The sequence below is a fragment of the Lotus japonicus genome, chromosome 6 (assembly GCF_012489685.1).
Source record: "Lotus japonicus ecotype B-129 chromosome 6, LjGifu_v1.2".
In the NCBI taxonomy this organism is placed as follows: domain Eukaryota; kingdom Viridiplantae; phylum Streptophyta; class Magnoliopsida; order Fabales; family Fabaceae; genus Lotus; species Lotus japonicus.
Genome location: NC_080046.1, coordinates 44926158 through 44990346, shown reverse-complemented (window position 1 = coordinate 44990346; position 64189 = coordinate 44926158). Strand labels below are relative to the sequence as shown.

General features: G+C 37.2%; 6 protein-coding genes and 1 pseudogene across 6 annotated transcripts in view; all 7 read left to right on the top strand.

Annotated features, from left to right (window-relative positions):
* Positions 1–1342, top strand: part of LOC130726360 (11-oxo-beta-amyrin 30-oxidase-like) — a 3623-nt pseudogene extending 2281 nt beyond the window's left edge.
* A 2612-nt stretch (positions 1343–3954) lies between these two features.
* Positions 3955–10632, top strand: LOC130727028 (uncharacterized). Its single transcript, XM_057578356.1, has 9 exons — positions 3955–4298; positions 4405–4738; positions 4900–5108; positions 5210–5359; positions 7084–7170; positions 7434–7580; positions 7693–7866; positions 8047–8630; positions 9013–10632. The coding sequence occupies exons 1-9, from the start codon at positions 4259–4261 to the stop codon at positions 9616–9618; spliced, it is 2331 nt and encodes a 776-aa protein (XP_057434339.1). The 5' UTR covers positions 3955–4258; the 3' UTR covers positions 9619–10632.
* A 6804-nt stretch (positions 10633–17436) lies between these two features.
* LOC130723723 (11-oxo-beta-amyrin 30-oxidase-like) lies at positions 17437–22718 on the top strand. The gene is made up of 5 exons (XM_057574847.1): positions 17437–17981; positions 18072–18289; positions 18392–18642; positions 19827–20217; positions 20551–22718. The coding sequence occupies exons 1-5, from the start codon at positions 17678–17680 to the stop codon at positions 20899–20901; spliced, it is 1515 nt and encodes a 504-aa protein (XP_057430830.1). The 5' UTR covers positions 17437–17677; the 3' UTR covers positions 20902–22718.
* Positions 22719–23128: 410 nt separating this feature from the next.
* LOC130726041 (uncharacterized) lies at positions 23129–24942 on the top strand. Its single transcript, XM_057577250.1, has 2 exons — positions 23129–24317; positions 24608–24942. The coding sequence occupies exons 1-2, from the start codon at positions 23990–23992 to the stop codon at positions 24640–24642; spliced, it is 363 nt and encodes a 120-aa protein (XP_057433233.1). The 5' UTR covers positions 23129–23989; the 3' UTR covers positions 24643–24942.
* A 9158-nt stretch (positions 24943–34100) lies between these two features.
* On the top strand, positions 34101–38498 carry LOC130726089 (uncharacterized). The gene is made up of 5 exons (XM_057577313.1): positions 34101–34691; positions 35272–35421; positions 36350–36640; positions 36726–36923; positions 37177–38498. The coding sequence occupies exons 1-5, from the start codon at positions 34247–34249 to the stop codon at positions 38337–38339; spliced, it is 2247 nt and encodes a 748-aa protein (XP_057433296.1). The 5' UTR covers positions 34101–34246; the 3' UTR covers positions 38340–38498.
* A 9703-nt stretch (positions 38499–48201) lies between these two features.
* LOC130725390 (uncharacterized) lies at positions 48202–55982 on the top strand. The gene is made up of 5 exons (XM_057576628.1): positions 48202–48414; positions 48535–48817; positions 52195–52442; positions 53765–53997; positions 54079–55982. Exons 1-5 carry the CDS (start codon positions 48202–48204, stop codon positions 55835–55837), a joined length of 2736 nt encoding a protein of 911 aa, XP_057432611.1. The 3' UTR covers positions 55838–55982.
* Positions 55983–63226: 7244 nt separating this feature from the next.
* The window catches only part of LOC130721988 (uncharacterized), a 3193-nt gene continuing 2230 nt past the window's right edge, over positions 63227–64189 (top strand). Inside the window, exon 1 of the mRNA XM_057572579.1 lies at positions 63227–64189. This exon is cut by the window's right edge and continues 1052 nt beyond it. Coding sequence (XP_057428562.1) covers positions 63293–64189 — 897 coding nt within the window. The 5' untranslated portion in view covers positions 63227–63292.

Here is a 64189-nt window from a genome sequence, read left to right as displayed (position 1 = left end):
CAACCTATTACCATTTATCTCTATGCAAATTAGTCTTAAGAAAATGCACAAAGATCAATATATTTGTAACGACACATATATGGTTTTTGTATTACATTTCGTAGATATCATATGCCTTGTACCAATATATTTGATATCTAGTTTTCAGAAAGTCTTGTAAATTAAGGAGATATGACATACTAAATGATTCACATGATGATGATGATAGATCATAGATGCACAAGAGTTCAAGCTGTTATGAATAATAATGCATGTCAGTTACTGAAAGAAAAAAAAACTTCATTTCTGCATAAATAACATCACTAGATATTTCTAGGCTTCTACCAACTTCCACCAATAAGAGGATGAAGGAAATTGATAGAGGTATTTACGATTCAGTCGAGGGTATCATTAAAAAACGAGAGCAAGCCTTGAAGAATGGGGAAGCCATAAATGATGATTTATTAGGCCTACTTTTGGAATCAAATCATATTGAGAATCAATGACTTGGAAACTGTAAAAATGGTGGAATGACCAACCAAGAAGTAATTGAGGAGTGCAAGCTATTCTACATTGCGGGGCAAGAGACCACTTCAACTTTCCTGGTTTGGACTATGGTGTTGTTGGCTCGGTATCCTGAGTGGCAAGAACGTGCAAGGCAGGAAGTTTTGCAGGTTTTTGGCAACCAAAATCCAAACTTTGACGGCTTAAGTCGCCTTAAAATTGTATGTATCACGGCATAGTTTCATTTTGAAGATTATTATAGTTATTATAATGGTATTTAATTCTAATAAACTTCCCATAACTTTTTGTCTCATAGGTGACCATGATTTTATATGAGGTTCTCAGGTTATATCCACCTGTAATTTACTTCAGTCGAGCTGTTCAAAAGGATTTAAAACTTGGAAACATGTTACTACCTGCAGGAACCCGTATTTCCTTACCAATACTATTGATGCACCATGATAGTGATATATGGGGCGATGATGCAAACGAGTTCAAACCTGAAAGGTTCTCTGAAGGCATTGCTAAAGCCACTAAAGGCCAAGTTTCATATTTCCCATTTGGATGGGGTCCTAGGATATGTATTGGCCAAAACTTTGCCTTGTTAGAAGCAAAAACAGTATTGTCATTGCTTCTGCAAAATTTCTCATTTGAGCTTTCTGCAGCCTATGCCCATGTTCCCAGCACTTCGATTACTTTGCAGCCAAAACATGGGGCGCAATTCATTTTGCATAAAGTGTAATATCAATCATATGTAGAACATGGACTGTAAGCCATCTTTTAAGAATCCTGTAATGCATGTATGTTTGCATTCAACTCGTAGTTTGAATCAATAAATACATGTATGAATTCATAGTAAGGACACTTGTTCCAAAATCAAATAGCATATGCAGAAGACTCCCACGGTTTGATTTTGAGGACTTTAACTCAAGCTATTTTGACACTTGTTCTATTTGGAGTAAATGAAGTTATTGTGCATGTATGTTTATTAGGAGAGAGGTCAACTTTGAACATGCCAAGTTTCATGCACATTTCCCTATTTATCATGGCAAGGTAGGCTCTCAATTTTTAAGTATTTCATTTTCCCTTGTTTTAAACTTCAACATGTTCATTCAATTGTGAATCACATGTTCATTTTACATGTGTAGAAAATAAAATCACTAGTATTTTTTATTTGTGTATATATATTCAACTTACCTCTATCAATTTACAATATTTAAAGTCTGAAGCTCACACACTGTAGCGGCATATGACTCTCTTCAATTGGCATGTCATTTTGATGCCTTACATTACATGTTTGCTGTTTCATTTATTAGCTGTTATATGTACTGGTTTTTGGGGCTATTTATGGGCTGAAATTGGTGTTGAAATAACGTTTTAGATTCAGTAAAACTTTTGAGAATTGACTGTTTTACTTTTATGCATTCTGTTTTTCAGGTGCATCACATATCATGATTTGAGTAATACATTTAAATTATCTCTGAAAGACTATAGAACAATTACATAATATGATGATCTTGGTTTTCTTTTTTCTTATTGATAAGCAAATGTTAGTAAATTAGTCCTCCTCAGGGTTCGAACCCTGGACCTTCACCCTTCATCCCACCCAACCCTTATGTCCCTAGCTCTTTCCACTTGAGCTATCCTTCGTGGACATATGATGATCTTGGTAGTTGTTTAATTTGATTCACTATAGTGGCTTATAAGTGATGCATTAGGTGCTTATAAGATGTTCTGCTCTCAAAATTCTAATATGAATTAGCTTTCTTTTTAAAGGGGCTTGAAGGCCTTTCTTGGTTTCTATGAACATTATGCCTTATGGACTGATAGTTTGCCCTTTGTTTTAACTGTTTCTGTTTCCTGTATTGACAACTTTTTTTGTTTGGAGTCCTGTTTTTTCCTGTTTGATGTTTCAAAATTCAATTCCCCCCCCCCCCCCGCTTTTCTATTGGGGTTTCTGAAGAGTGGAAAATCAACTGAGTAATGAGTGTTGTTTCATCTTTTGTAATGTGGAGGTCAATATTTTCTGGTGACATACTGCCATATATACCTAACTTGTTTTGTTGAGAGCATTATTGCTTTGTTTTTATTTATTCTTTAGTGTCTGTGTTCCACTTGTCTGGTTAATCTGTAATTCAAATTGAATAAATTGTTAACCTCTCTTTTGATAGGATGCTTTTGGGTATAGCCTCAATCTTTTTATTTTATATGGGTTTCAATTGAATATTACAAAAATAGCTGAGTGACCACAATTGCATTTTCTTCTTATGAAGTACTTTTCCTATGATGATTTATAATATTGAATGTAGTGTATCGAATTCCCTATGATGTTTTGCAATTTGTTGTTTGCAACATGTGAAAGCTGTTGGTCTTTAGCACACTATATTGAGTCCAATTCTGATATCCTAAAACATAGTATCTCTACAAATTTGTCTGTTATCCTACAGGCTCAATTGTTATTGTGTAAAATGTATTAACTAAGGCACTTTAGTTCATTGGTTCAAGTGTGCACTGATTACTGCATGTCTTAGAACAGCCCTTAATATCACATTCCTTAACCACCATGGAAGCATTTTGAGTCATAGCTGTGCAGAATCAACTTACCAACTATGGAGGTTTTCCATTAGGGTTTTCCTTTTGGGGCCTCCTTTCTGCCCCTTGTTTACTATATTGATATTGATGAAGCATTGACCCTTTTACCTCTGGACTTGTTGCTTCTATCCTGTTAATATCTCAATGGAAAGTGGCTTTTTAGCAATTTGACCTAATATTTAACTTAGAGTTGAGGTCCTTTGGTGCTTCATTAATGCCTGAGGTAGTAACTATTAACTAGTAAATGGGAACACTTATATCAAATCATTATTTTTCATATCTTAGCGGGCTTGTACCTTGATGAAGATTTGGTGCGGTTACTAACGAGTTGTTGATTATAGTGATACATGCTTGATTTCCTCCTCTTAAGCAAGGTCTCGAGTTCGAGTTTTGAGGATGGAAAAAACCTCCGTTGGGAGAGTTAGTTCTACCTTAATGTGGATGTTTCGGCTCAAACATGATTGTCTCCCGTGGAAGATACCTTGTAAGAAAATAAAAGGGTACAGATGAAAGGCCAATAAAAAGAAAATAATATACTGCAAATAATAAAAATCATGGTACTTATATTCATATACCAATTTTGGCATTACAGCCAAGCTAGAGTCTTCTTGCTGAGGTGAAGCATAATTCTTTCCTCAGTTGAGTAACATAGCATTTAACACTAAAACTCTTATTCTTGAAACTGCACGACAAAAATCAGAGCATTACTTCAATAGAGTGTACTTTTAAGAAAAGGATTAAAATATGATTAAGATCACAAGAAAAGGGCAAGATTCTATACCTTAAGTCCTTAACACAATAGGCTACTTTTTAAGTATAAGTTGATAACATCTTTTACTCTTGTCAATTTCCTCTCTTTTGTGATTGAACTTTCAAAAAGGCTAAGGAAGTTGGTGTTGAACACTTTTAAACTTTCAATTTATTTATCTTATTAAGTTTATATTCGGTGCAAATAGTTTAAACATTAGTATATTAAAATTGCTGTTTTCATAAATGCGTGATTTTGTAACTCCTTGTGCAAATGATATATTAGAAAAAGGAAAAAAAAATTAATATTCAGGGCAGGGGATTCCAATGTTAGTATATAATATATATATAAAGAAAGTATTGCATTCAAAATTTCCATTTGATAACAATTTCTATCCTTCTTCTTTCCATTCATTTCCCGCTCCCGCCTTACAAAATGACCACACTCAACGTCCTCGGCAATTCCAAAACTGAAGGTAATAACACCAAAACATTCACAAATTTAGTTTAATTAACATGAGATTAACGAAAATCTAGCACTTTAATCATGATTATTAACTACTACTATTTTTCCTTAAACAGAATCAAGAGCAATAGAAGGAACAGAAGCAGACACAGCAGATTTATTCTCAGTGTTTCGCGGCTGCGTGGTGGAAGGTAGATGGGACTACGTGATCCCCGCCTACGAGAACAACAGCATCTTCCACAAGATCAACATCAACGATACCAGAGGCACGGCGTTGCACGTCGCCGTCAACGATGGCAAATCGGACCTCGTCAGCCACCTTGTCACCGCCATCGTCGACCACGAACACGGAACACAATTCGGCGTCGAGAGCGCGTTGAGGTCGAAGAACGAGAATGGCGATACGCCTCTGCACTTAGCCGCGTCGCGAGGGTTCGTCGGAATGTGCAGGTGCATCGTTTTTTTTATAGGCAAATGTTAGTTGTTAATAATGTTAGTAAATTAGTCATCCTCAGGGTTCGAACCCTGGACCCTTCACATTTTACCCTCTTAAACCCTTATGTCTCATGACTCTTACCACTTGAGCTAATCTTCGGGGACCACTTGTGCAGGTGCATCGTAGGGGAAAATGGGGAGCGGAAGGAGCTGATTCGTGCCATGAATCACAAGGGGGAGACGCCGCTGTTTAGGGCTGTGCTCACGTGCCAGACGCAGACGTTTGTTTACCTGCATCATGTTTCTAAGCATGATTCCAATGTGCCGCTCAGGAACAACGACGGTGATAGCATCCTCCACCGTGCAATTCGGAGAGAGTTTTTTGGTAATTTCTCAATTTTTTTCTTTTATATTGTTAAAAGGGTCAAATTCAATTCACATGATAGAAACTAAGGTCTCTTGCTTTCAATTTGGGTGATGCAATAGATTTGGCGATTATAATAGTTCATTGCTATCCTGGACTCGTCGATACGCGGAACAAAGATGGAGTTACTCCTCTCAAAACTCTTGCTACTAGGCCTTCAGCATTCAAGAGTGGAAATAATTTATCATGGTGGAAGAAAATTCTGTACCATTGTAAGTGTCAATGTTTCAATTGATTAATTCATTAAAAAAAATTGTTGGAGTAAGACTTTTTTTTTAGTTACATGTGGTGCTATAATGACTAATTGAAAATAAAACAAAAGTAGCTAGTTTTACAGAATAATAACTAACTAATAACAATAATCTTAACTTTGTTCTGACTAAGATTAACTGATAGTAGCAATGCATCACAACTATCGTTTCTGATGATACCCCCCACAAATTGGACTATATGGACATCACAAAGCTCCAACTTGGAGAGGATCGTGTTGAAGAAAGTAGCATGAATTAGTTATGTAAATGGCCAATTGTGCAGCATAAGAAGGAACAAGGAGAAGGTGAGTTGAGCTGGACTGAATCTTTTCGTGGATCACATGATAATCGATTTCTGTATGTTTGGTCATCTCATGGAATTATGGTTAAGAAAGATATTTAGTCAATTTATTGCATATTAGATAGAGGCTAGTTGAGGTAAAGCATTTGAAGGTCATGAAAGGGATGAGGTAACTGTTGAGAGAGATAAGGTATTGAGTGAGATGTGGTAGTGAACAGGTTGTTGGAGTTGTAGCATCATGATTCTAGTTAATGTTTGTGATTGTAGATTGAGACGAAGGGTAAGAATTAAGGAACTAAGTGTGGAAGCAAAAAAGTGGGAAAACAATTTCATAGAAAGTCAACATTCTTGAAAATGAAAATTTCATGGAGGTCATGAAGTATGAAACCTTAGGTTCCATGTCTGCAGCCTAGAAAAATAGCTTTTCTATCTCATGTGTTTGGCATGTTGAATGGAAAAATTCCAAAAGTTCTGTAGTAGGTTGTATTGAAAAAATAAGGCTCAAGCTACATTTAAGATGTGTTTCTGCAATTTTATTTTGTTAGGGGTCTCTTCATATGTTCTTTGGTGGATAATTCCTTTGGAAATGAAGAAATCAATCATTAGGAATTCGAGTCCCTCGTCAATTCTAAGGGATTTAAGCAGTGTTGAATTTCATCTATATGTATGATTGTGTTAGACGTTGTCCTGTTTCTGATTTGTGTTTCGCAAGTATCAACCATGTAAAGTGTGAATGATCATGAATCGAAGTTTCAAAGTATCTATGTCCAAATAATGAAGCAATAGAATAGGGTCCCTAGGCATCAGCATGGAGAAGCTCAAAGATTATATTACAATGAGAAGTGATTATACAATGAGGTAATTTGTTTTGTCTAGACAAACCAAAAATATAAAAGGGATAAAAGGAAATTGTTGTGAAATGAGTTTGAATCTAGCTGTGGAAAGGTGGATGAGTCTCATGTGCCAAAGAGAATGAGAATTCCACGGCTGACTTGTCATGCACATGACCTACCACATATAATCCATTGTGTAAGGTAGTTGACTACTGAGGAATATTTAGCATGGTAAAGAAATTGGCAATGAATCATGTAATATGATATGTGGCACCTATGCCAATGAGCCATTGAGACTGAGATTTACCTGTAGAGGAAGTGGTAACTGTATTTACACTATGAGTATGAATGAACGAAATTGACAGAATGGAAATTGGAATGAGCCATTGATTCCTACTGAATATTCAGTAAAAAATTTAGTCTTACAAAAAGAAGAAAGATATCAATCTTGCGATACTTATATTTTAATATGGAACACCAAAATAATATTTGAAGCATTAATTCTATTTATGCACACCTCTGAGTTCCTTTCTGATGTTTTCTTGCCAAAGGTATACTCTTAGACCCTCTTGATGCAAAGAAAGCAATGAAGTCGTATTTGGAGACAATTGACAAGTCTGATGACCATGAACACAAAGGTAACCTTCTAATTATGAACTGCCTCAAATGTTATGATTTCGTTAATGAATTGTAACACATGTATTTTGGTAATGCACACATGTATATGGTCAATGGATTTCATCTCACATTATAAGCTCTATTATATGGATGGTTATGGTTATAAACTAAAACTCAATAAATTATAAGTGGTATATATGGCATGCACACCACCTATTTGATTGTTGTATGCTACAATTCAGTAATGCTACATACAATCAATTTACGAGTTGTACTATTCCAGTTACTATAAATTCAGAAAATGAACCCAAAAAAGTAGAACATGCTCGTGTTCCACCAAAGCATGCCACCTCTCTTCAGTCCAGATACAACGCTCTTCGGTCAGTATTCAGTAGTGGCGACCTCTCACAATTAGATTTATCAGTAGTGGGTATGTATGTCTCTCCTCCAATCTAATTTCTTGAAATAATAATGCTTACTTTTGCTGCTGGGGGTACTCAAAAGTACTGATCTAGCACAAAATAATTTGGTTGCTTGTTAAGACTTAAAAGCAATAAAGAAGATCAAGCAGAAGCACATTTGGGGTGATCAGCTCTTGAGATTTTTTATGGAAAAACCTTATGAGTCCTACATGGGAATTACTGGGGCATTTGAGAGAGATGACTTTGAAGACAAAGACGTGACACAGCCCTTTATTAGCACACAACAGTTAGAAAGTAAGTAATAAACCACTTCAGTTGAAATTGTTACAAAAATTTATTTGTGCTTTTAGGATAATTTTATGATATCTTGGAGTTTATGATTTGATAGCAAATAGCAAAGTACCTTTCCCCTTTTTGTTATAAATTTTTTCATTTTGTTGTTCTATGGCTTACATTTTCTATTTGTGTTGCAAGGTTTGCATCCAAAATTTGCCAAAAAGACCAGTTCAATGCCAAAACCACCACTAGAAAACAACAAGGGATCAGCAAAAACTGATGAAAAAGAGACAACATTTGTGGCTTTGGCAAAAACTGGAATAGTTGAAATAGTAAATGAGCTTCAAAGTAAAATACCAAGTGACCTCCAAGAAACTACCACACCAGACAAGGAAAGCTTACTGCTTGTGGCCATGAAGAACATAAAAAACAAAATAGGAGAAAACATTGACAAAAAGGAGACTGCATATTTGACTGCAGCAAAAAATGGCATAGTTGAAATTGTGTCTGCACTTCAATCTAAAATACCAAGCGTCGTCCATGAGACAAACTCAAACCATGAAAACGTTTTGCTTTTGGCAGTCAAGAATAGGCAACCCAGTGTTGTTGAGGTGTTACGGAGGAATTTGGACAAGGAACTCTTTTATAGTCTAATTTTTGAAGTGGATAATAAAGAGAACACTGTGTTACACGTGGCAGCTGGTACATCAAGCAACAACGAAAAGACTTGGCAGATAGCCGGTGCTGCCATGCAAATGATGTGGGATATCAAGTGGTACCAGGTATATATATATTATAGAGTGATTATATGTGGACATATGATTTTAGGTAGATATTCAATCGACATACAATTTAGTGGCGATTATAAACCCCCGTAAATATTAGCAGCTGTTGTAAACCACCACTACACTGTATGTCGATTGACTGTAACACTAAATTATATGTCCGAGTAACATTAGCCTTGGCCTATATCATAACATCATCATGAGCCTAAGCTACACATCATATATCATATCCAATGCTACTATTTTCTCACTTTTATTCTCAATGTGGATGTCTGCATTTTGATGTGTTTACTAATCATTTTCATTGGAGCAACTATTGATTTGATATAGCATATACTACCTACTCATATATTGATCCTTAATCGTTACCATGGAGCAGTACATCAAGAATCTAGTGCCAGAGCATTTCATTTTCAGAAACAACAAAGATGAAAAAACAGCAGGGGAAATCTTCAAGGACAAACACAAAGACCTTGTCAAAAACAGCTCGGAGTGGCTGAAGGAAACATCCGAATCCTGCTCTGTCGTGGCGGCGCTCATTGCAGGCGTCTCCTTCGCGACATCAAGCACCGTCCCCGGCGGTACAGAGAACGGAAAACCCTCACTGGAAGGCCAACCGGCATTTGACACGTTCGCCATAGCTTCCCTTATCGGACTCTGCTTCTCCGTCACCGCGCTTGTAATGTTCCTTGCCATACTCACCTCTCGAAAGCAAGCTGAAGACTTCCGCAGGAGCTTGCCGCTGAAGCTTCTCTTCGGCTTGAGCTCCCTCTTCGTGTCCATTGCTTCCATGCTCGTTTCCTTCTGTGCCGCGCATTTCTTCGTGCTCAAGGACAAGTACAAGAATGTGTTGTTTCCTGTTTATGTCGCCACTTGCTTGCCCGTGACTTTCTATGCAGTGGTGCAGTTTCCTTTGTACGCTGATCTTGTTAAAGCCATTTTCAAGAAGGTGCCACAACCGAGTTATAAAAGCGACCATTTGTAGAGGTTCTGAATATATCTTCTTATTTCTTATGATGACTAGTTGTTGTAATTTATGCTTATCATTTGATTATGACAATGCTCAAAGTTGCCACATATTGTTGAATTGAAATGGATAGTATTGCTTCTATGTAACAAAAATGCTACGTAGACCACATAACAGTAGAACAGAGCAGTATCGACTTTGTTTAGACAATGTTATGTAGTCCAATCCATTTATTAAACTGATGACTTGGTCATAAGTAGCTTCATATGCAGCTCTTTTGAAATAAGCACGTACAAAGTGTGTTTGATCATCCCCTTGAAGGAAATCTCAGCTGCATCATGTCTACAAAGGATTCCCACAAGCTCCCAAAAATTGTAGTTGCTCTTTAAAATCTACAATGAACTTGTTGCTCAACTAAGTGTGATCAGTCTCAAACTTATCATCTCCAGCCCAATGTGGCAACCAGTTGTGTTAGGATCCAATATATTAGGGATTTAGGTTATTATTTTAGGAGCTTACATTTCATTTTGAGAGTCTATCTCTTATTATAGGATATTATCTTTTATTAGGAGTCATATTAGGAGCATATCTTTTAAGAACCATTGCTCCACACCTTGGAGAAATTCATCAAATGTTAGCATCATACCCTGGTCGTGATGCTATCAGTTGTAAATGGGTTTTCAAGTTGAAAAGAAATTCAGATGGCACTATTAATAATCACAAAGCTCGGCTTGTCGCTAAGGGCTTTCATCAACAAGAAGGTTTTGACTGTTTTGAGACTTAGTCCTGTTGTAAAGCCTACTACCATCAGAATTGTACTCACATTGGCTATCTCTTTAGGCTGTGTATTCAGCAAATTGACATCAATAATGCCTTCTTGAATGGAGAGTTGCAAGAGGAAGTTTACATGCAACAACCTCCAGGATTTGTTCAGAGCAATGGTGCTCTAGTGTGCAAGCTACAAAAAGCTCTTTATAGCCTCAAAGGCTCAAACAGGCACCACGAGCTCGGTATGCTAAGTTAAATCATGTTTTGCTAGCCCTGGGTTTTCAGTCCATTAAATCTAATACATCTTTGTTTATTCTCAAGACTGATAGTTATGTTAACATAGCATCAGTCTATGTGGATGATATAATTCTCACTGGGAGCACATCCTCTGCAATTATGTCTTTGATTAAGACCTTAAACACTCACTTTCCATTGAAAGACTTGGGAACATTGCATTATTTCCTTGGAATTCAGGTTGATTCACTATCTTCTAATGGTACCTTACTTCTGTGCCAAACCAAATATATCAATGATTTGCTTCAGAAAGCAAATTTGTCTTCTGCCAAGCCTACAAACTACTCCTATGGCAACAGGGCAAAAGTTATTAGCTGATGGTATTGATTTGTTTCCTGATCTCTCTCTTTATCGATCAATTGTTGGAGGATTACAGTATGTGACAATGACTAGACCTGAGGTTTGCTATGCTGTTAATAAAGTATGTCAGTTCATGCAAACCCCGCGTCTTCATCATTGACAAGCACTTAAGAGGTTTCTGCTATTTAGCAGGCACACTCCATCATGGTGTTCTTTTGTCACCTTCTGCTACTCTTCATTTGACAGGCCTCTCGGATTCTGATTGGGGGTAAGATGTTGATGACCGGAAATCTACATCTGGTTATTGTGTCTTTTCTGGGTCAACACCAGTATGTTGGGCTACAAATAATCAGCATGTCGTCTCTCGATCAAGCACGGAAGCAGAATACCGATACAAAATCTTCTCGCTGAAATACATGTCTCTCAACCAGCTCCACCTTTGATTTTTTGTGAAAATCAAAGTGCTGTTATGTTAGCATCCAATCCTGTGTTACATTCTCGTACGCACTCTGAGCTAGATCTCTACTTTGTGCTGGACAAGGTTCAGCAGAAACAATTAGTCATTCATTATGTTCCGATCCTTCTCAGGAACAAACAACAGATGTTCTCACTAAAGCTTTACCACAAGAAGACTTGTATCAGTGCATTGTCAAACTCAAAGTTCAAGCTAGTTGATTATGAGTTTGAGAGGGGATATAATATAAGGCAGTTACCACTATGAGAGTGTAACTGAAGTGATAGAGTTTGTTTGACTAGATGGTTAAGTGGATTACCACTTATTAGAGTCCCACATCATGTATAAATAATTGTGTAACAGATACAATCAAATCAATGGAATGAGACCGTTTTTTATTCTCTCTTTTCTTGTTCTTTATCTTCCTCTCTTTCTCCCTCTTAACTTTTATTCACAGGTGTCTGATACAGTGATACCTTTCAAATAAAAAAATTAAAATCCCTAGTAACTTGCAAATTAAATAAAGATGACATTAATGACTATATAAAATGCTAAAAACTAGCCACATGCTCTGTATTGGCCACATGCTCTGTATTGATTTAATTAATGACTGTATTGTTAAGTAATAATCCAAGTTAGCAGTAGTAGTTAGTTAGTGGGCCTGGTTAAATGTAAAAGCCCAGTGGAGTGTGAGCCCAAGTTATGGGTTGTATATAGCTGCATATTGCAGTGTTGTGTAACTAATGAATCAATAATCAGTTTTCATTTGTTATCTCTAATCTTCCAGCACTCTCTCTTTCTCTCTCGTTCTGTTATTCTTCTCTGAACTCCAACAACTGGTATCCAGAGCTTTTGGTTCCGATCCAAGGATGAACCTCACTGGCAACGCACCGGCGAATCTTCCGGTGCTTGACGGCAAGAACTGGCCGCGATGGAAAGTTCAGATGAAGACCGTTTTCTCCTATCAAGATGTGATGGAGATTGTTCAAGAAGGTCTCACCCCTCTCGCAGAAGATGCCACACCAGCGCAGAGAACTGCACACAAGGAAATGAAGATAAAAGATTCCAAGGCGATGTTCTTCATTCAACAATGCGTCGACAATGCGCATTTTGAGAAGATTGCAGGAGCTGCAACTTCGAAGGAGGCCTGGCAAATTCTGGAAAAGTGTCATGAGGGTGCAGATCAGTTGAAGAAGGTTCGGTTGCAAACCTTGAAGCGTCAATTTGAGTTGATGCACATGGAATCGACTGAGAAGATTTCTGTCTACTTTGATCGAATGATTGCTCTCACCAATTTGATGAAATCATGTGGAGAGAGCTTTACAGATAGGGATATTTGTGAAAAGGTTCTTAGAACCCTAAATCCCAAATTCAATTATGTGGTAGCAGTGATTGAGGAAGCAAAGGACATTTCAACACTGAAGGTTGAAGATTTGCAAGGTTCTCTGGAAGCCCACGAGCAAAGAATTCTGGAAAGGACCAATGAAAGATCTCAGGATCAAGCATTGCAAGCATACACCTCCAAGAAATCTGGGAAAGGGGGGTATCATGGTAAAGGAAAGTACAAAGATCAGAAGCCTTCTGGAAAATCAAGTCAGAATCAAAGCCAGAGTCAGAATCAAGATGATCTAGATCAACCTGAATCATCATCAAAGAAGGGTGGTTCATTCTACAAGGGCACTGGCAAGAAGAAGTTTGATAGAAAGAAGGTTAGATGTTATAATTGCAATAAATTTGGTCATTTTTCTTCTGAGTGTAAGGCTCCAAGTGGTGGTGGTGACTCTCGAGGGAAGTCCAATGGTGAAGCCAATCTTGCTAAGGATGGTGATGCCACTGATGAAGAGCCAATTTCTCTCATGATGGTAACCAGAGAGGGTAAAACCAATCTTGCTAAGGATGGTGATGACAAGGATGAAGAGCCAATCTCTCTCATGATGGTAACCAAAGAGGGTGATCTGAATCTTGGAATTTGGTATCTTGATTCAGGATGTTCGAATCATATGACTGGGCACAGAGAATGGTTAGTCAATTTTGATGAAAGCAAGAAGAGTACAGTGAAATTTGCGGATGACAGAATTCTATCAGTAGAAGGTGTTGGTGATATTCTGGTGAAAAGAGATGTTGGTAAAGATGCTGAAATCACAGAGGTCTTCTATGTTCCTGGACTGAAGAGCAATCTCATTAGTTTGGGATAGTTGCTTGATAAAGATTTCTCTATGAATATGGCTAAGAGGTATCTTGAGGTGTTTGATCCCTGTCAGAGATTGATTCTGAAGGTTCCTCTTTCGAAGAACAAGACTTTTCAAGTGAGAGTTAATGCCATTGACTCATAGTGTTTGTCTGCTGAGTTGGAAGATGAATCCTAGCTTTGGCACCTCAGATTTGGTCACCTGAATTTCAGAGATCTGAGCTCTCTCCAATCCAAGGACATGGTTCGTGGTTTGTCTCAGATTAAGCTTCCTTCAAAGGTATGTGAACATTGCTTAGTTAGCAAACAATCTAGGACATCATTCAGCTCTTATACACCTGCTAGATCTAAAGCTGTGCTTGATGTGATATACTCTGATGTGTGCGGCCCTTTTGAAACTACATCAAAGGGTGGAAGTAGATATTTTGTGTCTTTTATTGATGAGTTCAGTAGGAAAATGTGGGTTTATCTGCTGAAAGCTAAGAGTGAAGTGTTCTCAACTTTTAAATTGTTTAAAATCATGGCTGAGAAACAAGCTGGGAGAAGTATTAAAGTGTTTAGAACTGATGGTGGTGGGGAATTTTGCTCAAATGAGATGGAAGATTTCTGCAAAGAGAATGGGATTGTACATGAAATTACAGCACCATACACACCACAACACAATGGTGTTGCTGAGAGAAGGAATAGAACTGTTCTGAATATGGTAAGGAGCATGCTTAAGGGTAAAAATTTACCACATAGCTTCTGGGGTGAAGCTGTTATGACAGCTGTGTATGTTTTAAATTTGTGCCCAACCAAGTTTCTTGGTTCACAAGTTCCTGAAGCTGTGTGGACTGGAAAGAAGCCCTCAGTTAAGCATCTCAGAGTTTTTGGATGTCTATGCCACAAACATATACCTGATCAGAAAAGAAAGAAATTGGATGATAAGAGTGAATCTATGGTGTTCATTGGATATAACTCAACTGGAGCTTATAAATTGTACAACCCAAGAACAGGAAAAGTTGAATTTAGCAGAGATGTTTTGTTTGAGGAAAACAGTGTCTGGAAGGGCAAAGAGATTGAAGTTTCTGCTGGACAGATGCAGAAATTGCAACTGGAATTGGGTCATTCAGATGCTGCAGATTCTGATATGGATGATGATCAAGGTTGACAGCAGTTAGAACCTCATGATCCACAGCTAGTTCAGAATTCCAGACCATTTAGAGTTAGAACTCTACCTGCACGGTTCAGTGACTATCAAATGCTTGCAGAACATGAGTTTGATAAAGAAGGAAACATTTTTCATATGGCTCTGCTAGCTGATTCAGATCCAGTGAGTTTTGAAGAGGCCATAAAGAATGAGACTTGGAGGATAGCCATGAAGGAAGAAATCAACTCAATTGAGAAGAATCAAACATGGGAACTGGTCAATTTACCAGTCAAGAAAACTCCTATTTCAGTGAAATGGGTGTTTAAAATCAAGCTTAATCCGGATGGCTCAATTTCTAAACATAAAGCCAGATTGGTTGCAAGGGGTTTTATGCAGAAGGCAGGTCTAGACTATTCTGAAGTCTTTGCCCCTGTTGCTAGAATGGAAACAGTCAGGTTGCTTGTTGCTTTGGCTAGTTGGAAAGGTTGGAATCTATGGCAGCTTGATGTCAAGTCTGCCTTCCTTAATGGCCCTTTGGAAGAAGAAGTTTATATCACCCAACCTCCTGGATTTGAAGTGAAAGGGAGTGAGCATAAAGTTCTCAAACTTAAGAAGGCACTCTATGGCTTAAAACAAGCTCCTCGAGCTTGGAATAGAAGGATTGATCAGTTCTTGTCTCACACTGGATTTCATAAATGTACAGTTGAGCATGGAGTCTATGTCAAATCTTTTCCTTCTGGTAGCTTGATTTTTTTGTGTCTCTATGTGGATGACTTACTCATCACTGGCAGTAGCTCTCAAGAAATTGAAGCTGTGAAAAAGAGCTTAAAAGGTGAATTTGAAATGACAGATTTGGGCAAACTGTCTTATTTCCTGGGAATTGAATTTGTTCGAACCAGTAAGGGAATTCTTATGCATCAGAGGAAGTATGCTTCAGAGGTTTTGAAGAGATTCAATTTGTTGAACTGTAATGCTTCAGAAACTCCAGTTGAGGGTAATTTGAAGTTGGGACTTTGTGAAACTGAGGCAGAAGTTGATAGCACACAGTTTAGACAATTGGTTGGTTGTCTAAGGTTTTTGTGTCACACTAGACCAGAGATTTCTTATGGTGTTGGCTTGGTCAGTAGGTTTATGAGCTGTCCTAGGCAGTCACATCTTGCTGCAGCCAAGAAAATTCTCAGATATAGGGATGGCAATGGGTCTAGGACCCATAGGGTACCCGCAAAAAATACCAACTATGGGTAGGGTAAAAACCCGCTAGATGGGTAAGGGGTTGGGTATGGGTAATTACCCGCAAAAAGTAGCGGGTATGGGTGCGGGTATGAGTATTATAGTACCCAACCCGCCCCATACCCGCACACACATATTATTATTATTATTCTTATTATTATTATTTGGTAATATATAACAAATTAACTTAAGCAATAGCTTTCAAACTTACTCTTTTTAAAAAAAATAAGTGAGTATTTAAGTTGTTCATAATCATCACTAATTTACTCCCACTTATTTTTAAAATTTGTAAGTTATTAACCTACAACTTTAGAGCTATATTATAAATCTAAATTATAAATTTAAAATTATATCTTTTTCGTTTATTCCTTCTAAAAAAATATGCTTAGTTGAATGATTTTATTTGTTAAGTATTTGAATAATATTTTATATTTTTGTCAGTGTTTTTTATATAAAATTGTAGTTGTATTTTTGTTTACTATTAACAAAAATAGTGAAAATATATTTTGGTTAGCTAAATTGCGGGTAATGGGCACGGGTATGGGCAAATAGGTACCCAGAGGGTACGGGGACGAACATTCAAGTTGCTACCCACGCGGGTATGGGGACGGGTACGGGTAATTTTTGAAAACGCGGGTATGGGAATGGGTACTATCGTACCCTACCTAGACCCTACCCATTGCCATCCCTACTCAAATACCTAAAGGGAACACTTAATCACGGAGTCTTCTTTCCTAGACACTTGCCAGATCAGGAAGGGGATGGTAATCTACATCTTGTAGCTTACACTGACTCTGATTGGTGTGGTGATCAAGTGGATAGGCGTAGCACAATGGGATATGTGTTTTACTTTGGGAAAGCACCAGTCTCATGGTCATCAAAGAAACAAGCTGTAGTTGCTTTATCAACTTGTGAAGCGGAATATATAGCAGCATGTAGTGCTGCATGTCAAGGTCTGTGGTTGCTGTCTTTGATTGAAGAATTAGGACTGAAGACTGATGAAGCTGTCCTTCTGAAGATTGACAACAAGTCAGCAATAGATCTTGCGAAGAATCCAGTTAGTCATGGTAGGTCCAAACATATAGAGACCAAATACCATTTTCTGAGAGATCAAGTCTGCAAAGGTCGGATTAAATTGCAGCATTGTGGTACAAATTTGCAGATAGCTGATGTTTTGACAAAGGCTTTGAAGATTGACAAGTTCAAGTATATGAGAGAACAATTGAATGTCAAGAATTTCTGAATTGTGCAGCTGAACTAATTGTTGAACTGTTTTGTAGTTTTTTCCCTTTCATTAGGTTTTTCTGCAATATCTGGTTTAGCATTGTTGTGATAGTTTAGCTTTGTTACATGTTTTGTTGTAAGCTTCTTGGATTAGGAGGGGATGTTAAGTAATAATCCAAGTTAGCAGTAGTAGTTAGTTAGTGGGCCTGGTTAAATGTAAAAGCCCAGTGGAGTGTGAGCCCAAGTTATGGGTTGTATATAGCTGCATATTGCAGTGTTGTGTAACTAATGAATCAATAATCAGTTTTCATTTGTTATCTCTAATCTTCCAGCACTCTCTCTTTCTCTCTCGTTCTGTTATTCTTCTCTGAACTCCAACATGTATTTAAAAAGTTAAAAACTAGCCATGCGAGCCTCGCTCCTTATTATTCAAGTCAGATTGTTTAATTACATAAACCACACAAGCAGAGTCATTGACAGGCAGAGATAGATGGAGTTGCTTTCAGTCTCAGTCTCAGGATGTACAATAATCTGGGTTGTGATGACAGTGATAGTTGCTGTGATTCCAATATGGGCCTTGCAGGTGCTGTGGCTGAAACCAAAGAAGATGGAAAATCTTCTAAGAGCTCAAGGTCTTCAAGGCCAACCTTACAAGCTTGACCTTTTCTGTGCCGAACTCAAGCAAAACTACATGCTCAAGTTGCAACATGAAGCCAACTCCAAACCCATTACTCTCTCCAATGATGTTGCACCGGATGTATTCTTGTCTCCCCATCAAGCTGTCCTCAAATATGGTATATATATGTGAAATTAATTGAGTCCTCTTTAAAGTTTACTACATATAACATATATATAATAATGAATTGATATATATGTGGATGCAGGTAAGAATTCCTTTTTATGGGAAGGTAGGAAACCAAAGGTGATCATCACAAACCCAGAAGAAATCAAACAAGTCTTTAACAAGATGCAAGACTACCCTAAACCAAAGTTAAGTTCCATTGCCAAATTTTTTAGCGTTGGTCTCATAGAATATGAAGGTGAAAAATGGGCTAAGCATCGAAAAATTATTTCCCCGGCATTCCACCCAGATAAATTGAAAGTAAGGTTTATATATGTCTTTCATTTATTCATGAATTAACTTTGTTGTCAAACTCTAATTTTTCTTTTAATTTGCTAATGTGATTTACTGCACAATTTACAGAGTATGCTACCAGCTTTTTTAAAAAGCAGCCAGGATATGATTAGCAAATGGAAGGAAATGTTGGCATCAAAGGATGGAACAACATGTGAGATTGATGTTTGGCCTTTTCTTCAGGATTTAACTTGTGATGCAATTTCTAGAACGGCATTTGGAAGCAGCTATGCTGAAGGAACCAAAATATTTGAGCTTCTCAAAAGGCAGGGGTATCTTTTAATGAAAGCACAGTATGCTCACATTATTCCAATCTTGATGTAAGACTACTAGCTATGATTTTGGTTAATATGTCACTAACTAATTATATGTATCACCAAAGCTTAAATTATTCATATGTGTAGGCCTAATGACAGACAACAATAATAAAAAATGACTCTCTGGTAGGTAAGTGGTCAATGGTGGTCGTCATAGCATAATTCCAAAACATTTGTTCAGCGTGATGTACTCGCTAGTAAGTCTATTTATTTAAAAAAAAAAAATACTCCAAGGAGAATCTTGGCATATAAGACAACATGTATTAAGATATTTTCACTCCAACATGTTATTAAAAAAGGTGAATTCTGTGGTATCCATATATTTTTTCGGGTATGGTACCTCGTATAGTACTTTAAGTTATAATTTTGTTATTTTCTTAAAAAAAAAGGATGATTTATTGTTGCAATTTTTTTAAGAATTTAAGTTTGATGACTCAATTAACTAATTACATATGGTATTTAAGTTTGTTTATATTGTTCAATGCACGATTTGAAAAACTAGGGTTTTAAGTTTAACTTTCGATTTTGAGAGATCATCTAAGATCATTTCTTGTCAGATCTTCTTTTTCCATGCTTCACCTATGTTAAACCTTGCAAATCTTCATCCATCATTTTCTTTTAAGTTCAAATTGTATTATTTTTCTATTAATTTATATCATTCTGGGTACCACGCCTTATTCTGGCTTAAGGTACCACAGCAAGCACCTATTAAAAATGACCCCACACTTTTATAATATTGTTATGGTTCATACTTTTCTCCAATCCACTATATCAAATTATCAATTATTAGATACAAGTCCATCAGCTTCATAGTACGTATTATTTTCAAGATGCCAATATTTAATTTAGAAATTAATTTTAATTTAGCAATAACTACAATATAATAGTTAAATAGTTTTCTCTTTTATAACTATTAACAAAAATCAGATATAAAAAAATGCGTGGAAGATAAGAGTCAATGATGGTTCAATTACTTATATAGAGTACTGAGAAATGTTTAATAATATAAAGATTTGAAAATAAAAAATTAAGCAATTTTCTCAAAATATGATAGTTGTAAAAAATAATTATGGTGTACATTCAAACTTAGTAAAAATGTATTACAGTTTTATGTTACAAATTTATATATTTATATTGCACCCACAACTTAAATTTTTTAGATACTAACATTACTGGATATTTTGTAGGTTTCTACCAACTGCCACAAATAGGATGATGAAGGAAATCAACAGAAATATTAGTGATTCAGTTGTGAGTATCATTAAAAAACGAGAGCAAGCCATGAAGAATGGCGAAGCCACAAATATTGATTTTTTAGGCCTAGTTTTGGAATCAAATCACAGTGAAAATCAAGGACATGGAAACAGTAAGATTAATGGAGGAATGACTGACCAAGATGTAATTGAGGAATGCAAGCTATTCTACCTTGCTGGGCAAGAGACCACTGCAAATTTGCTGGTTTGGACAATGGTGTTATTGGCTAGGCATCCTGAATGGCAAGCACGTGCACGGCAAGAAGTTTTGCAAGTTTTTGGCAACCAAAATCCAAACAATGATGGATTGAGTCACTTGAAAATTGTAAGTATCTATCATGTATATATCATGGATTACTTAGTTTTATTTTGAGACTAATAATTACTTTTAGACTTGTTTAAATCATGCAAGCTAGGTTTACCATAGGTAAAATCAACATAATTTAGGGGCCCAATATTGACATATGCATGTATTTTAGAAAATTCAATCTCTCAACACATGTCAACATATTATTGGACTACCCAAAATTAAGGTGATTTTATGATTTTTATCCAAACATTTACCTGGAGCAAGTAAAATTGAGCTTATAAATAGGATGACATGAACTATTATAATTGTTTTCATACTAACTTACCAAAACTTTTTGTCCTTTTATAGATGACAATGATTCTATATGAGGTTCTTAGGTTATATCCACCTGCAATTTACTTCAACCGTGTTGTTCCAGAGGATTTGAAACTTGGAGACCTTTCACTACCTGCAGGAACTCACATTTCCATACCAATACTTTTGATCCACCATGATAATGATATATGGGGTGATGATGCAAAGGAGTTCAAACCTGAGAGGTTCTCAGAAGGCATTGCTAAGGCCACAAAAGGCCAACTTTCATATTTCCCATTTGGATGGGGTCCTAGAATGTGTATTGGCCAAAACTTTTCGCTGTTAGAAGCAAAAAGGCTTAATAGCACTTTTGGTCCCCCACGTTTCAAAAATGTGCAATATTAATCCCCCACGTTTGAAAATAGCATAATGGTACCTCCACGTTTGTCTCCGTTAACAGTTTTGGTCCCTCAGCAATTTTCCGTCCAAAAACTAACCGTTCTGAGGGTAAATATGTAATTGAGCAAAAAAAATTAATTAAAATATTAACAACACTTAAAAACCAAGAAAAATATCCCCTTCTCATCTCCCTCATCATCTTCATCAACCTAGAAAACCCAGAAAAAAAATATTCCTCTCCAAAACATCTTCATCTTCCCTACAAATATATCACCTTGCCCATAAAACCCAGATCAAACACTTGGATTCATTCTTCCATGGCTGGTCTTCAACAATGCAATTTCTTTGCCAGCCACAACAAACTTATTTTTTTGACAATAACCAACAAAAATAAATTAAAACGAGACAGACCAGATATAGAGCTACATGAATATGAAATCAAAAAGAACCCCGTAGATCTGAACAAGAAAATTAATGCTTTGGGTCAATTGTTCCAGTAGAAGGTGGTGTTGTATGTTTAAAAATCCTCAAATCTCCCACACCCTCATCTTCGCCCCCAAACCCAACCCTAATTATCCTCACTGTTCTCCAATGCTCTGTTTCGAGAAGAAGGAAGAGATGCCGCGGTTCTCGTTGAAGAAGAAGATCCATCCTTCCGCCGCTGCCGCCGCTGATAAGAGAGTTTGGCTTTGGATCCGAATGCCCAGCCACCTTCTGATTGGGTTTTATTGCTGAAGGAACAAAACCCCTTTGTTCCCCGTTTGATTTGATTCCATTGCTCGGTGCTAACTGTTGCTATGGCTTCTCGCGGTTGCTGATTTCAGAGGGCTTTACTTGGATGGATATGGATTCGTCTGATTTGTCTTCTTCTTCGCCTTGCACTTCTCCCATGTCTTCTTCTACTGCTTGCACTGCCTCTGATGCTGTTCAGTTTATGGGTCAAGATGGTGATGGTTGCATTTCGTTCGCTTCCCCCAAACCTCTTTAGATAAAAAACAACAAAACCATCACCCAACCGCCATGAATCTGGTTCAGGGGTTAGCAAATATGGGTTTCGAATCTGGGTTTTGGGGTCTGATGTGAGAAACATTTTACCATCAGAACCCAGAAATTTTACCCAGAACCCAGAAACATTATCTCCAATACTGTTCTGATTTTTGTTTCAAATACCGACAACCCAAAACTTCAATTCTAGAACCCAAAATTCCCTGGTTCCTCCCACCTCTCCAACCTCTCCTCACCCAAATCACCGTGGAGCTTCTCGCTTCTCCAAGACGCAGAACAAGCAAAACAGAGACACGAGGTTCTTTGCTCTCCAACGCCGTTTGAGTAGATGAGTGTCCTAGATTTTTTTTTTATTAATTTTATCAATTTAAATTTTATTAAAATTTCCAAGTCAGCAAAAAACGTTAGTTTTTGGACGGAAAATTGGTGGGGGACCAAAACTGTTAACGGAGACAAACGTGGAGGTACCATTATGCTATTTTCAAACGTGAGGGATTAATATTGCACATTTTTGAAACGTGGGGGACCAAAAGTGCTATTAAGCCAAGCAAAAACAGTATTGTCATTGCTTTTGCAGAATTTCTCATTTGAGCTTTCTGCGGCCTATAAACATGTTCCCACAACTCTGCTTACTTTGAAGCCAAAAAATGGGGTGCAACACATTCTCCATAAATTGTAATTTCAATCTTCTATAACTTTCGTATTGATGTAAGCTATCTTTTAGGAATCCAATAAAATGCAAGCATGTTTTTCTTTTTTTACATTCAACTAGTGATTAGTGGTTTGAATCAATAAACTTATGTGCAATTTCACAGTGAGGACACTTGTTCCAAAATCAGAAAAACATATATATCTGGTAGAAGAATCCAGATATATATATATATATATATTTGATATAGTAAATAGTTTTTACTTTTACCTCTTTTACTCTTGTATACTTACCTCAACTCTCAACCCATTAGGTTAGTTAGTGAGGTTGTTAGTTGCAGTTAGTTTAACCAAACTAGTTGGTTAAGTTTGTTACTTTACCTTTGTTATTCACTCCTCTCTATATAAGCTACACTCTTGTACATTTCACACTATCAATTCAATTCAGTTTTTCAGTTTCAATTGTTCACTCTTCTTCTACCTTCCGCATCAAGAATTGTTATGGTATCAGAGAGAGCTCTGCTGCGCATCAATGGCGGCTGAAGAACCAGCCTACCCTTTCACTGTGCAAGATGCACAAACCATCTCTCACACCTTCTATATTCATCCGAACGAGAGTCTCGCTACCGTTCTCGTTTCACCACCGCTCACAGAAGGAAACTATCACAACTGGGCAAGAGCCATGAAGATGAGTCTCTTGACGAAGAACAAGCTTGGTTTCGTCGATGGGTTGATTCCTGAGCCTCCAACGGGTCATCCTGTGCTACCGTTCTAGCAACGATGCAATGTTCTTGTGTTGAGTTGGATTATCAAATCGTTGAGTCAAGAAATAGCACAATCGATTCTCTAGAGGGAGAAAGCCACAAAGGTTTAGAGGGAGCTTCGAGAAGGTTTTTCCCAAGCTGATTTGTTCAGGATCTCAGAGATTCAAGAAGAGATATTCAGCTTGAAACAAGGTAATTCTTCAGTCTCAAAATTTTACACAAGTATGAAAACCCTTTGGGATGAGTTAGATGTCTTGAATCCTCTACCTTTATGCACTTGTAATCCACGGTGTTCATGGTGCGATTAGAAATGTTGAAGAAGAAAGAAACAAGAACCAAGTGGTTAGGTTTCTTAGGGGTTTGAATGATCAATTTTCTGGGGTTAGGTCCAATTGATGTTGCTTGATACTCTACCCAATGTGAATCGTGTTTTTGCTTTAATCTCACAACAAGAAAGGAAGTTTTCTTCTGAGAATGTTTCTGGGTCCAAAGCTTTGTTGGCTTCATGAGAAGGCTCAAGTGATAGCAGGAATGCACAGTTTGAGAACAGAAGTGCACAATCTGAGAATCAGAGCTATCATCATTCTAATTCTGGAGGTTGCAACAATAATCATGGAGAGAGCAACAATCATGGAGGAAGCAAGTATTCAAACAAGAAGTGTTCTTATTGTGGCAAGATGGGCCATACAGTGGAGGATTGTTACAAGAAGCATGGGTTTCCACCAGGGTTCAAGTTCAAGAATCCTAAATATGCTAACAGATCTGCAAACTTTGTTCATAGCAATGAAGAGGATCAAGATTCTCAGGAAGCAGCTTCAGCTTCAGGACAAGAGGGAACACGTTTTGGCTTCACCGCTGACCAATATCATCATTTGTTGGCCCTCCTTCCATCTCAAGATCAGAAGAGTTCTTCCTCAAATCATGTAGCTAGTGTCAATTCTTGTGCTCAAATCCAATCATCTAAGAATGGTAATGGTCACTCACAGGGTGTTCCCACCAAGAATGGTAAACCTCTAGACACTACTTGGATACTTGATATTGGTGCAACTGATCATATATACAATACTCTGAGTTATTTTCATGATTATAAGCATGTGGCACCTATTCCTGTTTCACTGCCAAATGGAGTTGTAGAAAAAGCAATGATCAAAGGATCAGTTCATATTACCCCATCTTTTATCCTGACAAATGTGCTGTTTCTACCAAACTTTGAATTCAATCTGATTTCAGTGCATAAGTTGGTGAAATGTCTTCGTTTTAAGCTGACTTTTGAGGATGATTTTTTCTTAATACAGGATTCCAATGTTTGGAGGACGATTGGCACAGCTAGAGTAGAAAGAGGAGGACTCTACATCTTCAACAATGCCTCTGTACATCCCCCTTTGAAAGCTTGTAATTCAGTCACTGTAAATCCTAGTATAAAACCTTGTAAATCTGTTTCATTACCTGCACTTGTCAATAGTCATTCAGTTTGTGTTTCACAGTCTAGTGTACAAAATTTATGGCATTTTAGGCTAGGCCATCCTTCTTTTGTCAAAGGTCAATCAATTAATGACCTCTTTCCATATGTACATTGTACAAAAGATTCTGTATGTGAAATTTGTCCACTTGCAAAGCAAAAGAAACTCAGTTTTCCTCTTAGCAATTTTGTTTCTTCTGCTATTTTTCAGTTAATACATGTTGATATTTGGGGTCAGTTTCAGTTCATTCTTTGCATGGTTATTCTTACTTCTTAACCATAGTTGATGACTACTCTAGATTTACCTTGATTTACTTACTTAAGTCTAAAGCTGAAGTAAGAAACCTTGTTCAAGATTTTTGTGCATTAATAGTCAATCAGTATAACACAACAGTGAAGGTTGTTAGAAGTGACAATGGCAAGGAGTTTGCTTTAGATAAGTTTTATGCCACAAAAAGAATTATCCATCTGACAAGTTGTGTTGAGACACCTCAACAAAATTCTATTGTTGAGAGGAAGCATCAACATATCTTGAATGTGGCTAGGGCATTATTGTTCCAAGCACATCTTCCTAAAATTTTCTGGGCTCATGCCATTGCTCACTCAGTCTATCTCATAAATAGGCTTCCTAGTCCAGTGTTAGCTCATAAATGTCCTTATCAATTGTTATATGATGAGCTACCAGATTTGACAACTCTAAAAGTGTTTGGTTCTCTCTGCTTTGCTTCTACTTTGTCTAGTCATAGAACCAAGTTTGATCCACGAGCCAAAAAGTGTGTTTTCTTAGGGTTTAAGTCAGGAACCAAAGGTTATTTGGTGCATGACCTCAAGTCTAGAGATATTTCTATTTCTAGAAATGTTGTGTTTCATGAGAAAATTTTCCCATATAAAGCCTATTCTCACATTGACCAAACAGAGGCATGTGTCTTACCTCAACCTACATTTTTGACTGAAGACTTCTTTGCCAACCCTACTACTGACCAAACACAACCCAATACTACAACACCTCATATCACAGAACCAACTGTTACTGGTCAAGTAGCCTCCAATTCTTCAGAGGAAATTATCCAAAGGGTCTCCACCAGAACCAGAAGGCCTCCAGCTTATTTGCAAGATTTCCATTGTACTCTTTCTGCTTCTACTGCTGTGCCAGCTCACTCCACAAGCAAAGGTATCTCTCATCCTTTGTCTCAAGTCATTTCTTATGATAGTTTAGCTCCTTCATATCGATCCTTCATTATGAATATCACAACAACCGTTGAGCCCACAAGATACTTAGAAGCAGTAAAGCATGATTGCTGGAGAAAAGCAATGGATCAGGAGATAGAGGCATTGGAAAGGAATAACACTTGGATATTGGTAGATAAACCTTCTGATAAGACACCAATTGGGTGTAAATGGGTTTATAAAATCAAATATAAACAGGATGGCACAATAGAAAGGTACAAGGCAAGGTTGGTTGTGAAAGGTTACACCCAAGTTGAAGGAATAGATTATCTGGATACTTTTACACCGGTAGCCAAGATGACAAAGGGTTTTTCTTTCTCTAGTGTTCACCAATAACTGGTTTCTTCATCAACTAGATGTTGATAATGCTTTTCTTCATGCAAGCTTGGATGAAGAGATCGATTTATATGTCATTGCCTTAGAGTCTTCACACAAGCAAGCCTATTCAAGTGTGTCTACTTCAGAAGTCATTATATGGACTCAAACAGGCTAGTAGACAGTGGTATACCACATTGAGCACAACTCTTCAGACTCTTGGTTTTTCACAAAGCCCTGCAGATCACACTTTGTATACCAAGAGATCAGCTACTGGATCTTTCACTGCACTGTTATTATATGTTGATGATGTGCTGCTAGCAGGGAATGACATGAAGGAAATAGACTTGGTCAAGGAGTCATTGCATTCTAAGTTTCGAATAAAGGATATTGGTGAGGCCAAATTCTTCCTTGGCCTAGAAATAGCAAGATCTCAAGCTGGTATTGTCTTGAACCAGCGCAAGTATGCTTTAGAACTCCTCTCATATTCAGGTCTACTTGGTTGCAAGCCTACTTCAACACCAATGGATCATTCTCAGAAAATTGGTGCTACCTCAGGAACTCTACTTTCAGATGTTGGTTCCTACAGACGTCTAGTTGGGAGGCTTCTATATCTTACAACTACAAGACCAGACATATCATTTGCAGTCAACCAGTTGAGTCAGTTCCTCTCTTCACCTACTGACATTCATGAGGCAGCTGCATATCGTGTTCTTAAATACATAAAGGGCAATCCAGGGTGTGGACACTTTTATCCAGCATCTTCATCAACAGTCCTCACAGCTTTTAGTGACTCAGACTGGGCAGGGTGTGTGGATACCCGCAAGTCTATCACTGGTTATTGCATGTTCTTAGGGTCTTCTCTAATATCTTGGAGGTCTAAGAAGCAAAACACTGCTTCTCGTTCCTCTTGTGAAGCGGAGTACCGTGCCATGGTAGCAGCAGTATGTGAAATACAATGGCTCAGCTACCTCTTGAAGGATCTTCAAGCTTCACTTGCATCTCCTGTTTCTCTCTACTATGATAACCAGTCAGCCATTCACATCGCTCACAATCCAAGTTTCCATGAGAGAACAAAGCACATTGAGCTTGACTGTCACATCGTGCGTGAGAAGATTTAACAAGGCCTGGTTCATCTACTTTTAGTGACTTCTACTTCTCAGCTGGCAGACATTCTTACCAAACCTTTGACTCCAGCTCCATTCTGTTCCATTTTCTCCAAACTAGGATTGTTGGACATACACTCTCCAGTTTGAGGGGGGCTATTAGATATAGTAAATAATTTTTACTTTTACCTCTTTTACTCTTGTATACTTACCTCAACTCTCAACCCATTAGGTTAGTTAGTGAGGTTGTTAGTTGCAGTTAGTTTAACCAAGCTAGTTGGTTAAATTTGTTACTTTACCTTTGTTATTCACTCCTCTGTATATAAGCTACACTCTTGTAAATTTCACACTATCAATTCAATTCAGTTTTTCAGTTTCAATTGTTCACTCTTCTTCTACCTTCCGCATCAAGAATTGTTCATATTTGAATTTGTATTGCTCAATTGGTGTTGGTGGGGTAAAAGGAGAGTACCTTGTCTTTCCAAGGGTTTGGATCCTCTCAAGTGTAAAAAAAACTTGAGATGGTCAAGTTTCATCATCTCACCACTGATTTAATTTAATTTAATTTATTTATTTATTATTTACACAAAAGTTAATGGTGAGATGATGAAACTTGACCCTCTCAAGTTTTTTTACACATGAAAGGATCCCAGCACGTCTTTTTCTAATGTTACTTTGGTTCTCTGAAGTCTGAACTCAGTTGTGATATATAGTACAGGTGTATATCAAGCACCAAATTACACAAAAGTTTAAGTTATTGGATAAGGTCACATGAATGATTAGGGACCCAAATTTATGGAAGAGGAAGAAGATGAAGATGGAATAACAAGAATTAAAATTAATTAAAATATTTTTCAATTGACTAAAATTGATGTGAAAAAGTTCACGTGGTCATCTCAGCTCAGCTGACTAGACTTGTCACTGGATCGTTGACCGGTCAAAATTGAGCAAAATGACTTAATTTAATTTAAAAAAAAATCTTGGGAACCAATTTGATGGAAAATATTTTCAGGAATTCAATTTGATTCCTCTTACTACTTCTAGACCAAAAGGTTATTTAATCCTTAATTTAATTACAATTTAGTATCACGGTAAAATCTGATTAAATGTATGTGTAAAAGTTAAATGCGGGACTCATGTATCTCAACAGTTTAGGTCCCTTTTTGCTGAAGTGAAGCACACAATACTTTCCCTCATTTCATGAGTAATGTAGCTTCTCTTTTTCAAAAAATCAGAAACCATTCCGATATAGAAGTGTACTTTCTAGGAAAAGTGCTGAAATATGATCAAGATTCAAGGCCACATGATGAAACATGACAGAGATATGAAGGCTTATATTGTACTAAAGCCAGAAAAGAAAAAGAAGAAGGTAGTTTTTGCTTGAGCTTGCGTTTTACTGACCGGCATAGAACAAATAAGGGTAGCCAAGTTGGTCCCTGAATGTGTCCACCGCCTTCAACTTCGTCCCTGAACTTTCAAAATGACGCTCGTGGTCCCTGGATGTGTCAAATCTCCCTCATCAGCAGTCCCTGGTTTAAAAAAAAACTAACACCGTTAACGGAAGTGTTACTCAGTCCCTGAATCTGAAAAAAAATTATTTCTCTCCCCAATCTTCCTCTACCTCTACCTCTCCCCACCACCATCACCCTCTCTCCATCTTCTTCATCCTTCTTCGTCTTCTTCCCACCCACATCCCCTCCTTCTCACACTCTCCCTCATGAAGACTAAACCAGAGAGAAGTAGCGTGTAAAAAGCAAAATTGACAACATGGGTATCTTAAAATTGGAAACTTTAACCACCAGCTGAGATTGTGGTGCTGAGTAACACAGATGAAAAATCAAGGAGAACTCATAAAGCTATAAACCATAAACACAAAAAAAAGAGGAATTAAGAGAAAGAGGGGTATACACAGAGTAATGAGACAGTCGACACCCTCACACAGACACAATCTTCTTCCATCCTTATTCATAAATAAAAGCAAACCCCTTTCTGAATTGTTTTGTTTGAATTGTTGGGTGTTGTTCTGCCAATAGGTGCGTGGGTAGAAAGTGGTAGAGTTGAGTTAGTGTGGTGGTTTCCCCTCTGGCTTCTGCATGTTTCGATTTGGGATTTGTCCCTTTGTATTTCTGGGTTGTGATGCCCCTAAAAAAAATAAGAAATCTGGTTCTTCTTTCTTCAATTCTCCAAGGTTGTTCATCAATCTCTCGCCAAAAGGTTTCACCGAAGCTGAACACATGATGAGTCCTACCTCCATACTCAACAGCAGGCCATTCTCTGGGTTGAAGAACCCGTTCTGGTGTGAATCAAACAGCCCACAAACCCAACTCTGGGCTCTAAGTCGCGGTGGTGGTCGACAGCGAGATGACGCTCCTCGTCGGCAATTCCAGTAGAGACGCCTACGCCAAATCCAAAGCCCATGTTTCCGAGCAGATCTAGAGTGATGAGACAGAACCATCGCCGCCGCCAACATCTCCGGCGAGGTGAGCTCTTCTGTGTGTATTCATGGTGCAAACTGATTATTTTTCTCTTTCTGAAATCTTTGAGTGAATTTTAGGGGGCTGCTGGGTTTGGGTATGTATTTTCTTAGTTTTTAGATGAGATGTGTGAAGAAGATGAAGGTCTAATATGTTTGTTGAAGGAAATTTTTGTTTTTCTAAGTTTTTCATGATTTAAATGAAAATGTTGAAGAAGATGCAGAAGATGAATAACTGATGAAGGTTTCTGGGATTTAATTTTTTAATTTTTAGTTTATTTTTTTCCCAGGGATGAAGGACTAAATTGAAGCCTTTCAAAAGTTCATACAAAAAAAAAATTCCAAGTCACACTTCCGTTAACGGTGTTAGTTTTTTTTAAACCAGGGACTGCTGATGAGGGAGATTTGACACATCCAGGGACCACGAGCGTCATTTTGAAAGTTCAGGGACGAAGTTGAAGGCGGTGGACACATTCAGGGACGAACTTGGCTATTTACCCGAACAAATAATGCACTTTGTTCTTTCCCATTAATTTCAACTGTTTCGTGATGTTGACAGAGATGTTTTTTCCTAAACCCAATATTTTTGTTTAAAATTAAACATGTTAAACCAACTACACGTTTGTTTGTTGACAGAAAATTAAACATGTTAAATTGGTGTGTGTATAACATGGTGCATTGTATGCTTTTTTAGCTTTTCTTTTACTGCAGAGAAAAAGAAAACTGCTTACATTCGCGTAAACAAAATTAAAGATAAAGACAATGCATTTAATTTGTTCCATGCTGATGCGTAACAAACAAGTACAAAAAAGTATATATATCGTTTGAAAAAAGCTTTATTTATAAAAAAACTCACATACATTTATTTATATATATATATATATATAATATTTCATATAACATTGAGTAGGATAAATATTGATCATAACTACATATGTATAATTAAAATTACAAATTATTTAGTGATCATCGTGATGCCTTAAAATTAGTCCATGGTTTATTTTTTAAAAATCAGATGGCTTTATATTTTTTATGTAAAAAATAGAGGCCATGGGGATACATATTTGGCCGAGCTCCTAGCTGTTATTCGCAGTTTGAATCTCTTAGGAGTGTTGATGGTGTTCAGAAGGTTGTCAGTGAGTTGGATTGTTTAGATGTTGTGAACTATTTATCGTGTATTAACTTGTTGAGTCTGCACTCTTGCGTGATGTAAATTGCTGAAGCGCGCTTCTTAAACTAGAAGCACTAGGAGATTGTGTTTCCGCATGTTTTCTGAAATTGTAATAAGGTTGTTGATGCTCTAGTTAAGTTGAGTTTAAGGGAGAGGGTTCTTTGGAAGTCTTGGAACTTCCCTTCAAGGGAGGTGCTCCATCTGTTGGAGCGTGGTTAATTTTTCACTTTCTGTCTTGTTGTAAGAAGAGAGAAGATTAGTAGAGAGAAAGTGTGAGAAAAAAGTTAGTTTTTATAAGTTTTTTGATATAATAGAAATAGAAGAGAAAGAGAAGAGTTAGTGATGTGGAATCTTGATCCCTAGAAAGAGAGGAGATTGATTAGTATAAAATGCCATGTTTACCCTAAATATAAAATATTAAAATTTGATTGTAAATTAATTATTGGAGTTTGATAAGGGTAAAATTAAAGTGGTATAAATTAAACAACTTAGTTCTCTCTCGATCACTTGTTCTTTCATCTCACATACAAGTAGACTACAAAAACGTGAGGGTCGCATATCTTTTCTCCACTCTTAAATTAAAGAATTAAGTTCCATTCACACTTTTTTTAATTTAAGTGGAAATAGGTGAAGAGAAGATAAAGATAAAAAAAAAGTAAGAGATGCGACGAGTTGTGTAATTGATTGAGAAGAGAAAATTAGATTGAAAGTGATGTGGAAATGAAATTCACAAGGGAATGTATCTTAGCTCCAAAAGAAATTATACCTATATCTCTCTCTCCTAACGCCATTTCTTTATTTCTTTCTTCTTGGAGCTTGTGCAAACAGACAAAGTGTTATAAATTTCAACCAGTAATATATGGTTTCTTATGGATTAGACAAAGTAATTGAAGTTAAACCATACATAATGGTTTATGTCTTATTTATATATAGTTATATATATATATATATATGTATATGTATTATTTATATATATTATTATATAAATAAAAAAATTCATAAATAAGACATTAAGATTCTCAAATTTGAACGATACTTATTTCAAATGAACCAAGCCAATAATACACAGAGTGTCCAAGTGGGTGTTGGTAAAAATTCTTAAAAATTAATCCTCTTATTTTTTGTTGGTCTTATTCAATGTACTTCCACAATTGGTTGTCGTGAGACTAATGTGTCGCCTCACATTCAGCGCGCTAAATAGTTGAGGTTAACCAATGAGTTTTCATTTAAAGGAGTTGAAAATGAAATCCTCAATCTCTTGCTTAAGAGACAATTGTTGAACTATTATGTCAACTAACTTGGTTATAAAACCTTTCATTTGATATATACTACATTCATTCGAAATTGTTTATTGTTTAAGGTTATGCACAAAAAGAAGTCATTAATTTATTTTATAAAATTTGATGAGATACTCTTATTTATACTCATATATATATATAACTTAGTTTTTTTTTTTACAACTAACCCACATTAATACTCACTAATTAGTATATGAAGAATATGGTTGATCAAGATAACATGTGATTGGTGAGACAAAAATTATTGGATGGCCGTATAAATGAAAAATAAAAAGATAAAATATCTTGAATTTTTATATCAATAAACATATTGGAATGATGGTAGTTCATCTTTCATCTCATTTTCACTATTTTTATTTCCTTATTTTTTCTTACTTTTTCTCACATAATTTATTTTCCTTTTCTTATATTCTTTTCCCTATTATGTTATCATATTTTCTTATTTCTTCCTCTTCTATTTATATTTTTATATGTATAGCTGAATTTTGGGTGTGAATGATTTTCAAGATTCCTCATAAGACAAGGACAAGTTCGGAGCTTTAGTACATATATAAAGGTCTAGTGTCTCAACAAGTCAAAATCACAACCCATCTGTCATTGATCCTTGTTCTTGTTTTCACTCATCCGGTTCAAGTTTCAACTCTGCAAAACCATGTCTATGATGGATATATATGGTAAGTCCAAAATGGTATATGAGAATATGAGAATATTTATAAACTAGTTTTCTAATTTGCCAACTCTAGGCTTATATTCGTTAGGCTCTTTTGATATATATTGACATCAAAATTTCTCCACAATTTTTTAATAATCTCTCTGTTTTACGCTAGAATGCATAAGCATCAATTTTTTGTCAAATTATTATATTAGTGTGAAACTTATTCATAGCGTCAACGTTTAGATCTTTTTTGAGATGGTCAACGTTTAGTTATTAAATATTTAAACTGTCATGTATTGAATAGAAAGTGAGAATATAAACAACCATTTTTTTTGTTTTATGCCAAATAAAAAATTGTAACTTTTGAATGATTTGTTTGATGGATTAATTATATTCTAAACTTTGTTGTTTGTCAATAACTCTAATAAGGTAAAAAGACCTTATATGCTTTTTTTCAGTTTGGGTTACCTATTTTTCTTTAAGAATTTGGTAAAATCACCCGAGATTTACCTTAGGAAAATCACTCTTGTTGTTTGTTAATAATTTGCATCTTTTAGAGATTGATTCCCTGAAACTTTCTCTCCCAAATTCAGATATCACCCAACTCTTACAAGTTATTATTCAGGCGTCAATTCATTGTTGCTTGACAATGATTTGCATCTTGTTTTAAAATGAGTTTAATCCTTAGTTTTTTTTTTATATGCAAATGTTAGTTTTTAGTAAATTAGTACAAATTATCCCTTCTCAGGTTTCGAATCATATCCCTTCACCTATAACTACCCTTCACTCACTTCAAGTAAATATGAGCAAAACCACTCCAGGTTTTTGTTTTTTTAGACAAATGTTAGTTGTTAGTAAATTAATCTCTCCTTATAATTCGAACTCCAGACCATTCACACATCATCTCATCCAACTCTTAGCTAACCCTTGGGGACACTAATTTTTAGTGGTATGGTAATATTTTGATATGTATGGTGAAATTTTATGCACAAAATATCATTAGAGTTAGAGTAATTTTTTTTGGTACATCGGAAAATGGAGCTAGAGTAATTTTATATCAAAATATGTACTTTCATAATGATTACAAGTAAAACAAAAATGTTACTAAATTTAATATATCTAGAAGTAAAAAGGTAATAATTTTATGAGTGTGTTACAGTGAATAAAGAGCAAAAGAGAAAGTTCAGGGAGGCAGTAATCGAAGGCCAATGGACGCAACAAGTGATTCCGATGTTCGAACAAAGCAATTCCTACCACAAGACCCAAATCAAAGGCAAAGGCACGGCGTTGCACGTGGCGGTGAACAACGGCAACGCCGACGTTGTGCGGAGGCTCGTGGAAGCGGTGGTGCAGCACGAAGGAGCAGCATCTGGAGGAGAAGAAGGAACCAGCGCCTTAGCAACGAGGAACGAGCAAGGGGCGAGTCCTCTGCACCTCGCTGCGCGGCGAGGGTTCGATGAGATCTGCAAGTGCATCATCGGAGCCGGTGGCGAAAGGAGGAGTTTGATGTGTGTTAGGAATGAGAAAGGCGAGACGCCTCTCTTCTCCGCCGTGAAAACACGGCAGTTGAAAACGTTTGCCTTGCTCTATCAGTTGTTTCCCAATGATACCAATCTTGCCATTAGAAACAAGGATGATAGCATCCTTCACATTGCAATTCGAAGAGAATTTTTAGGTAACTTTTCTCAACTTGAATGTTTAAAGCAAATAATTGATTTTCAATTAAAGCTGTTTTGGTTTTCAGTTTGGAAGTCTGTTTGAGACATTGGAATTCGAGATCACACATTCCAATGCCGCGAATGTGAAAGAGGCTTTGGACCTCTGTAGGTGAAAACACTTTCAAACTGAAAACCAAACATGCACTGGTTTTTGTCATTTGACCAGTTTGACCGATGGCATGGGCCGTCTGCGTGTAGGTTTTATCTGATGTGGATTTTTTAAATGTTTTTAAATTCTTATGTAGCACTTGGAATAATTGTCCACTTAGAATTCCAATGAAGCATTAATTAATGTATTTCCATATACTTGAAACGGAGGGAGTACTTGTATTTAGTTTACTCATGTTTAATCTCAAGTGGTAAGAGTTGGGGACGCATGGATTGGGGAGAGGAAAGTTCAGGGATCGATCATTGGAGGTGCAATTTATTGACAAAAAAATTCACTCCATCTAGCATGTTTACCATTGCCATCCCTAATTGCATTGTAATTGTTCAAACTTGATAATGTAAATTAAGCATTCATGATTTTTGCAACAGATATGGCAGTTATAATAGTGCATTGCTATCCTGTACTTTTGGACTTGCGGAACGGTGATCAAGCCACTCCTCTTGAAATTATTGCAGCTAGGCCTTCTGCGTTCAAGAGTGGAACTTATCTCACTTGGGGGAAGCGAATTCTGTATCACTGTAAGTGCAAATGTTTTGATCTTATTAAAAAGGATTTTACATTGAGTTATTTTTCTTGTTACAATCCAGAATGTTATTTAACTTCGCCCTAATTGAGTATTGAGTATTAATATTATCCATTCAAAAGCTTAACTATTAAGTCATGGAATAGAAAAGCTTAACAACTATGTTTGCAGCCAATGCTTAGTTTTATCTAGTATTAGATTTATCTACATGGTCAAAGAGGCAAAACTTATCAATCGGATATTAGATTTGTTGGTAAATTTGATACGGCAATGTTACCTATGTAGAGAATCGAGTGTGTGCCAAGTTCATATACTTGAGCACTCATAAGGTGCAAATGAAAGCACCAGAGTGTGAGGTTAGAGTAGATTAAGGAAGCTTGAGTTGTGTTATTTTTGTGTAAGTAATATGGTTTTTAACAAACATAAAGTTATGTGTAATAAATTTAGTGTTCACTCATCCCGTCATTTTTTTTTCTCGATCCTACATTATTTATAATAAAAAGTTATGAAATTTCTGACTGAGTTATCTGAAATTCTATTAATCCATCTAGGATAGAGTTAAATCACACTCATAAATCATTTAGTCAACACAAAAATTAATTATAGTAAAAGTGAATTTTACCGTGCTTGTCCACGTGTGTGAACCTTGTATGAGAAAACATGTTTGATCATTGATGGGCTCTCCTTTTTACTTCTGCTGATGTATTGGCGTCTGTGTCAATTTCTTCTTAATGATTGAAGTATGTTTAAAAACAAAACTAGAGAATCTTTAAAGGTGAAAAAATTTGAAGGACCAATGATTCAATATTATGAAATTTATATATATTCTGGTTGGTGGCATAAGAATCTTATTTGTGTTAAAATGAAAAAATCCATCAAAAACACCATTCTAATGTTCTTTTTTAATAATTTTTTTGTAAAAGGTATATATGTAAAACCTCTGGATGCAAAGACTGCAATGAAACGGTATTTGACGTCTGAGGGCGTTGGAAAAAATCGTAACAAAGCAAGCTCCTCCATTATAGAGAAAGATAAGAGTCAAGTAGCAATACAACTAGGCCCAGTTGATACCTCCCAAGCAATATCAGAAAAAGAAGACTGTGCACGATATGCAGATATTAATGTCCTCTGTTTTCAGTTTGCAGACATAATTCAAAAGTTAGTGTTCATATTCTGTCTTCCTTGGCTATCACTATTGGGCATCTCAATAGCAGGTACACTTGTATATATGCCCCTCCTCGTGCAATTTGCTTGGTTTTTCTCTACTTACACAATTGCTGATCTCTCTTTGCTTTGAAGACTTGGTGGCAATATATAAGTTGAAGCAGAAGCACACATGGGCTAGTCAGCTGTTGAACAAATTTATGGAAAACCCTTATCAGTCATACATGGGAATCGACGGTAATAATCCACTGCATTATACGGAAGATCATGATGAAGAAAAAGATGATGAAGAAGGGAAACTCTGGGATGTTATAAACCAAATACGTGAACAAAGTAAGGAACAAATTATATCAAAGTGGAATATTTCGAATTTGGATTCACTGCAGCAGATATCTTCTCATAATTATAGCCATTAATTTTTTCGGTTCACGGTTTAAATCTTTCTAAAGAAAAATAGATTATTAAATTAGAAAAATTTATGGTCAATTGTCTGGTGCAGAGGCTGGATCCAAATTCGAGTATGACAATACAAGTGTATAACTATCCACATATCACCTCTCCTTTTTAATTTTTTTTATATTTGCAGGGGATTCTCTAAATAAGGTGCCAGGTAGCTCAAAGCAGAAGGCACAACAAAGTGGAAAAAAGGAAAATTATTCTGAGGCACCACAAGAAAATGAAAAGATAGAAAAATATGTGGATTCACAAAATAAGGAGTCAGGTAGCTCAAAGCAGAAGGCACCACAACAAAATGAGAAGAAAGAAAAATATGACCCAAAAGAAACAGCATTTTTGGCTGCGGCGAAAAATGGCATAGTTGAGATTGTGCTTGAACTTCGGAATAATATAGAAAGTGTTGTCCATGACACTAACTCTAACAAGCAGAATGTATTGCTTGTGGCAGTGAAGAACAGGCAACCCTATGTTGTTGTGGAACTGAGGAGAAATTTAAAGTCAAACGGTCATATTAGACAGTTTGATAGCCTAACTTTCGAAACAGATAATGAAGACAACAATGTGCTACACATGGCAGCAGGTTCAGTGAGCAACAAGGAAAAAACTTGGCAAATAGCTGGCGCTGCCATGCAAATGATGTGGGACATAAAGTGGTATCAGTACATCAAATCGCTAGCGCCGGAGCATTTGGCGTGTAGGACCAACAAAGATGGCAAAACCCCTGGAGTAGTCTTTCAGGAGCAACACAGAGAACTCGTGAGCGAGGGTTCTGGGTGGCTCAAGGACACGGCGGAGTCCTGCTCTGTCGTGGCGGCGCTCATAGCAGGTGTCTCCTTCGCGACCGCGAGCACTGTCCCGGGCGGAAACAACCAGGACTCCAGCCACCCTGACTTGAATGGCCGACCTGCATTGGAAGGAAAACCTGCATTCGACACGTTCGCCATAGCTTCCTTGGTTGGACTCTGCTTCTCAGTCACTGCACTGGTCATGTTCCTCGCCATACTCACTTCTCGGAAACAAGTTGAGGACTTCCGAAGAAGTATACCGGTGAAGCTCCTCGTGGGATTTAGCTCTCTGTTTGTGTCCATTGCTGCGATGCTTGTTGCTTTTTGTGCTGGGAATTTCTTCCTGCTCAAGGACAAGTACAAGGAAAGTATCATATTCCCTATCTATGTTGCTACTTGCTTGCCCGTGACTCTCTATGCAATTGTGCAGTTTCCACTTTATGCTGATCTTGTTAAAACTATTCTCAAGAAGGTGCCACAGCCCAGTGGCAGGGGAGTCAATTTTTAGTACTATAGACTCTTGATAGTGTGTGTGATCTCATGACTTTGGATTTTTTAGTACCTTTAATTGAATTGTGTGTGCTGTGTTGTATGCTACCTGTGTTTAGAGTTCATAATAAGTATGTATTTCATTGTTTTCAAATAATATATTGATTTTTGTACTGCAGTGTCATAGTTTTTGTATCATCATTATCTATTGACAATTGATTCTTCAAATCACCTTGAGACAATTTTTAGTATAGATGTGTTCTTACTTTGTTCTATTGATAGTGTGATCTCACAACTTTATGTAGAGGATCCGGATTCTTAATTGAATAGGGGAGGTAAAATGTGATTGGCAAGTTGGGTCAACCTGTTAGGCCCGTAATTTTTTGATGGGCTTGGGTTGGGTACCTCCAACTCTACAAGTCTTTTTTTTTTTTGAAACGACTCTACAAGTCACAATTAACCTATATTTTCAACCTCATTAAATTGATGGTCCAAGTCGTGTCAGACCGGACGCCAAATTTTTAAACTTTCATATTTATGTATCAATATGTAGATGATTATGCCATTATGGTGATGAAGATGAGAAAGATGAAGATGGTAGTGATGGAAAAATGGATGTATCTTTTTTCAAGAGAGATAATGATTGAATCATATGAGAGCTTTGGGTTAATTATCTTATACGAGAAGAGAGAGAATAGAAGGTATATGATATATGATATATGTGATAAGTAGATAAAGATAGAAAATTGAGGTGTATGAAGAGTGTATGTACGGTTTAAGTGTTTATGTATCATTATTGAATCAAGCCGCTATATTACACACAGAAGCGCACGACCTATTAAATTCTATTATTTGTTGTCTTTTAAGTTTATTTTAATATTTGAAAAAACGGATTGGACCAAGAAACTCTAGGTCGTGTTGAGTCGTGTCACTCACATGTCATGCAAACCAACAATTCCTTCATGGAAACATTTTTATATTAGCATATTATTGTTCATTCTCTTACATGGAATAAAGCAAATAAAAAGAGAATATTGTGCATGCACGAGAATTTTACACCGAAAATGAATCACATTTTAAAGATGTGGAAAAGTTATTATTTAATTTAATTATTGTATACAAGTTATTATTTAATTTAATTATTTTATACATGGTGAGTACATATATATTAAACTCTAATAAAAATTACATATTATCTAACCTAAAAAAGAAGCTACTCCAAATTCACTTTTACCAATAGAGATAAGAGTTTAAAAAGAGGGATTTATGAGATCGTTTTGTTACACTTGGAAAACTAAAAGATAAACAAAACAATTATGCAAGCAAATATGAACACTCACAAGAAATAATAAAAGTGAGGTGGAAACTTTCAGATACACATGAGACTCCTCTTGCAAAGCTTATCGAGCTAAAACATTAATAATAGTGTTCTATTGGCGGGAAATATGTATAAAAAGACATTCCAATCCCAGCTCACTATATCACTAATCCTCACAATATCATTCTTTAACTAGTGATTAAACACAACAACATTGTTGCTAAGAAAATTCACAACATTCTTGTAATCTGATGCGTAAATAACCATTTTGTGCTCTAAATTCCAAACATGGAGAAGACTCCTCACCACCGCTAAATTCTCCAGCTCCCCACCACAACTACTGCATGTTGCACTATGAGCAAGGTTACTATCGTGTCGTCTCTAATTTGTTAGGAAAACATTCTACTAACGCCACAAAAAGAAGTGAAGTTTATTCGGCTGACAACACCTACAAATAACAAGTGATATGATGTGAAAAGAAAAGGAAAATAAAAAAAAAAGAAAATGGAATGAAAAAAAAGTGAATATAAGTACATCAAACTTGATATTTTACTTATTGAAGCCGTCCAACAAACAAATTAAGAAAAAATGATCTATAAATCAAACTAAGATGCATGAATAATGCAGGAAAAAAATATTTCTTCCCCCCAAAATTCACTCACCTCAAAGAGATATGTTGTTACTATTTTCTTAATTTTCTACGTTTTAACTAAGATGTTTTATTTGTCAAGATATGGGACAAGATGCTCGAGCATCTTTGTGCAACATATGTTCCTGCATAGGTGCTGTGATTTTCTTCATATGTTCCAGAAGGTTCTGGTTGGGTTGTGTGCACCTCAAGTTTAGCTTCAACGTATCTGAAGTGATTTTTTTATTGTGAGAACAAATCTTTTGAGGAGATATTTGTCGCCGCTTTTGTGTTGTGGAGAAAATATGTTTGAGATCAAATTTTTGACAATAAGATTCGTTCCATATTTAGTTTATGAACTTTGTTTCCATTCAAGCCCATTTAAGATCAAGGCCGGCAGAAGAACGACTATTTAAGGAGACTTAACCCTAGTTGTTGGGTGTGCGTTGGGCACCGAATAATTGTGTTTTTAGGGTTGAGTTTTGTGAGTCTTTATTGTGTTACTTGTACACCACTCTATTTCCCCATTGATCAATCATAAGGCATAGAGTTGGTTTGTTTTAGTTGAGTTGTAATCTCTTCAACCTTATATTGTTTTTGTATGTTCAATCATTGTGGCAGTGATTGTGAGAGAAAGTGAGAGGGGTCTCATACTTAGAGGGAATACTAAGTACAAAACACTGGGTAGTATTAGATAGGAAGACATTGAACAAGTTTTGTTCAACTGAGACCGGGTGTATCAATACTGCTAATAGTGAATTTGTTTTCTCGGGTGGAAGCCCCCAGACGTAGATGATGTTGCACCGAACTAGGTTACCAATTCTCTGTGTTCTTTGTTATTGTTTTTACTGTGTTGATCGCTGTGGTTTAATTTTCGTGCATGTTATACGCGTTGTCATGGACATTGTGTTTGACATATGTCATGTGCGAGAACTAGAATTTCAAGATAGATAAATAAATAAAAGAGTTTAATGGATATGCACTTTTAGGGTAAAGAATTTGCATACTGACATTCAACTATTCTATGTTATATAAGACAAACTTTTACATTTTTTTTGTACATCGGAACGATAGAAGTTTTTTTTTGTACATCGGAAAGATAAATTGCACCCTCTAGGGATTGATTCTTGGACCTCCCCACCCAACTTATATGCTCTCTAACTCTTACCACTTAAACTATCATTCGGGGACACAAATTTTACATTCTTCTTTTTATATTAATTAAATTAAAAAAATTGTATTTTCTGATGTGACATATTAATCGTGTATATATCTATAGAAAAAAATGAGAAAAATGATGAATAATTATTGTATGACAAAATATAATTCTTCTCTTGTGCTTGATGTTTTTTAAGAATAAGACTCGCCTCTTCTTGTTTCTATCCTGCGTTAACATAGCCTAACTCTCCTCTTTGTAGCCTCTAGCACTGTTTTTTTTGTCATAAGACGAAAGCTAATGGTTGTTTTGAGCGTTATAAAGCTCGTCTTGTAGGTGATGGCAGGTCACAGATTGCAGGTGTTGATTGTGATGAGACCTTCAGTCCTGTGGTGAAACCAGCGACCATTCGCACAGTTCTCACCATTGCCCTCTCCAGGTCTTGGCCCGATGTTCAGAATGCCTTCCTCCATGGAGATCTACATGAGACAGTCTACATACATCAGCCCCTGGGTTTCCGTGACCGTACTCATCCCGATTATGTGTGTCGCTTGCGGAAATCTCTTTATGGGTTGAAGCAAGCGTCTTGCGCTTAGTACCAGCGTTTTGCAGATTATGTCTCCACCATTGGGTTTCAGCATAGCACCTCTGATCACTCTCTTTTCATCTACAGACGAGGCTGTTGGTACATGTTGCCTTGCATTTTGTCAAAACAACTGATTGTCGAAGCAGATGCCGTGGCATCTGACCTCGTGAAGCTAGGGCATCAGTTCTTAGCTAGAGTTTCTGTTGTGGGCCCTCTGAAGATTTACTGAAGATATGTTTTTGAGTTACTTGAGGAGCAAGTAGCTTTTCCATAAGGGTCTTAATTATGGGTTGTTATTTGTTGAAACAATCTTTGTTAAAAGATTGGTTTCTATATTTACTTGTGCAATAAGTAAACCGAATCTATCAAGATTGCGTTTTGATTTGTTGTTGCTGCAATCTGTTACTTCAGCCCATGCTAACCCTAGAGCCCATGCTACCGCTGCTGAAATCTATAAAATGATGAAGACCTAAAACATGAAGACCACCGAAGCTAAGAGAGAGAGATCGAGTGTTTTAGGATTTGTTATTGTGCTTTGTCCTTTGTTAGTTGTGAATCCTCTTTGCTCACTGATTCTATAAAGCAAAGAAGGGTTCTGTGTTGTTTGATTGCGTTCAAACTCTGATTGTTCATTGTGTTCACCAATCACTGTGGCAGTGATTGAGAGAAAGTGAGAGGGGCTCTCATACTTAGGTTGAGATTCTAAGTAGAAATACACTGGGTAGATTAGGAAGTGAACTATGAACTGAGTTGTTCATGAGTGTCTGTAATTCCTGAATCTTGAGATAGTGGATTTCCTTTCTTTGGGTGCAAACCCTCCAGACGTAGGTGAAAGTTTTTCACTGAACTGGGTTAACAATTACTGTGTGTTATTGTTTCTGTTGTTAAGTTCTGTTTTACTGCTAAGCGGTTGTCAAACCTCTTGTCCCAGCATCGTGCAGGACAATCGTATCAGAGGGAACCTGAATTACAATTGGCATCAGAGCAGGCACCCTGTTCTGGTTGGGTGAGCTCCAGGGAGTTTGATTCAAGTTCTCATGGATAACAAGGAGGGAGGATCAGTCAATAGGCCACCCATTCTGGATGGTACTAACTATGACTACTGGAAGGTTCGCATGACAGCCTTTCTCAAGTCAATTGACAACAAGACTTGGAATGCTATTGTCAAGGGTTGGAAGCACCCTACGAAGTCCCAGGTTGAAGGCACCTCTACCACTGTTGTGGAGAAACCTGAAGAGGAATGGACCAGTGTTGAAGATGAAGCTGCTCTTGGAAATTCAAAGGCTCTAAATGCTATCTTTAATGGAGTTGACAAGAATATGTTTAGGCTGATCAATACGTGTACTGTGGCAAAGGATGCTTGGGAAATTCTGAAAACTGCACATGAAGGAACTACTCGAGTGAGGATGTCAAGGCTTCAGATGCTTACTACTCAATTTGAAAACTTGATGATGACTGAAGAGGAGACTATTTCAGAATTCCACATGCATGTCCGTGACTTGTCTAATGCTTCATTTGCTTTGGGAGAACCTATGTCAGATGAGAAGCTTGTAAGGAAGATCTTGAGATCTCTTCCTCAGAAGTTTGCTATGAAAGTCACTACAATTGAGGAGGCTCAAGACATTGAGAACATGAAGGTTGATGAACTTATTGGCTCTTTGCAGACATTTGAGTTGAAACTGAGTGGAAAATCTGAGAAGAAGAATAAGAGTATTGCTTTTGTGTCTAACACTGATGAAGGTGATGATGAAGACTGTGAGGGTGAAAACCTTTATGAGGCTCTGGCTATGCTAGCAAAAAACTTCAACAGAGCTTTGAGGAAGATTGACAAAAGAACCAGACCTAATGTCCAGGACATGAAGTTCGACAACAAACCCAAGTTTTCAAATTCACAGAGGAAGACCAAGGAAGAAGAAAGACCTGTTCAGAACAAAGGAGTGCAATGTCATGAATGTGAAGGATATGGTCACATCAGGTCTGAATGTGCCACTTATCTAAAGAAGCAAAAGAAAGGTATGATGGTAACTTGGTCAGATGAAGACACTGAAGATGAGGAGGAGATATCTGCAAACAAAGTCAATGCTTTCTCTGGAACTATCTGTGAGTCTGAGACAAGTGATGAGGACATCTCTGATGAGGAATTGGCTGAAACTTACAAGCTGCTACACAACAAGTGGGAAGAAGCATGCAAACTTGTAAGAGAAAAGCAAAGTGAGATAGAACAACTTGTTTCTCAGAATGAAAGGTTGAAAGAGCTCAGCACTAAGCTGAAGGAAGATCTGGAGGAATGGCAAAGTAAGTTTAATAATGCTGATGTTATGGAAAAGGCTAACCTAATGTTGATTAATGCAGGACTTCAAGAGGAAGTGACAACTCTGACAAGAAAACTTGAAGCCACTCATAAATCTGTTAGAATGTTAAACAGTGGTTCTGATATGCTTGATGAAATTCTGAAAGAAACTAGCAAGCAAGGAGGGAGTTTGAAGGGAATTGGCTTTGACTATAGAACATCAAACAAAGAAAATTAGAAAGGTTCAAAGAAATCTGTGTCTGCTGCAAAACAAACTGAATTCAAGAAGCCCAGAAATTATCAGTTGCCAGATCCATTGCCTCGACATGTACCTCAGCATGTGAAACCCCAGCTTAAGCTTGACAAAACTGTACCTTGGAAGTGTCACTACTGTGGTAAGAATGGTCATATAAAGCCCTACTGTTACAGGTTATATGGTTATCCTCAGATGCACGATAAAAAGCCTATTCAGATGAGGAAGCAATGGAAGCCCAAGGGTGAAGTCAGATGTCAGGTAGCCTACACGTCTTTCAGAGCATCATCAAAGGAAGATTGGTATTTTGATAGTGGCTGCTCAAAGCACATGACAGGAAACAAGAGCTTCTTGCAAGACATCAGAAGTCACTCCACCAACTATGTTACTTTTGGAGATGGAGCTAAAGGAAAGATCAAGGGAGTAGGAAAGCTTGTTAGCACAGAATCTCCTAACTTGAACAATGTGTTACTTGTAAATGGTTTAACTGCCAACCTAATCAGCATAAGTCAACTGTGTGATCAAGGGTATGATGTGAAGTTCAATAAGATAGAATGTGTTGTGACCACTGATGATGAAAGAGTTGTTATGAGAGGAGTCAGATCAAAAGACAACTGTTATATGTGGACATCAGAAGAAAATCCTCATGTTTCTAGATGTTTGTTAACTAAAGAAGATGAGGTGAATGTATGGCATCAAAGACTAGGACATCTCAACTACATGAGCATGCAAAAGATTATTGTTGATGAAGAGATAAGGGGATTGCCCAATTTGAGCTTGGGAGAAGGAAAGCTATGTGGAGAATGTCAGATTGGTAAGCAAACCAAAGTGCCACACAAGATGCTCCAGCATCAGACCACGACAAAGGTTCTGGAATTGCTTCACATGGATCTCATGGGTCCCATGCAGGTTGAAAGCTTGGGAGGAAAAGGTATGTGTTTGTCTGTGTAGATGATTTTTCAAGGTATACATGGGTTGAATTTATGAGAGAAAAATCAGAGACTTTTGAAATATTCAAGAATCTATGTTTGAGACTTCAGAATGAGAAGGACTGTGTGATTGTAAGAATCAGAAGTGATCATGGAAGGGAGTTTGAGAATTCAAAATTCTTGGAGTTCTGTGGAACAGAAGGTATTAGCCATGAATTTTCTGCCCCCATCACTCCACAGCATAATGGAATTGTTGAAAGAAAAAATAGAACTCTCTAGGAATCAGCTAGAGTAATGTTACATGCTAAGAAGATTCCACACCAGTTTTGGGCTGAAGCTATGAATACTGCCTGTTACATACATAACAGAGTCACCATCAGGGCAGGGACATCCTGTACACAGTATGAGCTATGGAAAGGTAGAAAGGCGTCTGTAAAATACTTTCACATATTTGGAAGTAAATGTTATATCCTTGCAGATCGTGATCCTAAGAGGAAGCTTGATCCTAGAAGTGATGAAGGAATTTTCATGGGGTATTCTATTAACAGCAAAGCTTATAGAGTTTTTAACTTTCGCACAAGGACCATGATGGAATCTGTGAATGTGATTGTGGATGATGAACCAAGCAAGAAGGGAGAAGCAAATTTGAATGAAGATGATGATGGTGCAGATGTTCCAGCCGATGCTCCAACAACCGCCCCCGACAATGAATCAGAGACAAGTGCTGATGAAAAAGAAGACAAAGATATCCCATCAAATAAAGCTCCATCAATTAGGGTTCAGAAGAATCACCCTCAAGAAAACATCATTGGTAATCTTCAAGAAGGAGTGACTACCAGATCTAGAAGTCTTATTGCTCATGGTTGTATCATCTCTAAGATAGAACCCAAGAATGTCAATGAAGCTCTCACTGATGAATACTGGATAAATGTTATGCAAGAGGAGCTTGAGCAGTTCAGGAGAAATGAAGTATGGGAGTTAGTGCCTAGACCTGAAGAAGTAACCATCATTGGCACTAAGTGGATCTTCAAGAACAAATCAGATGAAACTGGAACAGTCACAAGGAATAAAGCAAGGCTAGTTGCTCAAGGATATACTCAGATAGAAGGAGTTGATTTTGATGAGACCTTTGCTCCAGTAGCTAGACTGGAATCTATAAGACTCTTGTTAGGTGTTGCTTGTCTCTTGAAGTTCAGACTTTATCATATGGATGTGAAGAGTGCTTTTCTGAATGGCTATTTGAGTGAAGAAGTTTATGTTGAACAACCTAAAGGATTTACAGATCCACATCATCCAGATCATGTGTACAAGTTGAGGAAAGCCTTGTATGACTTGAAGCAAGCACCTAGGGCTTGGTATGAAAGGTTAACTGAATTCCTTGTAAGCAATGGTTACAGTAAGGGTGGAATTGATAAAACTCTGTTTGTGAAGAATGACAAAGGTAAGCTCATGATAGCACAGATTTATGTGGATGACATTGTTTTTGGAGGAATGTCGAACTCAATGGTGGAACATTTCGTCCGACAAATGAAATCTGAATTTGAGATGAGCTTAGTTGGTGAATTGAATTATTTTCTAGGGCTACAAGTCAAGCAAATGGAGGATTCTATGTTCATATCACAAAGTAAGTATGCTAAAGGCTTAGTCAAAAAGTTTGGTCTTGAAAAGGCTGGTCACAAGAGAACTCCTGCTGCTACATACATCAAACTGTCCAAGGATGAGCAAGGAGAAGATGTTGATCAAAGTCTCTATAGAAGCATGATTGGAAGCTTGTTGTATCTTATTGCTAGCAGACCAGATATCACCTTTGTAGTTGGTGTATGTGCAAGATATCAAGCAGCTCCTAAGGCTAGTCATCTGCTACAGGTCAAGAGAATTATCAAGTACATCAATGACACAAGTGACTATGGTATTCTCTATACTCATGATACAAATTCTTTTTTAGTTCGATTCTGTGATGCAGATTGGGCAGGAAGTGCAGATGATAGAAAAAGCACATCTGGTGGATGTTTCTTCCTAGGGAATAATTTGATTTCATGGTTTAGCAAGAAGCATAATTGTGTCTCATTGTCTACAGCTGAAGCAGAATATATTGCAGCAGAAAGTAGTTGTACACAACTCATGTGGATGAAGCAAATGCTGAAGGAGTATGATGTTGAACAGGATGTCATGACATTGTACTGCGACAATCTCAGTGCAATTAATATTTCTAAGAATCCCATACAGCATAGCATGACCAATCATATTGACATTAGACATCATTTTATTAGAGACTTGGTGGAGGATAAAATTGTCAATTTGGATCATGTTACAACTGACAAGCAATTGGCTGATACTTTCACAAAACCCCTTGATGCAATCACTTTTGAAAAATTAAGATGAAGTCTAGGGATTTGTCTTTTTGATGCATAACAATTAGCGTGCCCCAGTGTGTTAACGGCTAGTTTATTCTTGGTCATCATTAACTGCCGTTGTGACATCAGCAGAGAAAAGGTTGCCTTATGGTTCACTCATCCTATAACTACCTCCAACGGGAAAATTGTGTTCTCTCAACCGCTTGTACATCTATCTTCTTCAAGACTCATTCTCTCTCGTTTGCAATTTTTCTTCATTGTTCTGTGCTTTGTTTGCGTTTCATCTCATTACATCATGTCTCAAAGTTCAGGAAAGAATGACTCTGTCAAGGCAAAGATTGAAAGAACTGCTAAAGGAGTGAAATGCATGGGTTTGAAGAGTGGTTCTTCCCAACCATCTACTGTGTCAAAGAAAGCTCCTAGGAAGCCGAAGACAAGATACCCAGCAAGAAAAACCTACATGTCCAAGGCTCAAAACAAAGAACTCTCCAATGTTCCTCTCTGTGAGGATGTTACTGATGAAGAGGAAATCGATGCTGAAGACTCTCCTGTGAAATCGCCTCCTGATGTTGTGCCTGATGTTGAGACATCTGGGTCTAAGGAGATTTCTGCCAAAGAAAATTCTGGAAAGGATTCCACCTCTCATGAAGATTCAGGCGATACTACCCAGCCTGATATCTCTGTATCATCCTCTTCAAAGGATGTTGATCCAAAGAATGACAATTCTGAGGATACCAATTCTGCAGAACCAACCCAGGCTCCAGCCCCTGTTCAGGACATCTCTGATGATGATTCTGATGATGAGCCCCTGGTTAAATCCATTCCTGATAGCACTGCTGCCAGGATGAAAAGAAAAAGAAGGGTCTCTACTCCAGAAGCCACTCCCTCTCCACCAAAGAGATCCAAGTCAATTCCTGTAACCTACAAATCTAGACAAGCAAGTGTGAAGGATAAGGGAAAGCAGAAGGCTGTCAAGACTCCAAGTGAGAAGAAGAAAAAGAAAATTCCAGTTGATGTTGAAGACTCTGAGTCAGATGCTGAAGCCGATGTCCAGGACATTCGACCCTCTGAGAAAAAGAAGTTTTCTGGTAAGCGTATTCCTCAAAATGTTCCTGCTGTTCCTATTGATAGAGTGTCTTTTCATTTGGAAGAGAATGTTCAGAAGTGGAAGTTTGTTTGCAAGAGGAGAATGGCCAAGGAAAGGGAAGTTGGTCCTGATGTTCTTGAGTGTAAGGATGTTATTGCTCTTATTGAGAAGGCTGGTCTGATGAAGACAATTCAGAATGTTGGAAGGTGCTATGAGAAGCTTGTGAGAGAGTTCTTGGTCAATCTCTCTGTGGATGTTGGTCTTCCTGATAGTGATGAATTCAGGAAAGTGTTTGTGAGGGCTGAATGTGTTGTGTTCTCACCTGCTGTGATCAATCAAGCACTTGGAAGGAGTGCTGTTGATTTTGCTGATGAAGAAGTGTCTATGGATGATGTTGCCAAGGAACTTACTGCTGGTTATGTGAAGAAGTGGCCCAGCAAGAAGCTGTTGTCCACTGGAAATCTTACTGTGAAGTATGCAATCCTTAACAGGATTGGTGCTGTGAATTGGGTTCCTACCCAACATACATCTGGTGTTTCTGCAACTCTTGCCAAATTGATCTATAGGATTGACAAGTCTATTGCTTTTGATTTTGGAACGTTTGTGTTTGAACAGACATTGAAGCATGCTGATACTTGTGCTGTGAAGCTGCCTGTTTCATTTCCATCACTTCTTACTGAGATCATTCTCAAGCAACATCCTCATATTCTTAGGGCTGATGAAGTGGCTATGTCTCGTGGAGTTCCAATCACTTTGGATCAACGTTTGTTTATGGAGCCACATGTCCTAGACATTGCCATGCCAACCAGCAGAACATCTGCTCCTTCTGTGACTGAATCTAGCACTAAGGCCATAATTGCTGAATTACTGGAAGTCTCCAAGGCTTTGCAGGAGACAATCAGGGTGAGCACTGCCAGGAAGCTCAAAGTTGATGCTTTGCTACTCAAGCTACAAGAAGAAGAACGTCACGGTGGTGAGCAAAGTGCTGCTGCTACAGCTGCTCAGAATGAGAGCAATGAAGAGGAGGAAGGATCTGAAGAGAGTGCAGAGGAAAGTGCAGAAGGGTCTGGGGAGGAGTCCAGTTCTGAAGACTAGTTTGCTATGTTCTTTTGCTATTTTCTTTTGTTTTTGGATGTCTTCGTGCACCCTTTGCAAATTTGTGCTAAAAAGGGGGAGTAGTTTGAAGAAGTTTGTTTGAAGATTTTATCTAGTTTGAAGAAGTTTGTTTGAAGATTCTATCTGCTCTATGGTCTGTAGTATTTTGTGCTACTGCTATGAAGACCTATGATCCTACTGTGAAGTTGCTTCTGTGCAGCCTATGTGTGTTTTGCTAGTGTTAGCTTTGGTCTGTTTAATTTGAAGACAAGTTCAAGACAATGGCTATGTTTGTTTCAAGTGACATTTTCTGGTGTTGAGTGGATAGCTTATGTGCTGCTAGCTTCTGATAGTAGTATTTCTGATACGTTGATGTTCAAACTGATTTATTTTGGTGTCATCATATGCTAAGGCCTGATTGTACTTCTGGTTGTGTGTTTGTGCTGCTAAGTGTTTTGTTCCAACTATGCCTTTTGAAGTATGGTAGTTGGTTGTGTAGATGCATCAGTTGAGGTGACTAAGGGGGAGAATTGATTCTCTAATTCTCTATTTTTTATCCTCTCTGGGTTATGTGTTGTTTTAGACAAAATTTGACAAAGGGGGAGATTGTTGGTACATGTTGCCTTGCATTTTGTCAAAACAACTGATTGTCGAAGCAGATGCCGTGGCATCTGACCTCGTGAAGCTAGGGCATCAGTCCTTAGCTAGAGTTTCTGTTGTGGGCCCTCTGAAGATTTACTGAAGATATGTTTTTGAGTTACTTGAGGAGCAAGTAGCTTTTCCATAAGGGTCTTAATTATGGGTTGTTATTTGTTGAAACAATCTTTGTTAAAAGATTGGTTTCTATCTTTACTTGTGCAATAAGTAAACCGAATCTATCAAGATTGCGTTTTGATTTGTTGTTGCTGCAATCTGTTACTTCAGCCCATGCTAACCCTAGAGCCCATGCTACCGCTGCTGAAATCTATAAAAGGATGAAGACCTAAAACATGAAGACCACCGAAGCTAAGAGAGAGAGAGATCGAGTGTTTTAGGATTTGTTATTGTGCTTTGTCCTTTGTTAGTTGTGAATCCTCTTTGCTCACTGATTCTATAAAGCAAAGAAGGGTCCTGTGTTGTTTGATTGCGTTCAAACTCTGATTGTTCATTGTGTTCACCAATCACTGTGGCAGTGATTGAGAGAAAGTGAGAGGGGCTCTCATACTTAGGTTAAGATTCTAAGTAGAAATACACTGGGTAGATTAGGAAGTGAACTATGAACTGAGTTGTTCATGAGTGTCTGTAATTCCTGAATCTTGAGATAATGGATTTCCTTTCTTTGGGTGCAAACCCTCCAGATGTAGGTGAAAGTTTTTCACTGAACTGGGTTAACAATTACTGTGTGTTATTGTTTCTGTTGTTAAGTTCTGTTTTACTGCTAAGCGGTTGTCAAACCTCTTGTCCCAGCATCGTGCAGGACAATCGTATCAGAGGGAACCTGAATTACAGAGGCTCTGACATGGCTTACCTCCTGCTTTATGTTGATGACATCATTCTCATCAGCTATTCTCATGACCTTCGCAAATCTATCATGGCTCTTCTTACCTCTGAGTTTGCTATGAAGGATCTGGGACCGTTGAGCTATTTTTTGGGCATTGCCGTCACCAGACATACATGTGGACTTTTTCTCAGTCGGAGTACTTATGCCCGTGACATTATTGCTCGAGCCGGTATGACATCGTGCAATCCTTCTGCCACTCCAGTTGACACAAAGCAGAAACTCAGTACTTCTGCTGGTACTCTGTGTGTTGATCCTACTTTATATCAGAGTCTTGCTAGGGCTTTGCAGTATCTCACATTCACCCGTCCTAACATCTCTTATGTTGTTCAGCATGTGTGTCTTCACATGCATGTCCCCCGCATAGAGCATATGCTTGCACTGAAGCGCATCCTGCGTTATGTTCATATATCTCTATCCTTCTCCTATCGAGAAGCTTATTTCATACACTGATGCAGATTGGGGTGGATGTCCCGACACTCATCGGTCTACTTCTGGTTAGTGTGTGTTTCTCGGCAACAACCTCATTTCTTGGTCGTCCAAGAGACAACCCACGCTTTCCCGGTCCAGTGCTGAGGCTGAGTACCGAGGCGTCGCTAATGTGGTTTCCGAATCATGTTGGCTACACAACCTGCTTTTAGAGCTTCACTTTCCTCTTTCTCAGGCTACTCTGGTCTATTGTGATAATGTTAGTGCTATCTACCTATCTGGCAATCCTGTCCAGCATCAGCGCACTAAACACATTGAGATGGACATTCACTTTGTTCGCGAGAAGGTCGCCCGTGGTCAGGCACGCATCCTTCATGTTCCTTCTCGTCACCAGATTGCAGACATCTTCACTAAAGGCCTTCCTCGAGTTCTATTTGATGATTTTCGCTCCGGTCTCAGCGTAGTGAACCTCCCGCTTCGACTGCGGGGGTGTGATAGAATAAATAAATATTGTGTGATTTATTTATGTCATTATTATTTACCTGTAATTGGGCTTAGATTCCTCTGTAATTACTAGCCTAGATCAACTCTCTTGTATTTATATATTCAGTGCATTTTATCAATGAAAATCACCCAATTCAATTATCTTACAGTTTAGTCAAGTTGCAGGCTTGCAACTGTTGTAGTAGGGAGTTTCTTCTTCAAATGTTGCAGCACTTGAGGTGTTGAATTTTCACATAGCACATATCTTAAAATGGCAGCTCGAAGATCAGATTGTCTTTGACTTTTTTGGATTTTCATTTTATCTTGGTTATTTAACTTATCTTTAATTGAAAAAAAAAGCTAAAGATAAAATCAAAACTCAAACTAATACTCTATTAAAATTCTATTAAAATTAACTTCATAATTAAAGTTAAATTATTGACCGGGTACAGCGGGTAAATGGAGTATAGAAATCTGCAGATTTCACGATCTGCAGGCTACAGTTTCCTATTTTATATATTTAATTGTCTAATAATTAATTGTATACCTCTAGCTGCTTGATTTTCACAAATTGTAAATTCTGAATAAGGCTTTGAGTTTAGATTAAGTTCCTCAAAATATTTCTCATCTAAATATATATATATTTTTATATTGAAAAGATAAATTATATCCTCTAAATATTTCTATTGAAAACATAAAAAGCAAAAATAAAAATAGTGTTAGAATGGAGGGACTAGGGAGTAATAATTTTATCCCACTTTTTTAAAGCTTAATTAATCCAGCACTTATGTAGTACGCTTGCCAAGAAATGAATAAACAGTTCAGCTTCCCCAATCAGCAGTGAAGGCCTTTTCAAGTTCCTAGTAAAAATGCAAGCTATTACTATTCATTACTCACATTTACATTTTGATGAACCACTGTTGAAAACATTTTGAAACCATAAATTGAAGAAGCTTCATCACTTCCCTGCACTCATTCACTCACAGTCACATAACCTTTTGCTTCATTTCAGCACTTCTTCTGCCACTCAACAACAGAATCACAAAATAACCCCTTAACATAATACAAGGGGAAGCTTGTTTTATTTGTGAAATTTCAAGCAACAAAAGGGTAATCAGGGCTTTTCCCTCACTACAAGTTTTGTTCCTCTTTTGTGTTGTAGTTGCACTGCACACACCATGCTATTTGTGTGATTGTCCATTTTTGGTGCCATGTTAACATAGCAGTAGTGTGAGGGTCTTAAGGATTTGACCAACTACCACATTCTCCATTGTTATCCATATTTGCTTTCTCTTTCAGTACTACAGATTTTCAGGCATAGTGGTTTTCACTTTTCATACCATAGCCATGAATGAACCATTGGAGACCATCATGGAGGTGAGGGAAGATTTCATGGTTTCACCAGCTGGTGATAGTGAACCAACTTTCAGAACTGCCCATTTTCTGAAACCTATTGCTACCTCCATTGATGGAACAGTTTCTGAGATTTTCTCATCCTCTGTGCCACCCATGCTTGAAACTGAACCAAAGGAGTGCCATTTGAAAGTCCATTTCAATGCATGGCGCTCCTTGCGGAATAACTAGACTAGCTGGGTGGATGCCCTTTGTCTCAGGTATGAAGTTGTGTGGAAGAAAGTTGGCATCTTTGAAGCCATCATGAGCACCAAGTTCAAAATTGTGAAAAACCATGACTTATTATTTGAGGTTGCAGAGAAGTGGTGTTCTCAGACAAACACCTTTGTGTTTCCATGGGGTGAGGCCACAATCACATTGGAGGATGTCATGGTTTTGGGGGGTTACCCTGTTCTTGGTGACCCTGTTTTCACCTCACTTCAGAATCAGGAAATGAGAGAGGTTGAACAAAAATTGATTCTTGCAAGAAAAGAACCTTGGAGGAGGAGAAAATCTAAGGCTTATGTATCAATATGGATAGATATTTTCATTAATAGTGGGAGTGAAATTGAGCATGAAGCATTCCTTGTTGCTTGGTTGTCATTGTTTGTTTTTCCTCATCAAGACTATGTAAATCAGTCTGTATTTCCTATTGCTATTCTTCTTGCTAGAGGTAATCCTATTGCTTTGGCACCAGCAGTTTTGGCTAGCATATATAAGGATTTGGGCTTGTTGAAAGAAACAATAGCTGGTTTGACAAAAATTCCAGTAGCTGCTGATAAATTGGACAAGGAGTTAGAGGTTACTCTTGAGTCACCCTTTTACTTGGTTCAAATTTGGTTGTGGGAAAGGTTCCAAAATTTGCAGCCAGAGACCAATGTGATCAAAGATGGAGACCCTTTATTGTTCAGGTGGCACAAGGTTAAGGGCATGAAAATTGACAATGCAAGGCTGGCACTGAACTCAGCTATGGGTGATTTTCTTTGGCGTCCATATGTTAGATATGGTGGTAAGTGCAGGGCATTTTATCCAGAAAATGAAATTCAGCAGGTACCATTTGAGGCAGATTTGGACAAAGAGCTAGCCTCATTCGTTAGGTGCATGAGAGTTTCTGAGCTTGTTGGAATTGACTCTACCATCCTGCAGTACTGCCCTCATCGAGTTGCTATGCAGTTCGGAATGGATCAAGATGTCCTGGATTGTGTGCCGGTATTCAGAAGGACTGAAGGTATTGCTTGGGAAAATTACTGCAGGCCCATATCTGATAGAAATTTGTATTTTCCATCAAGGCTTTTTGAGGCAGATGTTACCACACGTTATGCAAGGTGGTGGAAGCAATCAGTAATGCATCATCAAGATTTTGCTGTCAATATTGTGCATAGGAAAAGAAGCACAATGCCATCAACATGTGGACCTCATGTAGTAAAAGAAAACATAAGTTGTAATGTTGCTGATGTTCCACCTGTGTTTCCTCCCAAACTTATTAGCACTGTTGTTGTTGGAAAATCTTGTGATGATGGTTCAAAAACTGTGGAGGTTGATAATGATGCCGATGTTACTTCTGGTTTTCTTCCTAATCATTTGCAAGTTGTCCCTTTTGGAAATTCTGTTCAAGATGGTTCCAAAGCTAATGGAAATACTGCTGTTGATGTTCCAACCAGTTTTCCCCCAAAACATGATGCACTGAGTCCTTGCATTTATGTGAAGAATCCTAAGCCTGTCTTGGAAGAGGACAAGTGTTGTGGCATGGCTCAAGGTTTGGCTAATGTAGAAGATAACACTGTAACTTCATTAGGGAGATTGAAGGAAGATTTTGAAGATGCAAATGGGAATAAAGAACCAATGCTGTCTACTGATAGAGTAAGGCTATCTGGGATCCAAGGTGAAAGCTGTGTAAATGTTGTGGAACTTAAAAGGAGAATTCGCAGACTTGAGAGAGTGATTTCAAGATTAAAGAAAGCAAGGTTTGGAAACATTTGAAAATTTATTACCTGATTAGACTAAAACATTATCACTTGTTAACATTTGTTGTGTCCTTTTTTATGCTTTGGGAGAATGGAGAGAGGATAATAGAATGAGGAGTGAATTGAGATTTGAGAATGGATGGGGCAAGTTTCATTTTACATATTTCTATACTTGGTATGAAATTTTGGTGGTTTGTCTGAGTGCTCTTCTCTAATTTGAGTCCTACAGAATATGTATCTGCTTAAAGCTCTTCCTGATTCAGTTCAACTCTTGGCTCTCTTTAAGCATCTCTATTTCCTAGTTATTGAGTTAACTCTCATTCAATTAACCAACCTTAATCTTTTTCTTCTATATGTGTATTTCATTTCACGATTTCAATTCTATAATCTGCTGCTGATGCAGTTGCAGGTGATCACCAGATGTTTAAAATTGCAAAGTACCAAGTTTTAACTAACATAGCTAAGTCTTGGGTGTGGATGATGTAATTTGAAGGTCCCCCTTGAGTGAAAAGGTAGAACCTTTACCTTCACTCATGTCAAAATAATAATAGATTTTGGACAATGCAATTCATGAATGTAGCACTTTGGGATCTAATCAGTGCAATCCAAGCCTTTCATAGATAAGATAGTAAGCATATTGGAGTTCTACAAACTATCATATTTCCCCTTAATAGTAGCTACACAAGATTTTCTGACTTAGTGTATTTGCTTCATCATCTTCTTTTTCACGTATCTGAATTTTGAACTACTATTATTGAGGTTTGGATTTGATGCTCCTAATCTGAATGTGCCCTTGTCAGACTCATTTAAGGATTTCTTACAGTACTTTATATATATGCATGTGTGATAGATACTGAGCACCTTGCCCATTGTGGTCTAGAGTTTCAAAATTGAATGAATATCATGAATTTGAAATCAAATCTTCTGTGAACTAGTATGGGGTATATGCCAAAATTCGATTTATATGAGTTGAATTTCTTTTTGGTCTATATTTACATCAATCAAATTGAGAGCAAATATCTCAATATGGACAAAAATACACGCACTTTCATCTGTCTGGTTTATATATTAGGGCCGTCTGCTATACTGTATTAACTCTGATAGTATAAAGCAATACAATATACTATGATGTTATCAATTGTTTGGTCACTTGGTGCCAACATTATATTAAGTAGGTTTATCCATCAATATCTTTTATACATTAAAATCATAGATAAGCTAATCAAACTAAGGTTCGAACTATTATCTTCTGTGTACAATATCTTAGGTAATATCATGCAGTACTAAATTTTTATCAGTTGTTATATTGTCATGATTATGATAGATAGACAAAAATTTTCTGCTTAACATTTATTAGACATATAACTTTGTGACGGTTTTTAACCCCATAACACTTTGTGGCAATTAAAGTGGTATGTCAATAAGATGTGTTAAAAAATGTATGTTTATCAATACTCTCGCATATTTTATTCTATCAAACTTTTTTTTATACAGCATACTAGAGGGATCCTTAATCTTTAAACTATGTGAATGAAAGTTTTTATTTGTGTGTCAAGGAAACTAAACAAAACAGAGAACTATGAGCCTATACTATTTCTGTACAGCCGAGACTCAAGCCTGTGAGGAATCATATTAGCAACAGCTCCACATTGCATATTAACCTCACGGAGGTGAGGGAAAATTTGATGGTTTCACACTTTCACTTGATGGGGATATTGAACCAACTCCTAGAAAGTCCCATTTTCTAAAATCATTGCCAATACGGGTGGCAATATAATAGGTTGGATTGTACTTTGCTTAACTACATGATCTACATAAAAAATCGGTTTGAGTCACCCGTTATAAGATTTTTTAGGTATGAGTCTGATTTTTTTGAAAGTTTGTCTTATAACATATTTTAAGGTTTGTTCTATAATAAGACATTAAGTTGACCAATAAGACTATGTGTAAATAGGTTAATAATACTGATAAAATAACACCGTTAAACTAAAATAACGAGTTAAACTAAAATAAATCTACTCATAAAAAGGTCCGGATGATTATAGGTTAATAATACTTAAGGGTAAACATAAGCGGGAATTGTGTTGGGCTTCCAATGGCTTAAAAGTTCATTTAGAACTCTAAATGATAGTAAAGTAAATAAGTTATAAGTATATTTTTAAAGAGGTTTATATATCTAAATCATTACATTTGACAAATAAAAAAAAGCTACACTAGCAAGTCTAAGCAAAGGCAAGAAATAACAAAAGAAATACAAAAATTCCAAATGCGTATATGAGACTCCTCCCGCAAAGCTTGTCGAGCTAAAACATCAATAATGGTGTTTCGCTCATGGGAAACATGTTAGAAATCGACCCAATCCCAATTCAGCGTATCTGATCCTCACAATATGATTCTTCAACGAGTGATGGCGCACACCAACATTGCTGCTATGCAAATCCACAACATCCTTGCAATTTGACACGCAAATAACCTCTTTGTGTCCAAATTTTCAAACATGGAGAAGACTTCTCTCTACTGCTAAAACCTCTGCATAAGATGGACATCCTCACCAAAACAAGTTGACAAACATGTCAACCAATGCCTAGTTGAGTCACAAAAAGCACTACCAATACTATTCCTAATGCGTTTGTTGGAATCAAGTGTTAGAGTCAAGTCCCACATCAGAGAAGTCAAGGTAAGAGGGAGAGTTTATAAGGAGATGGACCCATAAACCTAATGCCTTAAGGTTTTGAGTTAAGATGTGGTGTCCAATCCGCTTTGGTGTGCTCATGTAAGCCCAATGTGATGATCCCCCGGTTTATCCTCTTGCGGCCCAACAGTGGTATCAGAGCCGATGGTTCGTGGGACCATGACGGCTCCCTTGTGTCGAAAGTCTTCCTAGCAGTGTGGTTAGGCGGCGGGTTCCGTTGGCAGCGAACGGCGGTGCAAGGTGGATAGCTTCCGCAGACGGGAGGACCATGGGTGATGTGGTTGAGGGACTCACACTTGAGGGGGAGATTGTTGGAATCAAGTGTTAGGGTCAAGTCCCACATCGGAGAAGTCAAGGCAAGAGGGAGAGTTTATAAGGAGATGTGACCCATAAACCTAATGCCTTAAGGTTTTGGGTTAAGATGTGGTGTCCAAGATCTCTTTGGTGTCTCCCCTCAGCCTTGCCTCATGGGTCCTCGCCGTGACTCTCCCCAACAGCGTTTTGGGAGCCAACCGCCATCAACGTGAAGCTCAATGTTGTTGTGCGTCACTGCAATGTTAGAGCATGGTGAAGCCCAACACTTCTCGTGCTGCAAAGAGATCAAGATCTGACGTAACACAAAATTAAGGTTCTAAGAGAAGTTCAAAGATTCTAATATTCCTCCATTTCTAGAGCAACTAAAAAATATCCACCACCAATAAATTATGTCATTGTTGTAGAAGAAGAGAAAACCAGTTGAAAAATGAAAGAGCACTCGGTAACCCAGGTAGGGACAACACCAAGTGTTGCCAAATTGTAGACGATGCATCACAATCACATAACAAATGATCAGGGCCTCCACCTATGCGCCACATCTATTACAAATTGCACTATACACAAGGTTACAATTATTCTGCTCCTTATTTGTTGGGAGACCATCTCACTCAACTAGCCATCTTTTTGTGCGCACAACATATCCAAATGGGTAAATAGTCACATTGGTCCCTGGATGTTCGCACCGACTTCAGAATCGTCCCTGGATGAATTTTATTAGACTCGCGGTCCCCAGATGTGGCAAAAAATAGTCATATTAGTCTCTGACGTTAAAATCCCCTAACGTCCGTTAACCCAATTAATAAAAGTCAACATTATCTTTCTAATTTTCTTTCACTTTGGTCCCTTTCTTCTTTCTTCCACCCTCTTCACCCCCTCCTTCCATCATTTTCACCAAATTCGGTAACCAGAAACACACATCATCTTTCAATTTCCCCCTCAATATTTAACACCTTTAAAATATTCATCTTTCAATCTTGTGAGTTTTTTATGTTTCTCCGCCCAGATCTGTTCAACCCCTTCTTCAATGGCTGGTTTCCTCTCACTTCTCAGGCGCCTCTACCTCACCCTTTACCACTGGACCGTTTTCTTTGGATGGTAGTACATTCACTCACTCACTCACCGTTCAACTATGTTGCCCTTTTTCTCAAATTCTCTCTCTTAATTTGTGTAGGGTTCAAGTTCTGTATCAAAGTCTTTGATTTTCGCTCAAACTGCAGCTGTACTAGAGGCATTTGAGGGAAAAGTTTTAATTTTTATGAGCTATGGACATACCCTTTTGTTTGTTTTCTCTGAGTTGTGTTAAATTTCTTGTGGGAATTATCTCAAACTTCTCAAATAAATGGTAAAGTTACAATTTTTTCAACTTTTCATGTTGCAGAACCAAGATATTGCCTAGCAAACCTTTAATCTTCTGCATAATTGGACTGTTGGTGTGGTGTGTTCCCTCCCTGTGGTGGTGGTCTGAGTTTATTTTGAGTTTTTTTGGCTTGCTTCCCTGTGTTGCAAAGATCTGATTTGTGTTGGACAGGGGTAGTTTCCCTATGCTTGTCTGTACAGATCTTATAAAAAATAAAGGAAATGAAAATTGGTTGAAGAATTCTGGGTCTTGTACAGATCTGATTGGAGTTTTATTTTTTAGGATTAGAGTTTATTTTCTGGGTTTTGTTGAAGGTGATGGGTGAAGATGGTGAAGGTGATTTTTTTATCAGAGCGGTGATGGTGTTAAATCTGAGTTGGGTTTGTGTTAAATCTGGGAGAGAAGGTTTGGGCATGGTTGGTTGAAGAAGGAGAAGAAGAGTGTTGATGATGATGATATGAAAAAAAAGAAAAAAAAAAGGGAAATGGGTTGATGAAGAAAGAGAGGAGTTTTTGGTGAAGATGATGGAAGAAGGGGATGAAGATGAATAAAGTGAAGATGAACAAGATGAAGATGAAGGAGGTGAGGATTGTGGGTTTCTGAAGCATGATGAGGGGTGGGTTTTGGTGAAAATGATGGAAGGAGGGGGTGAAGAGGGTGGAAGAAAGAAGAAAGGGACCAAAGTGAAAGAAAATTAGAAAGATAATGTTGACTTTTATTAATTGGGTAAACGAACGTTAGGGGATTTTAACGTCAGGGACTAATATGACTATTTTTTGCCACATCTGGGGACCGCGAGCCTAATAAAATTCATCCAGGGACGATTCTGAAGTCGGTGCAAACATCCAGGGACCAATGTGACTATTTACCCATATCCAAATAGTCTAACTGTCTAACATGTTTAAAGTTATAAATAAGTCTACAAGTATATAATTTTAAAATATTATAATAAAAATATAATATCAAAATAATAAAATTAATTTATATTAACTATATTTATTTAAATAAATTGGCTTATTATGTTTATAAGACTTTCTAAGTCACTTTAGTTTGAGGTTTTTAACTAAAGAGTAAAATACACTCACCCTCTCAAGGTTTGTCAAAATGACATTCCACCTCATTCTTATTTTAAATCTACACTTCATCTCACGTTCCTCTAACAATTTAACATCATCTAAAAAGATGCTAATGAAATATTCTTTTTAACTCAATTAGTTATTTTAAATATTTAATAATAATTAAAATAAAAATCATTTTTATTTAGGGAATTTAAATATTATAACAAAATATTTTATCCAAAAATATAAAAGAAATTTCAAATTAATTTATGATGAAAATATTTTTGTAATATTTTATGCATCTATGTTTTTGTAGTATCTTGCTCTAAATAAGTTATATTTTACAGTAATTTAAGCACTAGATCTCAAAGTTACAATAATGAAGAATATATCCTGAAGGAAAAAAAATGTTTACAAACCCCTATTAACCCCTATTAGGCACTAAAGAATTTTTTTCATTCTCCCAAAGGTTACTAATTTTCCATTTGAACATTCTCCCACGGGTTACTAACTCTTAAGGGATGTTGTGTTTATATAATCATCGATTCATTAAGTCGGCCAATAAAAACGTCACTTTTCAAATCTGGAGAGTGTTTTAAGTATTTTTATTTTTTAAGAAAAAAATACATGAATTATAGTTTATGAAGATCATTATCAATTGTTGAGTTAACTTTGATTAACAAAAGAGCTAATTTCAAAAAAAAAACAAAAGAGTTTAATATATAATAATAGTAATATTCATAATTTGAAGATTAATTATATTCATATTTATTCTCAAAATCTGAAAAGGTTAGGACGATTTCATATACATTTCACCTTAATTTAAACAATCACGAATGAAGTTTAACATTTTAAAAATATTTTTATTATAAGTTAATTTGAAGTTCCTTTATAATTTCAAAAAAAACAATTCCTTTATATTTATTGTTGAAAAGATTTGTTACTTTAAATAAAAAATTAAAACATGATTTTGTTATTTTACTTATTAGTTTTAATTATTATTATTAGGAGTAAAAGAATATTTCGTTAGCATCTTTTTAGGTGTTGTTAATTTGTTAAAGGGAGGTAGGGTGGAGTGTAGATTTTAAACAAGAACGGAGTGGAGTGTCATTCTGACAAACCTTGAGGGGTGAGTGTATTTTACTCTTAACTAAATATTTTCTTTAGAAACTACTCTTAACTAAATATACTTATGAAAAAAACTTGACTTTATATATTTATTAATTTACCCTAATGTAACTTTAGTGAGTATGTAGGATAGACTATAAGCCCTACAAAACTATATCTATGACTTTTTTTCTTTTCTGAAATTTGATAATAGGGTTCGAGAAATTGCTCTTCTTCTCACACATTAGACATTATTCCTCATATTACATTATTCGTCTTCTTCTACTATCATTTTGCACAAAATTTTCTCTCATTTGGAAAAAGTGGCATTATCAAATTTACTCTTCTGCCCTCATTGGCCTTTCTTGTATCAATGAAAATAGAAAAATATTGAACAGAATATATTACATTCCACAAATATCATCTAAGAAATCCTGGTAAATTTGAGGTGTATAGATTGAGTGTGAATTTGGAAACTTGGTAAATTTCCAGTTTGAAATTAATGTGATTCTAGAATAAGCTACTAAAAGATTATTTTCTTTAAAGGAAAAATTGATTATCAGAGGATAAGAACTGCATCAAACCTAGTACTCCATGAAATTAATGCTTAGCTTAATAAATGAAATTAAAACAAAACTAAGTAAGCCATGGAATCAGTGAGAGTGAGTGTGAGACTAATGTTTGTCTCATTCATTTCATCAACTCTGCCCCCTCAGCACCACATTCCCAAAATACCCCTCAACACAAAACCTGAGGAACCTTGTCTTATCAGCAAAAAAAAGGGGTAATCAGGGTTTTTCACTCACCTAGAACTTTTCTTCCTTATTTTCTGGGAAAGTTGCACACAGCATGCAATTTCGCAGTACAGTAGTGTGAGTGTCAGGGTCTCTGCAATTTCACAAAGCGACGATTCTGAAAACCTGGGTCTTCAGTTTTGGTGCCATGGATGAACCTGAACCCATCATGGAGGTGAAGGAAGATTTCATGGTTTCACCAGCTGGTGACAGTGACCCATCTCTCAGAACAGCCCATTTTCTGAAACCCATTGCTAATGGTAATGGAACAGTTTCTGAGTCTGAGACTCCATTTTTCTCTGGGCACCCCATTTTTGAACAGTGGCCTCTGAAAGTCCATTTCAATGGGTGGCGCAACTTGCATCCGAGATGGGTTAGGTGGGTGAATGCACTTCGTCTCAGGTATGAATCTGTGTGGAAGAAAGCTGGAATGTTTGATGCTATCATGAGCACAACGTGCTACATTATGAGAAACCGTGATTTGGCTTTTGGGGTTGCAGAGAAATGGTGTTCTGAGACAAATACCTTTGTGTTTTCATGGGGTGAGGCCACTATCACGTTGGAGGATGTCATGGTTTTGGGGGGTTACCCTGTTGTTGGTGACCCTGTTTTCACCTCACTTGAGAGCCCAGAAATGAGAGAGGTTGAGCAAAAATTGGTCCGTGCAGCGCAAGAACATTGGCGGAGTAAAGGCCTTAACCCTTACACATCAAAATGGATAGATTTTTTCATGAATGGTGGGAGTGAAATTGAGCATGAAGCTTTCCTTGCTGCTTGGTTGTCAGTGTTTGTTTTTCCTCGTAACAACTTGGTAAATAAGTTGTTGTTTCCTATGGCTGTTCTTCTTGCTAGAGGTAATCCCATTGCTTTGGCACCAGCTGTTTTGGCTAGCATATATAAGGATTTGGGTGTGTTGAAACAAACAATAGCTGATTTGACAAAAGAATTAGTAGTTGGTTATGAATTGGGGTTTGAGTTAGAGGTTAATCTTTGGTCACCCTTTAACTTGGTTCAAGTTTGGGTGTGGGAAAGGTTTAAGAATTTG

Excerpts from the sequence above, each read along its gene's own strand:
- LOC130727028 (XM_057578356.1), top strand. The coding sequence starts at position 4,259 with ATGACCACACTCAACGTCCTCGGCAATTCCAAAACTGAAG. Across the intron at positions 5,360-7,083 it reads GAAGAAAATTCTGTACCATT|GTATACTCTTAGACCCTCTT; the intron begins GTAAGTGTCAAT and ends TTCTTGCCAAAG. Across the intron at positions 7,581-7,692 it reads ATTAGATTTATCAGTAGTGG|ACTTAAAAGCAATAAAGAAG; the intron begins GTATGTATGTCT and ends TTGCTTGTTAAG.
- LOC130723723 (XM_057574847.1), top strand. The coding sequence starts at position 17,678 with ATGGAGTTGCTTTCAGTCTCAGTCTCAGGATGTACAATAATCTGGGTT. Across the intron at positions 18,290-18,391 it reads TCCACCCAGATAAATTGAAA|AGTATGCTACCAGCTTTTTT; the intron begins GTAAGGTTTATA and ends CACAATTTACAG. Across the intron at positions 20,218-20,550 it reads GATTGAGTCACTTGAAAATT|ATGACAATGATTCTATATGA; the intron begins GTAAGTATCTAT and ends GTCCTTTTATAG.
- LOC130726041 (XM_057577250.1), top strand. The coding sequence starts at position 23,990 with ATGGGCCATACAGTGGAGGATTGTTACAAGAAGCATGGGTTTCCACCA. Across the intron at positions 24,318-24,607 it reads GGGTGTTCCCACCAAGAATG|GATTCCAATGTTTGGAGGAC; the intron begins GTAAACCTCTAG and ends TTCTTAATACAG.
- LOC130726089 (XM_057577313.1), top strand. The coding sequence starts at position 34,247 with ATGTTCGAACAAAGCAATTCCTACCACAAGACCCAAATCAAAGGCAAA. Across the intron at positions 36,641-36,725 it reads ATTGGGCATCTCAATAGCAG|ACTTGGTGGCAATATATAAG; the intron begins GTACACTTGTAT and ends TTTGCTTTGAAG. Across the intron at positions 36,924-37,176 it reads AAACCAAATACGTGAACAAA|GGGATTCTCTAAATAAGGTG; the intron begins GTAAGGAACAAA and ends TTATATTTGCAG.
- LOC130725390 (XM_057576628.1), top strand. The coding sequence starts at position 48,202 with ATGGGTTTGAAGAGTGGTTCTTCCCAACCATCTACTGTGTCAAAGAAA. Across the intron at positions 48,415-48,534 it reads CTCCTGATGTTGTGCCTGAT|GATGTTGATCCAAAGAATGA; the intron begins GTTGAGACATCT and ends TCCTCTTCAAAG. Across the intron at positions 53,998-54,078 it reads CTTGAAACTGAACCAAAGGA|GTATGAAGTTGTGTGGAAGA; the intron begins GTGCCATTTGAA and ends CCTTTGTCTCAG.